Source organism: Lactuca serriola, chromosome 8, assembly GCF_051521515.1.
Source record: "Lactuca serriola cultivar US96UC23 chromosome 8, Lser_US96UC23_V15, whole genome shotgun sequence".
Classification (NCBI taxonomy): domain Eukaryota; kingdom Viridiplantae; phylum Streptophyta; class Magnoliopsida; order Asterales; family Asteraceae; genus Lactuca; species Lactuca serriola.
In genome coordinates, this window is record NC_136415.1 from 40,343,372 (window position 1) to 40,415,460 (window position 72,089).

General features: G+C 35.4%; 2 protein-coding genes and 1 long non-coding RNA gene across 4 annotated transcripts; 2 read left to right on the forward strand and 1 right to left on the reverse strand.

The window, feature by feature from the left end:
• Positions 1-3,416: 3,416 nt before the first annotated feature.
• Positions 3,417-5,792, reverse strand: LOC145070303 (putative HVA22-like protein g). 2 transcript variants are annotated; one of them, XM_079017243.1, is made up of 7 exons: positions 5,570-5,792; positions 5,189-5,240; positions 4,654-4,694; positions 4,459-4,557; positions 4,295-4,351; positions 4,135-4,198; positions 3,417-4,062 (listed from the first exon to the last, which is right to left on the reverse strand). In XM_079017243.1, exons 3-7 carry the CDS (start codon positions 4,683-4,685, stop codon positions 3,553-3,555), a joined length of 762 nt encoding a protein of 253 aa, XP_078873369.1. In that variant the 5' UTR covers positions 4,686-4,694; positions 5,189-5,240; positions 5,570-5,792; the 3' UTR covers positions 3,417-3,552. The 2 variants fall into 2 exon arrangements, with proteins under 2 accessions (XP_078873369.1, XP_078873368.1); XM_079017242.1 differs by lacking the exon at positions 5,189-5,240 and having other exon boundaries at positions 5,570-5,791.
• An 8,370-nt stretch (positions 5,793-14,162) lies between these two features.
• LOC145066836 (alcohol dehydrogenase 3-like) lies at positions 14,163-15,322 on the forward strand. The gene is made up of 5 exons (XM_079014095.1): positions 14,163-14,183; positions 14,623-14,682; positions 14,760-14,806; positions 14,895-15,220; positions 15,303-15,322. Exons 1-5 carry the CDS (start codon positions 14,163-14,165, stop codon positions 15,320-15,322), a joined length of 474 nt encoding a protein of 157 aa, XP_078870221.1.
• A 7,218-nt stretch (positions 15,323-22,540) lies between these two features.
• LOC145068859 (uncharacterized) lies at positions 22,541-23,471 on the forward strand. Its single transcript, XR_013689160.1, has 2 exons — positions 22,541-23,214; positions 23,301-23,471. It is a non-coding gene; the product is annotated as an uncharacterized LOC145068859 (long non-coding RNA).
• Positions 23,472-72,089: the final 48,618 nt, after the last annotated feature.

Genomic DNA, 72,089 nt, shown 5'->3' on the forward strand with positions numbered 1-72,089 from the left:
ATTGTAGGCCAGTGGGGCATTCCAGTCATACTAAAGGCTCTGTATGCATGCTGTTTGCTATTATTATTATGATTATGTGTTGTGTTGGTACTTTGGGGGGAAAACACTAAGCTTTGGGATTACAGTTTTGGGTTATGTTTCAGGTACCTCAGATGACCGCGAGAAGGAGAAGGCGTGATCATACACATCTTCATGTTTTGATTTATGATTTTGGGAAAACTCTGATATTAAACATGTTTTGAAAACTATATTGTAAACAATGATGATTTGTGGATTGGTTTTAAAAGTTTAATTTTTTCATGAATTTTATGGATGTTACAAGATGGATCAATTATTAGCCGACACAATCTAGAAAATAATTGAGGACCTTGTTAATAGGAGCTCAACAATATAAAGGTACTCAAAAACAGACGTCGGATGATAAAGTTATGAATTTTTAACGGACTTTAACTGTCTAAGCCTGTTAAAATATGACTTTAAAAATAAAGTCTAAATTAGCATACAGAGTCTAAACAAAAGTTGTAGATCTCATCGATAGCTATGTGTGGATATAAATAATGTTAAAAACGGAGCTCGTATGCGAAAGATATGAATTTTACAAAATAATTAATTTTTGGATTAATAAGAGGGTGACACGTGTCGTGATCTGGTGCACCCCCTTCCTCCCTACGGCTTGCCACCAGATGCTGACATGTGGCACATTATGTTGGCCGTAATGTTTATGCACACCCAGCGTAACCTATAATAACCCATTACGTCCAACGTAATGTTGCGTATTCCCAGCGTACTGGGCTCATTTCAGCTTATAAATAGAGGCCGAATTTCACTATTTTCATCACACCTTTGCACTCTATTCCCTCCCAAACTCCCAAAGGCCCTACGATTTGATTCTAGCACTTCCTAAGGGTTAGTAGCAAAGCTCCGAAACGCCATAAAGCCCCAAGAAATAGAGATTTCGGTTTAGAAGTTCTGCCCGTGCAGAGTCCGATTTTTCGCTAAACCACCTGTAAGTTGAGTTATGCTTACCGTGTTATAATAATGCCTCCTTTTATTTAGGATCTTTAGGATTATTTATACAATACTATAAATAAAGCCTTTCTAGTAAGTAGTTGTTGTTCATTCCTTTATCTCCTCTCTCATTATTGTCGAATCTATACCCCTGTAATCCCTTCTTTTCATTGGCGATTTTATAATTCCAAGTTCTTATACCTTATGGTTGTTCCTACAAGAACTTCCACCCAATTATACTTATGTTCTTGGTGGTATTTATTACTTCTGTTTATAATCATGTTTGTAAAACTTTGAGCATCCTCAAACACCATGTCCAAGCGTCCCTATACTCTATCTTCTCCACTTTGAATGCTAAATGGGTATTTTGTTTTATCATCCATAACAACCATAATAAATATGGTGTATAAGTACTTGCCTTTCAAATAGGCATCATCTATAACAATCAATAGTCACAGATGATTCTTGAATGTATAAATCTACAATTGATAGAGGTTATAGTAGTAATGTCATTAGAATGATGTTGGTTAAATAATAGTTTACCACAAAACGGAGCGACATAGAATAATTGGAATCGATCTTGGTCATTTGATATGGGTCATAGTGTCAGGATTTGCCAACTCTAGGTTGTGACAATACCCCAAGAAATGACTTTTCAGCGTTACGATTTAGCAGGTCGAGAGTATGGCTCTTCGATTTTGACTGCCCTAATACGTTATATTCATAGTTTTCATAAAGACATATGGCCTCAAACATGTTTTTGCATGACTTTATGGTCTTATATTGAAAATCTTCTTCAATGCAGTTTAAACCGCAATGCTAGATTCAATACTCCTTCATCGTTGAATATTTTTTTGAAGTAAGACAGATGCAATAGGCTCATACATCAATGGTAATCCAGGCTTAATATCAAGTTTCCGGTTCGGTATCAAGAAAACCATAAACTAATAGTCATTTATATGTATATAACCATTACCTGCTTTTCTATCATCATAATTATAGTCATTATTCATTCATTCCAATGTCTTAATCCACCAAATCACCAACAATGTTCTCCTCCTATGATATACCTTTACAATATTCATAATTATCCCCAAATAGAGATGTTTTACCATATCTATCCAATACCATCTTCACTTGCAATCCTAAATGTACGAATTATATATAGTACATTTTTACCTTTAAGATGGTTAACATACTAAAAAATAGGCAAAACCATTATAGTTCGAACTTGATTGCTTCTAGTTGCTAATCCTTTCCATTAGACCCCATCCCACTTGAAGGATACGCACAAAGTTCGACAACATATAGGATAGCAATATGTAGATACACATAATGAACAATATCTAAATAGTCATTTACCTCACCATCGTCATTTATATAGACAATAATGCCAATAATCAGATATTTATAGGATAGTTAATCTAATTATTAGTTATACGTAATTTTCTAGATACCAAACTAATCAACCAAATATAGGTTATACCTATATATTATTGTTACATTCGTTGATATGTACTCCTAAGCAAAGGTTGTAAGAGAACCGAATGTTCAATGAATATTTCGTGAAACATGAGGCAAAAAGTTCGTTTATATTTGTTTATTTAAAGGTGAATGAACATAAACACAAACACGGTATTTTGTTCATTTAGTTAAAGGAACAAACACGAACAATGGTCTTGTTCCTTCATTCATGTTCGTGAATGTTTGTTTATGTGCGGTTATTATAGTACAATTAATATATAAATTTAATTTTATATAACCAGTAAAAGGACCGGAAATGGAGTTTCTAAAAGTTTTAAATTTTAAAACTTTGATTTGATAGAAATATATATATAAAAAAATGCAGCACTAAGTACGAGCAACATACATGAAGTGTCGACCATTAAGTTCTATTGTTCTTGATTTGGATGTTTATGTTCATTTTTGTTCATCTATGTTTGTTTATTTCATATAGGTTCGTTTATGTACATATACATGTTCATTTGTGTGTGTTTATTGCATCTTGTTTATAATCGTTTATGTTTTTTTTTAACATCTCAATGAATATAAATGAACGAACTAACATAATTTGATAAAGAAAGAAAAATTAACAAGAAGTATCCCCTCGGTTATTCGTTCATATTCGATTCTTTGTTCAGTTTTACTTAAACTATTACAACCCTACGAACACCATGTATGGAGTTTGGACTTGGGCTTAACGCTGAAAATGGGTCCAGTTATGTTTAACAAAAGTTTGCTTGTCATACTAATTTGAAATTCAACGAGTGATGTGTATTGTGTAACCAACTTAAAAGGCATGGCAATGGGCTGTTAGAGAATATTATTCTTTGAGTTTTTGTATTTTAATAAAACAATAAGTCATTTAATATTTTCTTTTATCAGCATGTCATCCAAAGTTTATGAGATTTAAACCTAAAACTCACTCTTCCACCATTAACCAAGATATTATGGAAAATAGAAACATCAATATCCAACTCCCATTTTCCAAACGTATATATTTAGAAAAAGATAAAGACTTATCATCATCATCATCTCCCACATTCACTGAAGCGATGTTGCTTTCCTTAACCTAGCACGTGTCACCCTCTCACTCTCCTTAGCCTCTTCCACCACACTCTCTTTTTTACTTTCTTTTTCTTTTGTCAAAACATCAGAATCCGGCAATGGAGGGTCTTGTGTGGGCCCTACATCCGGATTCTCTGTTTCACCTGTATCTGTACCAGTACCAGTATTTGAACCAGACGATGATGATGAGCTGGCAACAGGAGATGATGGCTCTTTGGTTTCCTCATGAGCTACTACCTTTTGTGCTTTAAGGTTCAAATCATGCTGACGTGTACTATTATCAGGTTGAGGCTTTGGTGTTGATTGTGAAGCAACATATTGAAGAATATCAAAAGTTTTTGTTTGGATATAATTTCCAGCCTTTTGCCAATATAAAACTGCAGCATCTACAGCCATTGTTCTTAGTTCCATTAAACTTCTGTCAATCTCTCTTTCATGCTTTGAAATATATGGTCTAAAAAACGATTCATATACGTATCCTGTCCCCTGTAATTATCAAACATAAACATGAATATCAAAAAAAAAGTTTTTTTTTTTTTTAAAGAAAAAAAAAATTACCTTTGTTTTGGGGTACCACAAGTATATGAAAAACGCCAACTTTGCTTCACTATACATTGGAACCCTTCACATATCCAAAACATGAAGAAATATAAAACTATAAAAATAAAAAAGAAGAAGGTGAAGATAAGAATTTATCAGGTTGATGTTTTTTTTTTACCATGAAATAAATGTGTCACCAATTCGTTCAGAAACAGTTAATACAGCAACCAAGATCCTGAAGATAAACATGTTATGAGGGTTTTAAGGATAAAGATAGTGGTATTGGTATTATTAAATTGATACAAGGGGTATATTGGTAATAATGATAATGATAATAAATACCAGTATTGGCACCAAAAGCGGAGTTGATCGATGTCAGGTTTATTCTTTTCAACTGATTTGAAGCATTCATAGGCTGGATATGCATAGCCAAACACCATTCTGTGTTTAATTGGAGTAGTTTTTGTCATTAGGGAAACTGAAAGTGAATTGAAATTTTGTGACAATTGAAGAATGAAAAAGTTTTGATTAACTTACACAAGTCCTCTAGTAAGAAAAGATCCAATCATCTTGTAAGCCTGTTAGAAACAATGAACACAATGTTCAAATAATTGCATTTACCATTTCCCACAAATCACATCATGTATGAAACTATGAATATGATAGAAGAAATATAAAGGAGAAACATGGAAATGGTGAATTAGAATCAGTCACCAACTATGAGAGGAAAACAGAAACATGTGCAAGTTTCTTCATATCTACTCTATTGTAATGTATTCATAATTAGAAATTCAAATACTGAAGCTTAAACTAGGAAAAAGGGCATATATCCTACTGAAAGTGACACACTAACACAGCTCATGTATTTTGTTATCTAAGCATAAAAATTGCTAATTTCTGTGAATGTTAACAAAAGCCACAAACATAAAAAAGTGAATTGGAAGCTTTCTTCATCTTTTACCTATATCAATCAAATGTAAACACCACAAGCATAATTGTGAGAGACTGGAATCACTTTCTGTTCTATACACAATTTAGGAAAATATTTGGAAGACAAGAAGCAGATGCTCACCTCTATGAGAAGCAGCAAGCTTATATTAATACCAATAAAGATGCTCTGCAACCTAATTCAAGCAATCTTAGATTCGTAGGTGCCACATTTAGGAGATGAGAATATTCAAAATTGAACTTGAATTGCGAAACTACATCTCTAGGTTAAAGTATAAGCATCGAGAACTCTTAACAAAAACAACAGAAAAGTAACATTGTTTAAAAACCTAGAAATCCGAAATTGATATATCAAGTCGCGATAGAAATTATAGCGATCAACTGAAACTTTGACGACAAAGTATATCACGAATAGCACCATACAGTGCAACAATGATTAAGAACCTTCAAAAGACGTAATGTACGAACAAACGAATGAAAATTTACCGAGAGTTTTAGTTATTACCTTTAAGTAGATGCAACTGAGGAAGCAAAATAACAAAATGCAGTACTCTGGTAACTGATATCGGTCGAAGTGTTGCTACGGATCTCGAAACTATAGACGTACGAGAAGGACAAAAGGAAGCCCCGCCGCCGTTACGCGACGGCGAACGGTTGCGAGGTTTGATGAAGGAGAGATAAGAACAGTACACGATTTTTGCGTAGTTTGAAATTTATCCTATTTTTCTCCCTCTTTTGGCTCAGTTTTTAAGCAATATATTTTTTGAATATTCTATTTGAAATAATAATAAACTAGGTGTGAGACCCATGTATTACATGGGTTTATTTAAAAAAAATTAAATATAAAATTTTAACAATTTGAAAAGTTTGAATTTATAAGAAAAATGAGAAACAATTTAAATTATTAAAATTAATGAGACTTTAATACATTGAATACATTACATATATAAATCATTTCTAATAAATACTTTACATATATATTACCTTACATATTAAATGTGAAATTTTAATTTAATAAAATAAATATACAATAAAATGACAAATGGAAAATAAAAAATTCAAAAATCCTAGAAAATGTCATGTGTCCAATTGAATGAGAAGAGGACATGTGGCAAAAAAAACCTTCATTTATTAAGGAGGATGATCTGCTCAACCAATTAAATATTGTATAAATATATTTTTAATATCCATATTAAGTTTTATTTATATATATTTCTTATCTCAAAATTAATATAACAACTTTTTATCAAATATTCCAAAATAATCATTTTTATTTTAGATAATCAATAATAATCATCTAAATTACTATCATTTTGTTGATTCATATTATATTTGATAAAAGAACACTTTGAATATTTGTCTGATAGTAATACATTTCACTTGGACTCGTGATCGAATTGATACAGTAATTAGTATTTTTTTTAAACCATATATCGTATCAATTATAATTTATATAAAAAAATCGGCACTATTACTGTACCAAATATAATCGGTATCAACTTGTTTAGCTAACAATAACTTCAGTTAGTTTATGTTGATAATAGTATATACAAACAAATATATGATTTTATAAATGAAGATTTTTCATGTGTTCTTGAAAATTATGAAATGTGAATAAGGCTTTTATGAATAATAATAGTTTTGTAAATGGCTGCCACTAAAAACTTGATCGAAAATAATTTTATTAATTTCTACAATGAATTTAAATTTTAAAGTAATGAATGAAAACGATACATGTCAATCTGAGTTTAAAAATTAAAATTTCCAATTTATCTAAAAAAAATCATTATATTTTTTTTGTATATATATACTTAAATATTCTAATAGAATTTTACATATAATATTCTAGTAGATTATTAAAATATTCTAATAATTCTAGTAGAATAGTAGAATATTATAACAAATCTATTTGAATATTTATAATGAAATATATAATATAATATTATAATATTCTAACAATTCTAAAAAAAATTCATATAATGTAAAGAAAATGGTAATTTTTTTTAGTTTTCTTTAATAAGCAAGAGAATAAAATAATATTTAAATAAAAGTTTTCGAAAATTTTCATTTATCTTGCATTTTAGAATATATTTTTTAATCTCCAATATGAGTATATAGAAGTGTGACCCTATATCTCACAAAATCTCATTGTCTCGTTTAAACTCAACCATATATATATATATATATATATATATATATATATATATATATATATATATATATATATATATATATATATATATATATATATATATACACACTATCTGTTACTCGCGCAATGTGGCGGGCGCCTATAGGGGTGGATAGGGAGTTTGTATAGTTCTTTTTTATGGAAAATAATTTATTTTTAGTGAAGGAATCCGCAAATATCTTTACAATTAAGGCACACACACATTGTTATATAAATGATGAATGTGAATAGCTTTCTTCAATAAACATTTTATATTCCATATCAGATAATAAAAAATACAAATTTGACCAAAAATTGAGGATTTTATTGTCGGAAGCTTTTAGTGAATTTTAATAGCAAAGATGTTTTGACATGTATTTGTGCTTATGGTTAAAGGTTTGGGGTTTAAAGTTTGAGATTTAGAGTTTGGAATTGGAAAATTTTAGGTTTTGGATTTTTATTTTGATTTTAGTATGGTCATTAAATTTATTTAAAATGATTTTTCCAAATCTATATAATCAAAACTCATATCACCTATTTGCTTTTGTTCATATATATGATAAAACAAAACTAATGTCTTATATATAATGAAATTTTTAATAAATTTTATAATACTATTCATACCATAATTTCAAATTTAAATAATCTAACTATAAACAATAAATAGTTTAACGTGTTTTGCTAAGTGCATCCTTCAAACAAGGACGAAGTTTCAAATATGGTAAATTTATATAAAGAGCACACATATGTAAAATGAGAAATATAATGCACTAATGGTACCTTGTAATAACCCTATATGATTTGTTGTCTCATGGCTTTGATAATTCCCTTCGAAAGAAAATAAGTGTGAAAGCCAATAATTCGAAGAGAGTATTTTGAACCATTTAAATTATGCATGTTGAAAATAAGAACCCGAGGCTCCAAGTCCTCAATCAACCAACACGTTGATGGAAAATATCCCAAACAACAACAAATAATAACAAAGTTAACAAAAATGTCCACTTCATCTTCAACACCCAATATTTTTTCTCTAAAATGACAAAAACACCCTCAATTTCAAAGGCACCACAACTATGTTCACTTATCTTTCTCCACTTGATTTTTACCTTCATAGTGGTTGCATTTAAAACTTGTCCTCTTTGAAACTCGAAGTATCCAGTGCTTTGTCTAGATTGATATTGCTTCTAGCACTCCAAACTATCCCTGAAGATTACATCCATAGTGATCGCACTAAAAAAATCCAATATTTTATATTCATTAAAAAATAATCAAATTAACATCCAAGTCTATTAAGGAGTACACATAAGTACCTTTTGTTCTGTGTGAAGATTGCTTCATGTGCCTCTTTCTCCATCTCTTTAAGTTATGTTTCTGAACTTTTTAGCACCAAATGTTCTTCATGATTTGACAAACTCTTCCTCCTAGATCCCAAGCCTATAGTACCATACACAAACACCACAAATTGTTAATTTGAGATTTAGTAATATTTAACAAACTTCAAATCCTTTTCAAAAATATGAGATTTACCTTAATTCTGACATATTTGATATAATGTTGGCACAAAGAGGGACAACCCCTTCTTATCATTTCGCATAAGTGACATATTAATTTCTTTATTGTTGCAGCCCCACTTTTTTCACTACCTGTGAATTTTACACCAAATGAGCTTCATGCTATGATATCACAAACCATAGATTTCAACAAAATTCCAATCATATCTTCAATTGAAGTTATCACAATACCAAAACTTCCATTTATTACAAACACAATTTCATGGACCTAACATGTGAGTCTAACCTGCAACATTGCAAGTTCATTAACAACATATCCTAAAGCCAATGTGAAATGTTACATGATTCTTTTTATGTCTTTGTATTTATTGCCAAACAGGAACAAAAAATAAGGTTACCAAGTAAACTGCAACCTAAAGTGTAACTAAATTAATATTTTGGGTCTACTCTTATCTGGATATCTAAAGCTATAAGAAGAAAAAAAGATAACATCGCAACTATGAAGTGAGAAACAATTTTAGCTTGAAACATTGCAAAAAAAATTGTTTGAATCCTGTCCTATGCAGTACAAATAAGCCTAAAAGTCACCTTCACTGAACCATAGAGATATGCATGTTACTTTCAATTGACTACCAAAAAAGAGCCATTGTGCTGCAAAAGACATAAAAAGAAGTTTACAATGTTGAGTTAAAGTTCTAGGCTTTATGTATTATGAATAAGGAGTCGAGTTCCATACAATGCAGAAGATCCACAAATTGATATTTGAGAAAGCCTTGTTCATGATTCCAATAACCTTGTTACTTAAAACACCATGTCTTGATGTCTATACAGATTGATCATTGAACGTCAAAAACTATCCATGATTGTTAAATATCACACACATTGCAACTTACCATGAAGCGAGCCATGTTGTTGTGGGTTGGTTTTTGCAACACGCAGAGCCTCTGTTGAAGTGACATAAGAGAGAGAGAGAGAGAGAGAGAGAAAGATATCTTAGGATTTCTTTTTCTGGAAACAGATGTCAGGGTGACATCAATTCACGTTCACATATACAAAGTAAATACCACCTAACGTTTACAAAGTAAATACCACCTAATTTCAATTAATAAGTGTAAAGAAGATGAAAAAAAAATATGTTGTCTTAAAGCAGATATCGATATCAGTGCAAGAAAATGAAGCGAGAAACTATTGATCACTCTTGTTGGTAGTAGGGGACCATTTGAAGAAGACACAGCTAATGGCGATAAAACCAAACCTAACCCATAATTCATCATGAGTGATTACGCATTACCCATTGAAGCTTGGATTTCTTGAAACCTTCATTAAACCTGTAACCAAACCAACGCAATTAGGGTTTTTTGAGAGAAGATGAGAGAAATCATTTCCAAAATTTGAATGTTATCAGAAAGATTTAAGGGAAGAATAGGATTCAAAATTTGAATGGGGGATCCTATAGAAATTTAAGAGAATAAAAGGATTCAAATTCTGAAAATTAAATCGACATTAGGAATTGAACCGAGATTCAGCTGGGTGCATGTGGAATTGGGGAGTTTTGGTGGTAGCGATGATCAACAAAGGTGAAGGGTCTGCTGGTCTTCTTCCAAATATGTAGCTTGAAACTCGAAGATGTTGAGGCGAAGCAGTGAACGACAATGTAGTAGGAGGCCAACGACTCAGGGTTTTTAAAGATGATGTGTTGAGGTTTCTTGAGAGATCGATGATAGATTAATGTGCTGATAGGGAATGAGTCTTCCGGTTTATACGAACCGAGAATGCCCGGATTCAGGGGAAATAATAGATAAGGGAAGGAACTGATCAAAATAATAACCAAGTGAACTAATAAGCGGTAATCAGTGGCAATAATAGGAAAGATAACAGACGGAAAGATAAGATTCGGCTATTGGAGTATATAATTTATTGTGTATTAAATATTTGTACAATTTGCATTATCATTTGAATCACTTAAATTATAATATTATTATATTAATGATTTGTTGTACATTAAGCTTAAAGGTTTGGACGTCTTAAATCTATTTTTAGAAATAGTAAGGTTTGTATAATAAGATAGTAAGATATATATATATATATATATATATATATATATATATATATATATTAAAAATAAATTGGTTTATACGGTATTGTAGGGGTGAGCATTTGGACCGAATCGGACCGGACCGGCTCTGGACCGGACAGTTATGGAGAATATTGTGGACCGTGGACTGGACCGGATGAGCCGTGTCCGTGTCCATGTCCGGGTCCAGGTCCAGGTTCGGGTTTTCCGGTTCTTGGACCCGTTTAGACCGGTACAACTTTAATTACATAGAGTACAAGTCGTCAAAATAAGTTTTGGGGTTTGATAGAACTCGTTAAAACGAATATGTTATTGGTTTTATACGATACAACTTGTAAAAATGATTACGTTTCCGTTTCATGCATAACTAATCTACCTTGATGTTATAATATTATAACTTGCAAAGTTAATTTTCCAAATAAAAGGAACTAACATATAAATCAAGTTCAACAAGATCCCTTTCATATGATTTATCTGTCAAAGATACATAAAATTCAAAATTATAGTCTAAAATAATAGTTAAAAAGTTGAAATATTTCAGCTTTGATAGCTCAACTTTGAAGAATTGTAACTCACTAAATATAATATCAAAATCAACAAAACTATAGTCTAAATTCATCTATAAATTGTAAACTAAATGTTGGAAAAAATCGCAAGTCAATCCGACTTAAAACGAATGAGTTATGGTTGTTTAAAAAGTTTCACAGATTAAAAAAATTTAAAAATCTTGCTGAAAAGCTGAAAATTTTCAACTTTGATAGTTCAACTTTGAAAGAATGTAACTCATTGAATATAATACCAAAATCAACAAAATTATAGTTTAAATTCATCTACAAACTGTAAATTAAACGTTGGAAAAAACCGCATGTCAATCCGACTTAAAACAAATGAGTTATGGTTGTTTAAAAAATTTCACAGATTACAAAATTTTAAAAATGTTGCTGAAAAGTTGAAAATTTTCAGCTTTGATAGCTCAACTTTGAAAGACTGTAACTCATTGAATAAAATACCAAAATCAACAAAAATTATAGTCAAAATTCATCTACAAACTGTAAATTAAACGTTGGAAAAAACCGCGTGTCAATCCGAATTCAAACGAATGACTTATGGTTGTTTAAAAAATTTCATAGATTACAAAAAAAAAATTAAATCGGGTCCAACCAGTTCTATTCCCAGTAAAAACGAGACCATACCGGTTTTGATGGATTCCTAGAACCGAGAACCGGATCAGGGGTAAAAAAAATGGTCCGATTCGGTCCGACTCACCGTTCCAAATGCTCATCCCTACGGTACTGTATTACCAACTAAACATGTTGGCTAACAAACATATTGGTTACTAACATTATTTGTTCGGTTGTTAGCATGTGATTTTCTATGATACATATTTGTGAACCCTACTTTATACGATATGTATTTCACTTATTTTTACTGTAGCAACGTATCGTTCCATTATTTTTTTCATTCTCCCCTAACTTAAGAAATGGTAATCACTCACTTCCTCAAAATTTAATTTTTTAATAAGTATTAAACAATAGTATAATGTATTGTACACGTTGCTAAAGCATAAAAAGTAAAAAGGAGATAAAATAAGGTGTGGTGTGTACCACCCGGATTTCAGGTATGATTTTTATATTCCAATTTGTAAGAATTCTGATGGTGACGACGTGGTGAAGGGATCACCATGACTTAGCATTCGTCCAGGATCACGTATTTCATTAAATGTTTGCCACGAAGTGGTGATTCGTTTTTGGAAAACCCTAAATTCCAGGCCTAGAGCCATATTTAAAGGAAGTGATTGCTATTTTTTCCTCCAACCTCAGCCTCCATCACCTCCAAAGCACCTTTGATAAACCCTAGCCTCCCTTTTGCACTTCTTGATTCATTTTTGGTAGTTTTTTGATCTTGGAAGGAAGAAGAAAGAGCTCTTGTGCATATATCATCAAGTAACTAGTCTCTAATCCTTCTGTGCACCTTTTGGACTCTTTGTAGGTCTTCAAGTCTCCACCTTTTTGGTTATCTCTTTATAGATCTAGGTTTTATAGCATGTTTTGGCTCATTTTTTAGTATGGGTTGGTTAGATGAGAAAGTTTTCAACTTCATGTCTCACCTTGGTCCATTGGTCATTATATCTTTTTTATCTAAAAGTTGACTGGGTTTTGAGAGCCATACATGAGTTTTAGGTCATTTTCTCATTGTTTTGACCTAGTTGGGGTGAAGGAAAAGCCTAGCCATCATGTAAAAGAGCTTCATACACTCTTTATCTTCTTTCCCCATGTTTTTCTTCTAATCTCTCTCACTCCATCTTACACCCATGAATTAGACTTAGTACATACATGATGAAAAGGTAATGACGTTGCTTTTAATTCTCAGTCAAAGTACACTCATAATTGAGCATAAATGTCCAGCCAAATTTAAGTTTTTATTCACGTCTAAGTAGCCTCAAATCATACTCAAACCCTCTCCTTTTCTATCTTTTTTTTTCTACTTCATAGACAACCAAAAACACCTCCATAGGAGGTGTTGTTTTCTCGATAATCAACAAGAGGCAGCAACCTCTTGCTCCCCCTCCTTCCCATCGATTAAACCAACTAAACACCCCCTGGATCGTTGTTTCTTCCTGACCCCTTTCTCCTTCGTTGTTTCCTGTCAAAATAGAAAAGAATGAGCGACAAGGAAGCTACCGGAGCAACCCCTCTCCACCCTCTGTCGAAGACAGCTTCCTTGGTTATCTTCGTGGTTCCTTTCCCTTCATTTTTTAAAGTTGATCAGCCCCTTTCCTTCTCATTCTCGTTGGTTTTCAAAATCTAAAACAGTATCGCGTCTTCTTTGGCATTTGATAGCGGTTTCTCTCGAAAAACTTCCCGAAAACAAAAAATTCTCGAGCCTAGATCAAGATCACTCATCAAGGATGACTCTTTATGGCCTCATTTTATGTTTTTATTGATTTTGGGGGAAGATACATACTGGTTTGTTTAAATATGAAAGTTTGATGCTATTTGGTGTTCATATCATATTACGTAGTTAAATGAGTTCTTGAAATGTTATTATGATCATTTTGGGTTATATTTACCTAAGAGTTATAATAAAATGCAAATAATTATGTTATGAATCATATAAACAAAATGTGTGACATGTTATGTGTATATTATATCATTATATGTTAATAAATAAGTTGTTAGTTAAATAACTAGCTTAAAAATATTCACATGCTCTTTTACATCATTTTAATGCAAAATGATAGGTGTTATATATCCATATAAGTTATAAACACACAAATACTTTTAAAATATATTTTAGACATAAAATGACAACCTAAAATGTTATTTAGTCTTTTATATGAAAAATGGACGTAAAAGGGCTTGTGGTTAAATGAAATATAGCCTAGAATGTAAATACATGGATATTTGTTAAAAATATGTATTTTGTGTATTTACATATAAGACTTGAGAAATAATAGTGAAAATAAGATTTTTATATAAAAAGAATTATGATGTTATATAAAAGAAAAAACATCATAAATGGTCCCTGTGTTTTCCCAGATTCTGAAGTTTAGTCCCTGTGGTTTAAAAATCTCATAAATGGTCCATGTGCTTTCAAAACTTTTGACAGGTGGTCCTTATTGCTAACTCCGTTAACTTTTGTCCGTTAATTGAGGGACATTTTCGTCATTTCACACCACAGGGACCATTTATGATCTTTTCAGTTATTTTTTTTTAAAAAGAAAAAACTAAATATAATTATTTAATATATAAAATCTCTCTCTCTCTCTCTCTCTCTCTCTCTCTCTTAGAACACATATACAGACAATCAAAATCCTCTTCACCTCCTTGTGTCACACCGATGTTTACTTCTGGGAAACCAAGGTAACCTATTATTCCCTGTTTCAATCTTGTAAAAACCCAAAATTAAAATCATAAATCTTTGTTTTCGAACTTTTCAGGGTCAGAATGCTTTGTTTCCTCGAATTTTTGGACATGAAGCTGGAGGGTATGTTTGATTCTTGTTAAAACCGGAAAAGGGTTTCTTCTAGTCTTTGATCTGAAAAATAATCTAATAAGTTTTTAAACATGAACAGGGTCGTGGAGAGTGTTGGGGAAGGAGTGACTGAGCTTCAGCCTGGAGATCATGTCCTCCCTGTTTTCACCGGAGAATGCAAAGAGTGTGCCCACTGTAAGTCCGAAGAGAGCAACATGTGCAACCTTTTGAGAATCAACACCGATAGAGGAATCATGATTAACGATCAAAAATCTCGATTTTCCATCAACGGAAAACCCCTTTTCCATTTCGTAGGAACTTCAACATTCAGTGAATACACCGTCGTCCATGTTGGCTGTCTCGCCAAAATCAACCCTCTTGCTCCTCTTGACAAAGTCTGCATCCTCAGTTGTGGGATCTCCACAGGTATAAAAAGAAATCACAGTATCCTCCGATTGCAGTTCAATTGGTGTTTTCTTGACCTAATTAATCTTCGTGTTTTCTTCAGGTCCCTGTGCAGCTAATTAATCTTCGCCCCTCTCAGATCTATGTCGCCAACACCCTTTCTCAGGGTGTTCTTTAAAAATGCAGAGCGTATGATTTTATGATTGGGTCGATTTTGGCGTGAAAAAGAAGAAGAAAAGAAATTAATGACTTCTGATTTGAGTTTACTGATAAATTTCATTGGAACACCGTCATTAACAACCTTGTAGAGAAGTTGTTGTTTGGTTTGTAGGTCTTGAAAAAAAAGGCGACTTGTGGTAGTTCTTCAATTGAACAATGGGAGGTTTGTTGATGTGTTTGAATCAGAAAAAAAGAGGCATACGAACACAGAAGTTGGTTGTTGCTTTGGAGAGAGAGAGAGAGAGAGAGAGAGAGAGAGAGAGAGAGAGAGAGAGAGAGAGAGAGAGAGAGAGAGAGAGAGAGAGAGATTTTATATATTAAATAATTATATTTAGTTTTTTCTTTTAAAAAAAAATAATTGAAAAGATCATAAATGGTCCCTGTGGTGTGAAATGACAAAAATGCCCCTCAATTAATGGACAAAAGTTAACGGAGTTAGCAATAAGGACCATCTGTCAAAAGTTTTGAAAGTACATGGACCATTTATGAGATTTTTAAACCACAGGGGCAAAACTTCAGAATCTGGGAGAACACAGGAACCATTTATGATGTTTTTTCTTTATAAAATTGGGTTTTATACAAAATAGGTCCATAAAAGTTTTAGATAAGATTTAATATAATATTAATAAAAAATTGTGTTCGTAGAAGTTTTTATATAAAAATAGAACTTTAGAAATGTTTAACACATATTATAACGATATATATATATATATATATATATATATATATATATATATATATATATATATATATATATATATATATATATATATATATATATATATATATATATATTAGTCATCTATCCGCGCTAAGTGTCGGGTCACGTGTATCATATTGTTTGCATATGATCCATGTAACACTCATGCCTAGACTACAATTATTTGAAGTTTTCCTTTTGTATAAGCATGGGTATACGCTTGAATTTCATATTCTATAAACTTTTATTAATACTTAATATCACATATTAATTTTCAGAAATTTGAAGGGAAACTTGTTAAATTAATTTATTAATGAAAATGAAGCTAAATGTTTAACACTCACTACCTATGATAAAATACATGTCATGTAAAATTTTCCATTTTAGCCTATGGTAATATCTAGAAATTTTGATTCGATCGAGAAGGACTGTTATCCGTTTAAAAGGTTGGAATGGGATTGAGAGAAAATAGAATGGAATGGAACTGGTTTGAGCTTTGGTGGATTTATATTTCTAAAAAAATAAAAAATATATCTTCTCTTTGACCGGTCAAAGAGTAAAGAATAAAAACAAAAATCAGCAAATCAACTTTTGATATTAGATTCCGATTAAATCCGAACCAATTTTAGCATGGGATATGGATATGTAGCATAATCGTTAAAGATTTTATCCAGTTTCTAAAAAATCCCGTTTTAAATCAACCTTATATAAATTATAAATTAACATTTTTGTTTTATATTTGAATAGATAAAAATAACACTTAAAAATTGAATAATTTTATGATAAAAATACCACCTATAATGATACTGATTAAACGTTTAAAAACAAAGGCTAACAACTATTACACCATTTAGCCAAACATAAGGATTGCAAATAAAATTCGTTTTGATATAAATACCTTTTTGACAATAACATTGCCTATCAAAACCATCATTTTGTACAAATTTCCATACACATCATCAAAACAATGATCTTACACAGTGATACCAAGTTTTAAATAACACAACATATTCAAAAAAGCATGTCATAATTTTATTACAACTGACACCAAATTTTAAATAATACAAACATATTCAAATACCCAAAATGTAATTTGAATTTACGTAAACCATTTAATCACTTAAGATGTTAAATCTAATTTTGACATTGGTGAGTAAATCACTTAAAATGTTATAAGAAAGAAGGTTTCATCCTTTCTCACATGTTCACATCAATAGCTTCAAAATTAGTAAAACTTTCCTTCACTATGCTTCATGAATGTACTTCTTCCTTTGGATGGACGTCTTTACCCCTGCAACAAAGAAAAGTAATCCATTTAATAATACTTTTGTATAACAATAAACCTCTCTATATTGGATGAGTGGGTCTCATTTTATCCCAATATGACTAAACGGTTTGACCACTAAATAACACAAAAGCAATAAGACACCTAGGTGTTACAAAATGTCCCAAAAAAATAACTAACGAATCGCCACATACTTCATTAGTCCCATCTGATGGAGCACACACACAGCAGCAGAGCACAATAAGGATAAGATGCAATAGGCTCGGTTGATCAATTGGAAAAGGACACCTACTAAAAATTGGAAAATAAACATTCAAAATAAAAAGGAAAAATAGTAATTACATCAAAGATTAAAACTTGTAAGCATATACAACATAAAACGTATACCTTAAATCTCTCTACTAATAAAAGAGTAGTCCTTTTGCCAAGTGTCATAATATTAGAACTCCTAATTAATATGATGTCACTTGTCATTCTATTAATTCTCTATTTTAAATTCATTAAACCTCCTAATTAATGTGATGTTATTTGTCAATATATTTATTCTTTATTTTAAATTTTAAATTTTATATTATTGTTTTCATTAGTTCACAAATAAAAAGAGTCTAATATATATGATAAATTAATTCCACATATTTATTTGAATCAATAATTATAATTTTACATAACTAATAAAAAAATCTCTTAATTAATAATGTATTTAAAATTTTATACAAAATAATTAATTAATAATTTTGAATTTTTTACTATGAATATTTAATTAATTTTGTAACCGTGGTTTCCACGGGTTATAAACTAGTTTATAATAAAATCGTTATAAAGAATGACTTGCCAAATAAACCACAAAATGTATACCTCGTATTTATGATGTGAAGAGACTACGAACTATGATATTAAAAAACAATTGTGATTAGCAGTTAACCAAAAAGTCTCAATGAGTGGTAGAATGTTGAATGCACAAAAGAACAAAAAACTTAAAGAGGTTATATCTGTTGTGGAATTTAGCTATAACATGTGATATTAAAAACAAACGTTATTATAGACTGGATTACCCCTGGGCCCACAGTGTGAGTCTGGATTGCCTTACAGGCCCATAACTCACATCTGGATTGACATCAACCCCACGGTACGAGTCTCCCTCAGCTCGTATCTGGAATGCTCTCGGGTTTGTTGGTTGCCGCATGGGGTAGCATCACCTCAACCCATCCCACATAATGTGTCAACATATAACACAACTAATGCACAAACAGATAATCACATAATACTCTAGGTAGTCCTACAGATCTACCTAACTGGCATAGCAACAAACATGAAACCCTAACTCATACTCATCATACTATAAACTGCTAGGATATCATATCCAATGGGCTGGCCTTGGTGCCTTAGATCCCTTAGTATAATGAGGTAACTCACCTCTCAACTATCGAATCGAAATGATAAGCTCAAACTCTCGGATCACCGCCACAAACTCCACCACCTATATTCACCATAGAACCATACTTGTAAATTTCCAATTTCCCAAAATGCCCCAGAAGTCAAAGTCAACGGTCAAGGTCAACAGTCCATGTTGACCCGACTCGTCGAGTGCAATCACTGACTCGTCGAGTCCTTCCAGAACTTCGAGTAATCGTGAAATCCCCCCACTGACTCGTCGAGTTTTCCCTGCAACTCGCCGAGTCCATGCATGTCCAAAAGTCGGGAAAACCCCAATTGACTCACCGAGTCACCCCACTGACTCGCCGAGTCCATGCAAAAGTCCATATGCGACAATCTTCATCGGACTCGCCGAGTTGACCATGCAACTCACCGAGTCCCTTCAGTCCACATCTATTCAGATGCTTATTAAGCCATTTTAAGGTTCCATATTACAAATCCAGCTTCCCAAGCCATGTTTATCATGTAAAGTTGCAAACTTTATGTGCATGCAAGGCTCTAAAGTCTTATAATGACAAAACCAAGCTTGTAATGGAGTTTTACACTTAAGGAGAGGTTCACACTTGCTAAAGTTGAAAGCTTTATGGACTTAGAGACCAAAGAGAGTTCAAATCTGAAGTTACAACTTCAGATCTAGGCTCATACCCAAGAATAGCTTCATAATATGCTAGAAAAGCCCTAATCTTTAACCAAATGAGATCTAGAAGGAAATAAGGTCAACGCAACGACTTGATACCTTCCAAAAGATGCTAGCTGAGGTAGATATAAGATCCCTTCACGTTCCTTGCTTGTAGCCACTTGCTCTCCAAACTCTTCTCACTAAGATACACCTTCCAAAGCATAAAACACACAAGAATGGAGCACACACGGATTAGGGTTTGCTGAACTCTCAAGAGGCTGTAAGGCTAAAGGATGCTTATGATCCTTTAAATAGGGTGTAAAACCCCAAAAATTAGGGTTTCATCCTCCAGCTCCTATTCGCCGAGTCTTAACTTGGAGTCGGCGAGTAGGTTACTTAAACACGTGGACCAATCCGCTTTTACTTGACAAGTCAGGGCATCCAACTCGTCGAGTAGACCTTGAAATTATGAAAATTAAAGTCATAAAATTATCACCTGAGAGTCGGGGAGTTACATACTTTTGTTCTTGCTTGTATACTCTTTTATAAACTGTATTAAGGGGTCGATTTCTCGAAGAAAGGAAACTAATTCATGAGCTTTTAAATCAAAAGATTTTCTAGCATCAGTTTTATGATTCTCCTGAAAAACGCTACGTAAAGGTCCTCTGAAAAAGCAGTATATTCCTTTTTTTAACTATTCATTTGTTGACTATCTCCTACACTATTATCTCCTTACCATTTTTTTTCTTGTACCATATTAAAAGAATTTATGGAGAATTATAAATTCTAGACTGAAACTTGAATTTATGATACAGAAGATAAACTACTTCTCGTTGATAAGTTTACACTGTTAATGATTCACATTGATTCCACCTCAGCGTGATTGAAACATTCCATTCTCTCCTTAATCTCTTCTTAATAAAACTTAATGATTCATTGTGGTATACCACACACTGACAAAAATTTGAAACTTTGTGTCGATGGTTAGTCTATGTATTGTAGGCTATTACATGCACCAATCCCTTATTGCCCATAATTTTTTCTTAAAAGCTTTATGATTTAGCGTAACATGCCATACGTTGATGAGAGCTTGAAAAATTTGTGCCGATGGTTAGACTATGTACCATAGCTTATCACACGCACCAATCCATTCTTACCATACATTCTTCTTTAGAGCTTTATGATTCAACGTATGAAGCCAAATGCTGATGAGAATTCGAAAAATCTATGACGATGGTTATATCATTTTCCATGATTTATTACATGCAACTACCCATTCTCTCCCAATAAATATTCTATTAAAGAAGTTAATGATTCATTGTATTTTCCATACACTAGTAAAAATTTGACATTCTTTGTCGATGGGTACATTTCATACCAAAATGTATTACACACATTATTCCATTCTCTCCTTTTATTCTTCTAATAAAAGAAGTTGATGATTCAACGTATAGACCAGACCTCGCAATACTATGTCAATGAGTGATAGTTCAAACACATACTATCAGGATACATCACAATCTCACTTGATTGTCAGCTGCATTCTTGATCCGATGATGAAGTAAATCAGATATGTTGATCACTTCCGCTAATGCGACATGGTTGCTGATGTCAAAAAGGGGGACAAATACTTTGTCAATATATTCCTATTTTTAGGGGGGAGATACCAACACTACAAACACTCTTCTTTTGCTCAAGAGGAGATATTTCTTGTCTTCGACATATGAACCTCCATACGTTGTCTTCGACATATTTTCATTTGTGACCAGGCAAATATCTCTAAGTGAAGAATCGACCATGTCATCAGATTCAAGAAAGGAAGTTCTCATCTTCAGGGGGAGAAAATGCTAAAGAACTTGTTGAGATTAGTTTTGACATCATCAGATAGGGGGAATGTAAGGTCACACCTTATGATCAGATGTGTCAAACATTACATGTTGACCACCGGTGCCAACGCCAATACCATATCTTATCAGCATTAACATGAGTCGTGATCATGGTGACTATATGTGTATTACGCAATTATATGTGTATATATATATATATATATATATATATATATATATAGAGAGAGAGAGAGAGAGAGAGAGAGTGTGTGTGTGTGTGTGTGAGTGAGAGAGCGAGAGAGAGAGAGAGATATCTGATCCATAATCTTAGTGATTAGGATCAGACATTTACTTAGATAGGTATACATCCCTTTATTAGTGGGATATTTGTTACTATAATCATATATAATCAACATTAGGGTGAAACCCTAATGTAAGTCTTGGTGACCGTCTTTGTGACATCGTTCTCTTTGTGAGAACATTCTTTCTTAGTGAAAGTATCTTTGTGATTATTTGTGTTCTTTCGTTTTTCTGTTTCATCTTTGTTTAACTTGTTTGTTCTTTGTTATTTACACTTGAGTGTATCTAATCGATACAAACATTCAATTTCAAAAGCAAAATTTTTTATTTAGTATTTTTGGGATATTACACGGTGAGTTTGAGTCTCACGGTGGATCTCATTGTATTTTCTTTATATCCACAATATAGTGTTATCGCACATTTCAGTATAATATAGCAAAAAATTATTGTTCATATTTATTTGAAACTCCCAAAAATTTGAACTTCTTTTGTTATTTAATTCATTAAACTCTTTTATTATTCTAATTTAATCCTTGTTCCTCACTTTTCAATATAATATAACAAAAAAATAATTTGATACTTAATATTATTTTTTTAATGAGACCACTTTATAATTTTTAATCTAATATATTTAATTTGTTAGTTTAAATATGCTGTTAAGTTTAAAACATAAATCATATAATCTTGAAAATAATATCAGAAATTTGTTTTTTCTAATAGTTGAAAAAAATATACATTTAATTAAAAGCATATATTCAAATGTCAAATCAACAAAAAAATACAAATAATATTTTTATAAAAATAAAAAATTTTAAAAGTGGTATTATTTTTATTAGTTAGAAATAGTAAAAGTTGTAATAAAATTAAAATTTGAAAAATAAATACGATATATTGAAAAAAAGCCGATATTTATTTATAATCATATTAATTTTGAGTTCCTTTGCCAACAATACTTCCTTTATATTGAGCCATTTTTTTTACTCATTCGTTGTAGCTTTCTGGTGGTATACGTGTTAACGGACAACATATGATCGCTCATCACCGCCTCTCCATTATTGATTTCCTCTCGAACCTTCTCTCTCATTTCAATTCCACATCTCCCTCTCTCTTTCATCCTTCTCTCTGATTTCTTACCCATCTTCAGCGACACTGCCTGCCACAGCCTCCGCCATCGACAGCCACCTCCGTCGTCCCTTAAATGGGCACCATCGCCTTATTTGGCAATTAGAATCGGTTATGTCGTACTGGTCGGTGCTATAGATTACGTCTCCTTTTTGCTTCTTCTCTATCACTGCCACCTCCTGTAATATCGATTGGGGCTTCTTTTGCTTCAATTGGATTGATTTCTATTTACCTGAGGAGTAACCTGATATTTCAATTTTTTCGACCTGGAAGGTAAACACTTTTCGTACTATATGTTACTAAAATTATTCTTCTGCTTTCCTTTCATTCAAAAAAATTTGTTCTCCCTTTATTTGATTTACAATAGACTACGCTTATTTGACCTAATTTGTTTACTTATAGTGTGATGGCTTAGAATTGACATGTGGTTTAGGTGATGTTTGTGATTTTTTGATTTATTTTCTCTGTGTTGATATGTTGTTGCTCTCAATTTAATACCCTGCAAACCAGGTTTGTTCCCAGTCTTTCAAAAAAAACTTCATCTATTTTTTTATTTTTTTGCTATAAGTGTGATATGTCATATTTTTTTTTTATAGGTCCATACATGCTTCTTCATCTTCGTTGCAATTGCACCACCTGTTGCTTTAAAGGAAAATCCCTTGCATGAGTTCCTTATTCAACTTGCTTCTTTTCTTCCTTCACTTGGTTTTCTAAATGTGTGAAATGCAAGAAATATTAATATACTTCCATTTATTGCTTTACTATTATTTTTTTTTAATAATTATTATAGTAATTGTTCGGTTGCTGTATTGGTAATATTTTAAATGATTAATATTTTAAATAATAACTAAAACTGAAATTAAAGAATATATATTCAACTAAGTTATTTTGAAAAAAAATATAATAATAGTTAAAAATAATATTAAATAAAAAATTGAAGTCAATTTCATTCATACACAACTTATATACAGGTACCCTTAAAATGATACGAACTAATAAGATATCTATATAAATCGATTATTATTCATCATAATAGTTAAAGATAACAATATAGCAAAAATTATATTTATTTTTACTAATGTATGGATAGAAGCTCTCGCGATGATTTAATTTTAATATGTATGTATATTATCAAGCACATGACAAGATCATATAAGCTCTATTTATTGAAATCCCTATCCATTTGAAACTTGTGCCCTCAATTTCATCTGGAAAATAACCACTCTCTCGAGTGGAAAATGTTTCATTTTAGTAGCAAAATAGTTGTTCACCAAATGGGTAGAAACATATTCACTACTCTTTCTAGGGTCTACTAAAAAGTAGTAGTCTTAATCAGTTAACTAAAAGCCTATCCAAATCCAACCTCGTGTCTTACTCTACCATGTCTCTTCTAAGGCCTTTGTTTATAGGTTTGTTTAAGATTAGACTATAAACCTTCTTTCATCAAAGCAGAAAGCCAAGAACTACGATGTTAAATAGCAGTGACAAATTGAGGATAAAGAGAGAGCCCTTTGACTTTGATCATTCACTTCAATCAAATGTAAAGAGTCCAATCATCAACTAACAGATATAAGTTCTAACATGAGGATCATCAACACATTATCATTTATTTAAAATGATTACAACTTTTAAAACAATTTAATGTAAGAATTATTATTACAAAGTTAATGATAACAATATAGTTATTTATTAATAACATGTATTTGTCAATATTTTTGTTATATCATTGCATTTTTACTCAAACATTCGTCTAGCCGTATGATAATATTGAATAAAATTATTCAATTTCTTTAGTGATGGATATTTCAATATTTGAACACATACCCAAACGTTTTTATTAACGTGATTATCTATGATCTCTAAGTTGAGACGAATGTTTGTGTAAAAACCATGTTTTTAGTTGAATTGGTTCCTGGAACCGGTATCTAAAATTTTTATTTTTTCATGCTATAGAAAAAAACTAATCAATTTTTCAATACATAAGAGTTCTTTGCCATTTTAAGAGTTTACAAAGTTAGCCAATATAAACATTAGAAATCAAATCAAATGTCTGTATGATTATTTCATAGTTCTCTTGTTCATTTTTTGAATTGCAAATAATGGATTTGGAATTGAGTATCAAAGAAAAGATGTATACAATAAGAAAAAAAGTTTAAATAGATATGAAAAAGACCATCAAAGTTTGTTATGTAAAATGTCTAATTTTCATGTGTTTTATTTATTTTAACCAGTTCAACCGACTTTTAATGGTTTAATTTAAACTATTCAACCGAGTTTTTAAAAATCGGACGGTTCGTTTTGGTTAAAAAATGAACATAAAAACGGTTCTAGTTAAACAACTTTCTTCCCTAGTTTTTGAAGCCGATTAGAACCAGTTTTTTAAACATTGTTTTTAATTCATTCTATAACTTATATTTATTGTTTTTACCCAATAATCATATAAAATTCGTTATTGTTATATTTTACTGAAGTCAATAGTTTAAATTAAAATTAAAATAACAGATACCTATAAACCAAAACCATCACCTCTCATTAAGTAGTCAACACTTATTGTGAGAGCACAAACATTCATTCAATCAACTTTATATCAATTCCCATGTTTTACATAAGCAAAAAGGGGAACACCATTATGAAGATGTTGAATAAATAATAAATAAAGGTACGCTATGGGACATTTTCCCAACAATATTACCAAAAGCTTCTAGCCCAGCAATATCATGCGTTGTCTTTATTTTTTAAGGTTAAGGGTTCGAGTCCCATTTGAAAAGTAGATGCATTAATGTGTAGTTTAGTAGTAAGTTACATTTGCCGTTAAAAAAATTGTATGTTTAGAACTATATATATATATATATATATATATATATATATATATATATATATATATATATATATATATATATATATATATATATATATATATATATACTAGTTTATAACCCGTGGGAACCACGGTTATTAAAATTTTATAATAAAAAATTATAATTATTAATCAGTTATTTTAAATAAGTCATTGTAAATAAATTATTAATTAAGAGATATATCAAAATTTTAAAGTTATTATAACTTCAAATTTAACATATAATTAGAAAATGTAAATTTGAATTTTGAAATGAATTGACTAATATATATCTACATGACACATGACATAATATTAATGACGAGTTGTATTAGATTGATATTTGGCAAAAGGATATTAAAATTATTCATTTATTAGAATATATATATATATATATATATATATATATATATATATATATATATATAGGTTTAGGTTATTGTATTCTAACTAATTATTGTGTGTCTCTGTGTGTGTATATATATATATATATATATATATATATATATATATATATATATATATATAGGCTTAGGTTATTCTATTCTAACTAATTATTGTGTGGATGTAGAATGATTGTGGGCCAATCATTTACTTATTTTAAGAAAGTGATTAATACATATTATTGTATTATATATAATTGAAAAATATCATCTAATTTAATTACAAAGGTATTTTAGTCAATTAATATAGATTTAATAAAGGAAAAATACATATTTTAAGGGATTATAGATTCTATTAATTTTAAAAATCCGATTTTACGATTTATAATTCTTTTAATCCGAACATTCTAACAAAATACGGGTAAACAAATTCTTGATCATGACTTTAAAAACTTCTTGTAGAATAACAAATTCTTGAACCATCAATTGAAGAATAAAAGCAAAAATAACATTAATTCTTATAGGATGCGGGTAACAATTGCTAAGAATTACATTTATTGTTAAAAAATAAAACTAAAAAAACTTTCAAATCAGGAAAGAAAACATCAAAATTTAACAAAGACACTAATACATTCTAAAAGAATAATGTTTAAGAATCACTTTCAACTTTGTGGTCCGTTCTTAAAACATCAAGTTTTGTGAAAACAAAACCAAATTGTAGTTTAGAATCCAATAATGCATTATCAAATGAAAAATAAAAAACTAAATTCCTTTGGAAAAATATGCGGACTTGTGAATTGCACCAAAACCAATAATCAATAATTGTAGAACATTCATAAATCAGTGAGAAAATATCCATATTCCATTCCAACAAAATGAATTCGTGATTCCTATTCAGTAGAATTGGAATTCAAGATTCAATTACCATATGCATTTTGTTGGAATTAACTCATAAGTCTTACTTAACCTGATCATTATGTAAAAAAAAATAAAAAAATAAATCCCTAGCTTTCAACTTGCATTTAGCAAATAAAACAAATTGGAATTACCTCATAAGCCTCGTTTTCTCAAAGCCTGCAAACATTTTCAATTACACAGATTAAAATAAAAAATCAAATCATCTAATAAACCAACAGAAAACTCAAATTGATCAATGCAATACAATTAAGTACCACATTTAGATTGGTAAAACGCGAACAAATGTACAAACCTTGTTGACATAAGAAAGTAAATGTATAACAAATGTCTTAGATCATTCCATGTTCACACGTCAAAAAAAAGAACTTTCATGTTCACTATTTAGTTTTCTTTTAAGAATATATATACCCACTTTACATTAATATCAAAATATTAAGATTCATTTACAATCTAGTTTAATCCAAGAATGCTACACAACAGGTTAGAATGTAAATCCTTACTCGAATTTATTGATGCTCCCAAAACATTAAATTTAGTATGAACATGTAGAAAACTATCTCCAAGAAACAAATTAAAGTTTACATTAATTTTAATGTAATGAACTAAAATAAAGTTGTAAAAACTTTTTTCTGCTTAATTGAGTTAATATCAATAGAGACATGTGGTTTACCCGGCTAGGAACTTAGTTGAGTGTAATTTGTGCTTCTGCTTCGATTCCAACCAATGCAAGTTGTAAGCATCATGAAAAAAAATTGATTTTTATCGCATATAAAAACTCATCATTGATAACTTAAACAGTGATCATGTGTTTTTTTTCATAAACCATAAAAAAGATACTGCATAATAAACGTATTCTACTAATCGAGAAAAAAACAACATAAACAATCATTACTTTTTCCAAAATCATAAATAGATAAACGTTGTTGAACTTTGAGAATTTTCATTAATTCATTTTCCCCAGAAACCCCTAAAAAATGGTTAAAAAAATTCATCTTGATACTCTTCACATACAATGATCAAATGCAGAAAAAACAAAAGAAAAGCATCATAATTAAGAATTTATTAACTGTTTAATGGCGTCTATTTGTGAAGAGTGAAGACGATGGTTGTGGAGGTCGCTGCAAAATTGGTAACGGCTGATGGTGGTGCAACGCCGTACTCGTTCAAAAGCGCGGTCACAATCATCAAATTGATTTCAACAGTAATAAAGAACCACTGGTAGCCAACTCCAACAAGGTCGATTTGTTGAGCCCTAGATTTCCATGATAGGTTAATTGAAGAAGGAGAAAAAGAATAAAGATATAGAAGATGATGGGGTTGGGATTTTGAAGAAAAAGGTGGAGGAACGGCCAATGGAAGACTGACAATGGAGGAATCGGTAGGAGGCACGAATGATGCCTCCGACTGAGTTTTGTTTAGGGCTTCCAGTTCATATATATAACGATTAAATGTTGATTTTTTCATTTGAATTTAATGTTTTCCATAAAAATGGGATGATAATTAAGGATATTATTTAATAAATATAAAAGATTACTATTCTACCCTTATCTATTAAATAAATTTAAAAATGACTAAATATGAAATGATTGATTCACAATGATTCTTACATCCACACAATACTTAGTTAGAATACTTGAACCTAGCCCTCTCTCTCTCTCTCTATATATATATATATATATATATATATATATATATATATATATATATATATATATATATATATATATATATATATATAACTTTATTACCATTTTTTGAGATATTTATCCAAAACATCACCTTTTATAAATTTTTAACATTTTATAAATAGATTTTTATGTGTATTTTGTCAACAAGATTGGACATGACATTAGTTCGCATTCCTATGAATAAAATCAGATGTTTTCTTTAGCCTTTAATGTTTAAAGTTATCAAGAACACTAGAAAAACAATAACAAGAAAATCAAGAGAATTATAAGTCAAAATGAAAAAGATAGTTAAAATAGAAAGTTTGGCAAATGCAAGTTTTTTTCAAAATTTTTTGAAGGTTTTTCCAAAAAAAAATTGTTTAAACCAGAAGATTATGGGTAAACCTCCTAAAAGAACAAATCTAAAAATAAAGTTTTTTTATGAAAAAAAAGTTTAGGGTTAAATAAATGAAATGAAAAAAAGGTTTTTTCTACACTTAACCTAATTTTTGAAAGAGGCACTCATAATTGATAGAAAAAAGATAGAATAAATGGATTATTGATAAGAAAAAATATATAAAAGTTACAAAAATGGACTTTTAGTGTGAAAAAGGAAAGTGATTGTAACATCTTCAAAATAGGCTTAGGAATTTTTTGCCCTTTGTCTCGAAGAAGGTGACTGAGGTGACTTACCTCTATGCATGTTCCTTGGTGGTGGCGAAAGATCCCCCGATCCATCAAATAAATACAGCATGTTGTGTATTCGCCAAAGACTCGATTACTTGACTGGTCAATATGTGAGGTAAACACTATATTCGGATGCAAGCCTTATCAATGATCATGTAAACACATATTTAATTAACAAATTATATAATCTACTACATAATGTTGACAGTTAAGAGTATATAATCTTACTTCATTGAATGAGATAATCTCCTTATAATTTGTAGCGGAAAGTTTCATAATATGCGTCAATCTCATACGATTATAGTGATACTTATAAATAAGTGATGTGTCTTTTATATAAATATGTCATTTATGAAAAATAAAGAATATCAACCAATATCCTATTTATATTATTAAATAATAATTAATAATACAAACATTTCATCAAACCTTAAAGGCCTATGATAATCTCGTGATGATATACTTGAGTTTGTTGGTCAAATATTATATTTACAATAAGCCTTTTGATTTTTATCAAATGCCTTCCTGCTTCCAAATGTGAGTACCACATGTGTACGCGCATATAATAATTAATAACGTGATTGAAAACTTTTTGTTGAAAGAAATTAGCATTGTACATATCGAGAAACATAAAAGTAGCTCGGATTCTAAAGTGTGATTTCATGGTGGGTTCGGATCCTAGATGCTTATCATGGTATTATTCATTGGTGCTCAAGGATGATTAGGCCTTTTGGAGGTTGCTTTGTATTTTCATATATCCTAGAACGAGACTATTGAAGTTTGTGATTTTGGTCATTTTGCTATTGCTTCTCATCAATGTGTCACATTTGGATTTGATTTTCCTAGTTGTTGGTTTGGAACTTAAAGCCTCATTTTTTGAGAGTCATGTCATCTATTCCAAGAACCTAAGGGGTGATCGATGCGGTTGCAATGATTTGCATGGAAGATAACTTATAGGCTTGTAATATTCCCTTCTGCTTATGCATAATATTTCCTTACACTTACAAGCTCCTCTATATATTGTGTTGATGCATTCATTTGTATAGTAGAGTTCCGAATATAAAAAGTCATAAATACTATAGAGAAATTAATTAGATTATTAATAAAGTTGATTATGTCGTTCTTATTCTATAATGTCAAATTTTGAATTCAATCATACACAGTAAATTGTTTCACTACAGAGATTAGTTTCCTTTCGACTGGTGGAAAATATTTTTATTTCAACAAATAGTTTCATTTCGTATATTTTTTTTCTTTTGGAAATGTGTCATATTCCAAAGAACACGTAATTTATCAAAAAATGTGATTCACAAATGGAGTAATTATCACTTAAAACATTCCAATAATAGAAAACAAGTACAATTTGTAACCTTAAATCAACACTCTTATCAAAAAATTGGTCTCATAACTCGGTTACGTATAATGAAACTAAAATCACTTTGTCCATATTATGCACGTGTGATATCTAATCTACTTCAATTTGGTTTTATTATAGCATTTTTTCAGAATTAACAATTATTAAATAATTACAATTATGCTTTAAACATACTAAAGAAATTAAAATTAATAATTAATTTTCTTACAACTTGTTAGCTATGACCAATGTAACGACCTAATTTTCGTGTTCATCATCAACGTTAGTTTTTGTTATGTTTTCTTGTTAAGTTAACTTTTTTTAAGTCTAGGCTTAAGTTGCAAAGGCTAAACTGTAGAAAAGGATTCGTGATCATGTATATGGGTCATGGGGTAATTTTCTCATTCTTGAAGGGCTTAGTTTGTAACTAATGATGTATTGAAACTAACCTAACTGTAAAATCTGAGAATCTCATTCCATTTGCATCCAATGATCAGTTTGTGAGAGTTCCATTCTTAGAGTGTTGGTGAAGATTTTGTAGCCATTTTTGGTGGATGTTAGAATGGTGTTCTTGGATTGCTTATTCTCTTGTCTCATTCAATGGAAGTCATAAATTTACAAAAGGTATGTGAATGAATCATTGAGTCTACTTCTGTTTCTTTAAGCCACACTTAAGAGGAAGCCATGGATGGTGCAAAACCCATGGTGTAAGAGTGTTTGTTTGATTCTTATAGTGTTTCAGCTACCTTGAACACTTGGTTATGGTCTTGTGGGGGGGGGGGGGGGTAGAATCATCCTAAAGGAGGTGTCAATCAGACCTGGACTGGACATGAGATTGTTAATCGGGGCACGGTGACGAGGTTCACGTTTTCCCGATCGCGAATAGGTGACTAAAACGCGACGCAACCCTCCATTACCTACGACACGTTTCCTAGGCAGAGTACCTATTTTCTGTTTTGTGGTTTATTTTAGATAGAGCTCTTGTGTAATCTTTTAGGGTGCTTAATTGTGTGTTGGAGGGTGTTATTCCTCTATTTATAACTCGACATATCTTGGACTAGAGGTAAGTCACCTCATGTTGAAAATATAGTACTTTGTTAAGGGAATTTCATATCCTAGAATGTGTGAACTGAACCTAGGTTGTTATAGGATTCATGTATCCTAATTATGAATGGTTGTATGCTAGAAATGTTGATTACTTTTTGTAATTAAAAGTCTAGGATGTATTCCATGCAAGATTCTTGGCATGATGTTTTGGTGATAAGTGTGTAGGTAGGTTCATGAGAGAAAAAGGAATATGTTTTGATTGTGTGTGATGTTATTTTTGCATGTTATGCTTCTGTAAATGTGTTAGTTAATAAGTAGGTGAATTTGGTGCTAGTGATGTAAAATGTGTAAACTTCATATGATATGTTTTGCATGTTTACATAGTGAGGAAATTTGAAAGTAATATGCCATAAAATATTATAAAATAAATACTTAGGGAGGATAGAAAATAATATTGTTTAACCGTTGTCTGATGAATTAATAATACATTAATTAAAAAGGGGAATACACTCAGTGGTAAGCTTTCTATATACTTCATAGATTAATTATGTGGCAGCAGAAATAAACAATTTTTGTCTAAGGCAAGCAAATTCTAAAACGTAGAAGGATCTTAACTTAATTGAGATTAACAACTATATGAGGGATATAAGTTTACTAACATTTAGAAAATTCAATTTTCTTGTAGACCTTTGATGTGGATCAAATTCAACAAGCCAAGGAAGAGTAACCAAAGTAGATTACCTCTAATGGTTCACACCCAACAATACCAAAGTATTTGATATTAGAAAATAATCCTTGGAACAATAGAGAATGACCAATGAGTTAAAGAGATAAGATAATATATGATCATAATAGAGTAGGAAAAATTTTAGGACTGCCTGGGAAAGGGTATTTATAGTTTCCAGTAGCTTGCAATGAAAGCAAATTTGAATAATTAAATAATCAAATTTAATTCAAATTCAAATCCTTTCTTGTATACACCCTTGGACGAAAAGTCAAGGGTTTATCCCTTAGAATTTCGTTCACCCTCTTAAGGGATCCAAAATGTTCCAATTATTAAACTATTGAACAATTAACATTTAGTCCCTACACCTTTTAATTAGCGCAAATTACTTCTAGATTAATTCTAATTAATTCCAATTAATATCAAAATAGTTTCTTAATTAATCATCACATGAATAATTAATAAACTATTTGTATCTCTCTTATAACATCAAATACTATTTTGTTCATTAAGGGAAACCTAAAAAGGACCTTGCTATTAATGGATAATCTTACTAGTTTTGTTATGTCATTGGACATTATCCCAACAGTCTCCCACATGGACACGTCATAAACTACAATTGGTCACAAGGCTTTCATTTAATCATTAAAGTGTGTTTCTTTAGCAACTATCAAACTCTGAATCATATTCTTAGAGACAACCCTTAAGATAAGTGATCAATTATTCCTTCATTCTACAAGATATCGTATGGACATTAGACAGTGATATGAAACAATCTTATATTCCTATATTATGTTTCCTGATTTCCAATTTATGATGACCTTATTAGATTTACATTATTGAGCACATCAATCTAGTCCAGGTTGGTCCCAAGACTATAATGTCAAAATCAAATCACCGAGGGCCCCAAAGATATCTATTTTCCTATTAAGTCAAAAGGAAAGAATAAACTTTAACTACATAATCATAATTGACTCATCATGTCATACACGTACATACATTTTATAAAATCCATTTATAGTTGTGTTTATGTAATACCGATGCATAACCAAATTGTAAATTATAACTTATGCATCTCCGATTGAAGAATAGAAGATATTATCATCTTAGAATTAGTCATGATTAAATCCATGAAGTAATATATATAAGTGTGAGTTTTCCAATACTTAAAATCTCTATTTAATTACTCATGAGTGTTAGTCGCAATCTCTATGCTATGTTCAATCACTATGAACAATCTACTAATACTCCATGACAATCTTTAATCACTGAATACTCCCAAGAGTATGACTGATTATGGAATTTTGGGTAACTTAATACCTGGGAAGTGGATTCTAAACATGCAAAAGGAGAACATAGTGATAACCCAATGAAATGACTGGTCTTTATCATATATTAAGATTTCTACTTAATAATCTCCAAATTAGAGAAAGCCTTATACTACTTAAGCTATTAAATTAAAAAAAAAAAACCATTCCAAGTGTGCTCGAGTTAAATATTTACAAATCAAAATGCCTTATGCCTTATGAAGAAACCCCGATGCATTTCCTGGGCAGAGTACTCCATTTCTGTTTTGTGGTTTATTTTTAATTAAGCTTTTGTTCAATCTTTTAGGGTGTTTAATTGCTTGGGGGGGGGGGGGGTCCTCCTATGTTTATAACTCCACATATCTTGGACTAGTGGTGAGTCACCTCATGTTTCAAATATAGTACTTTGTTAGGGGAGTTTCATATCCTAGAATGTGTGAACTGAACCCTAGATTGTTGTAGGATTCATGTATCCTGATTATGAATGGTATGTATGCTAGAAATATTGATTCCTGTATGTGATTAAAAGTATAGGATGTATTGCATGCTAGATTCTTGACATGATGCTTTAGTGATAAGTGTGTAGGTAGGTTCATGAGAGAAAGAGGGATATGTTTTGATTGTGTGTGATGTTATTTTTGCATGTTATGCTTCTGATAATATGTTTGTTTAATAAGTACGTGAACTACATGCTAGTGATGTAAAATGATTAAGATTGGTATGATATGTTTACATGTTTACATAGTGAGGAAATTTGGAAGTAACATGCCTTAAAATATTATAAAATAAATGAGCATGATTACTTAGGGAGGATAGAAAAACATGTTATGTAAGCCTTGTGTGATGAATTGGTAATATATTAATTAAAATGGGGAACACACTTGGTGGGGGAAAAGGGTTGTAACCTAGACTTAGGTGTGTACCATATTCGTATTGTGTGATGGCCTAATATGTTGAAAGAATTCCTATAAGTATAGAGATTAAGACAATAGCAAAGTCGAGTGGTTTTTCTAGACAATCGTTCGATACATGGTCCATGGTTGCGAGGACTGGAGTGATGTTAGCAATGGTCGGACGCGAATAAAAACATCACATTTTAGTTGGAAATATATAAGGTTGGAAAAGATAATAATAAGTACCAATCTCGAATGACAAAACATGCACACGTATATGCATCATCAGATTAGCATACATAACATACCGGGGGAAATATTACGAGTGAGATTCGTGTCTGACCCAGTGCATTGGGTTGATTCGGTCACATTAGTAGTGAATGGGGTATCTACCTTTTAGGTTAATGATGAACATAAAGACCCATGATAGTGAATACTAATATTTATAAATATCAAAGTGATGAATAGTAAAGAATAATTATAAAGGTGAATAGTGACGGTAATTATTAACGAAGACTCAAATGAAGATTAATATATTATAGTGATGATTATATGATGTGTGTGATGTTATGAGATGTGTGTAATTTAACGCATTCGATGTGATGATTGTTTGACTCGTTTTGGGATGTGCATGTTCCATGAATATTATATTTATGGTTGACTCACTTAGCATTTGCCGACACTTGTTCTTTGCTTGTTGCTTTCAGATTGCATTGGTTAAGGTAGTTTGATCGGTTGGCTTGGTGAGGATGGGAGTTTGGGTAGGGTATTACCCAAATTATTCATATACTTAGGAGTATTTATCTTAATATTTAGTTGTAGTACAATTAGTTGTAGGCATTGCCGAAAGTTGGGCCACAAGTAGTCGGGTGTAAGAGTGTTGAACCACTCTGCTTCAACTACCGTCAGACAGGACATATGAGTGGGAATTTTCCAAATTACAAAGTTTATCCAGGTGGCAGTGGGAAAAAGAATTATGCACCAAAGGTGAAAACTCTTGCATTTAAGATCTTGCATTTCAGACGACCGTCGAGGCAGCCAGAAGCGACGATGAGGTTATTCTCAAAACTTTTATTGTTAATGATATTCCTACAAGAGTTTTATTTGATGTTAGTGTTGGATATAGTGTCTAAGTCCATAACTATATTTGGTATGTACTTGACCCGACCCGGCATGGTCCATTTGGGTTGCACTTCACCCGAACAATTTATGGATAATATTTGAGAATAGTACAGGTTATGATTTATTAATATATTATAAGTTCTAATATATTAATATAAGATCATATTATTTAATTAGTATTGATCTATAATTAATCTAGGATTAATTTAGATATCAAAGATATTACTAATTAAATATGGGCTTCTATATTTATATAGTGTGGGCTAATGCTTATTTGGAATGGGCTAGGCTTGTATGGGAAAGTCCATGGATACTCCATGGAGCTTTAACCCATGGATCTCATGGAAATGAAGAGACATGGGTATTAGGGTTTACATGGATGTAACCCTAATCCATCACACTATATAAATGAGGCTTTGGTTCTTGAAATCACACTAGTTGACACTTGTTGAGGTGAGGGCCGATTTCAAGATAGTAGTGACTATTCTCTCAAAGTTCCAAGTTTGTGGTGATTTGTGATTTCCATTTGAGGCATCCACACTATTGGTGCTAGGCTCTAAAACTTCAAGGAATCAACAACAACTACAAGGTAAGTGTTTCTACTAGCTTTATTTGATTCAAGTTCCCCATGCCATGCTAGTTAGGATATGAACCTTGGAAAAATAATTACTTGCATGTATCTTAGACAAACATAGATCCAAGGTTTATTAGGGTTGCATGTACACTTAAGAAGTGTTAGAATGCTCAAAACCCATCAGTGGTATCAGAGCCTAGGTTTGTTTGTTTGATACTTGATGCAAAATAGTTGAAAAAGTCGAAAAACTTGCTGTCTGCCTAATGAACTCGCCGAGTCCATGGGGGGACTCGCCGAGTTCATGTGTATCTTCAACCTACTCGCCGAATAGGTTCATGCACTCGGCGAGTAGGAGCCACAGAGTGCAGATTTTCGACTTTAGTTGCTGGAAATGGACTAGAAAGATTACACTAAACTGTTTTGGTACTTGAAAACTTGTTTTAGATGGTGTAATGTCCTTGCTAATCCATTTACAACAACTAGTTATCAAAATTACAAAGTTTTAAGTGTAATTTTTGATTCATGAAAGTGTTCATATTCATGTTCTTGATCTTATGATGTTTAGATGATCATAGGAATTATTTATAACCTATGTGGTAGATTAATTCTTGATCATTATGTGTTTTAATGGAGTCCATAACTTGTCCTCAAGTTATGGAAAACCAAAAGTCACTTGAATTAAAAATCATTTAAAGAACACAAGAGTTAGAAAAATGAAGAGTCTTCATTTTATTACTCTATTAAACTCATAAGTTACAAGAAGTGAAAAGTTTTGAAAGTTTACAAAACTTGCCCTCAAGTTTTGGAACAAGTAAAGTCATATTAAAAACTTTAGTTCCAACCCTTAGAATTTTAAAAGTTAAAATTCAACCCTTATACTTATATTATTATGATTTAATAATTATATATATATATATATATATATATATATATATATATATATATATATGTATGTATAAGATTAAAGTCGTCTTACCGCTAGTACGCCTCATTCACGAAGCCGGTCTATAAGGTGGGTATAAGGTTGTTGCCTATAAAATGGCAACTTAATGGGTGTCCACTCTCACCCACCGCTTGCTTGACTGGTGGAGGGTCGTTAGCCGAACGGGTAAGACAAGGACTTATAAATTCTCATTAAAAGTATGATGAATATTATAAAGTAACTAAATGTTTTATTAAATTCCCAATCTTAGTTACTTTAGGAAAAATGTGAATAAGGTGCTAATCCATGAAATTACACTTTACACTTTGGCTAAGTCGTTAGTGGCGCGTGTGTGGTTAACCGGCACACTAATTTGGACTTAACAAGGTAGGTAAAGGGTGACTTAATATTTATCATAGTATCGATGGAGCGTGTGTGGTTAACCGGAACATCGATTGAGGGGTAATTTATTAAGGGTACCAAGTAATTTGCATGGTTACTTCACACCTCGTTTTGTGATCCTCGGCATCCCAGTCACAAAACTTGGAGGGCACACTCGAGATTGAAACATGCCTTTGAAAAGTTCATTGAATCTCAAAAGAATCTAGGAATTTCTAAGTACCAAATCAAAAACTTAATATTTAATATTTCGTTTTTTGGTGGAAATTGGTGAATCGTCATTCACCTACCTTTCAAATATGTTATTACTTAGACTACGACATACCTCTTCTAAGTTATAATATATTGTGATTGGATCCTAGCCTTAATACTACATTTGGGTGTTTTATTAAGGACTATCTCTATATCTAAACTAAAACCTTCTTTCTTCTTTTTCAGATGTCTGCAAACACTACTGCTTCTGGCTCTAATCCCAATGGCTCCTTTACCCTTATGAACTTATGTGGGAAAGTCACTTTTGATGGATCCAACTTTAATGAATGGATCAGAAACATCAGAATGATTACTCGCTACGAGGACAAGGAATATGTCCTCGATAAGGAGCTTAAGGAGATTGATGAGTCAGTTTCTACTCCTCAAGAGATCGCTGAGTTTAGGGCACATGAAAGAGATGCCACCAAAGTGGCATGCATCATGATGGCCACAATGACCGCAGATCTCCAAAAATCCTATGAAGATTTCTACCCCTATGAGATGCACCAAGACTTGATGGAAAGATACCATCAAAGTGCTCGTCAAGAGAGGTAAGAAATCATCTCCTCCATGATAACAACTCGCATGAAGGATGGTGAACCCATCACGGGCCACATGCAGAAAATGCAAAGATTTGTGGACCGTTTGCTGAAGCTTAATGTGAACTTCCCCGAGGAGCTTGCAATAGATATCATTTTGCACTCCTTACCTTCATGTTATGATCAATTCCGCATGACATACCACATGAACAAGGAAGAGGTCTCACTCAGCAAACTTCAAGGACTCTTAAAGACCGCGGAAAGTGGTCTTAAGGGTAAGGCGGTTGTTACTACTTCTACTCCTACAAACTCCGCCCCTGTCTTGGCAATCGGGAAAGGACGAGGGAAGAAGAGAAAGAGTTCTTCGAAGGGTACCAAGGTTAGGACCCTTGATGGCTCTTCTTCAAGTGGAACCAAGAAAGGTTTCATCACTCCTTCTTCTGACCCAAAAGAGGCTGAATGCTTCTATTGCCATGAAAAGGCACATTGGAAGCAAAACTGCCCAAAGTACCAACAAGATGTAAAGGATGGGAAAGTTAAACCCAACCATGCAGGTATTTACACTATCATTTCTAATAACTCACCCCATTCTAAATCTTAGGTCCTTGATACCGGTTTTGGTATTCATATTTGTTGTGACTTGCAGGGACTAAGAAGAAGTGAGAATGTGGAGCAAGGAAGAATAAACTTAATCATGGGGAATAGGAAAGTTACACCTGTCACCAAGATTGGAGTTTATACTTTGTCGCTAAGTAGTGGGTTTAGTTTAGATTTGAATAAATGTTGTTATTCGCTAGAAATGGCAAGAAATATTATTTCCTTTCATGCATTGTATAAACAAGGTTTTACTTTTTCATTTAATAATGAAGTTGGTTCTATTGATGCTTTCTTTAATAATGTTCTTTATTTTAAAGCATTACCTTGTGATGGCGTGTATGAAACAGTATCTGTGGTTGATAACTTAGGAAATAATGTGATGTGTATTGATTCTATTAATAATAATAACTTGGATAAAGCATCATTATGGCATTGTCGACTTGGACATATAAGCAAGAAGCGCATAGGCCAACTCCAAAAGGATGGAGTCTTGGAATCATTTCACCTAAAGTCAGATGATAGTTGCGAATCGTGCTTACTTGGAAAAATGACAAAGTCACCCTTCACAGGTTCTTGTGAGAGGGGTGAATGTTTGTTGGACCTAGTACACACGGATGTGTGTGGACCATTCAAACATGCCACAAGGGATGCTAATCGTTATTATTTGACTTTTACTGATGATTACAGTAGATATGGATATGTCTATTTAATCAAGCATAAGTCAGAGACTTTCGAAAGGTTTAAGGAATTTAAACAGGAAGTCGAGAATCAATTGGGCAGGAACATTAAGATGCTTCGATCTGATCGTGGTGGTGAGTATCTTAGGTCAGAGTTCCTCGACTATCTAAGGGAATGTGGGATAGTCTCACAGTTGACACCTCCCAGGACACCACAGTTGAATGGTGTAGCTGAGAGGCGTAATCGAACCTTGTTGGATATGGTTCGTTCCATGATGAGTCAAGCTTCGCTACCAATCTCATTTTGGGGGTATGCCTTAGAGACTGCCGCCCATATCCTTAATCTAGTCCTTACAAAGAAAGTTGCCAAAACTCCTCACGAGATGTGGACTGGTAAAGTACCCAAACTAGACCACATCAAGATTTGGGGTTGCGAGGCTTTTGTGAGGCGCGAGACTCAAGACAAGCTAGAACCCCGAAGCGAGAGGTGTATTTTCATCGGCTACCCACAAAGATCCTTTGGTTACCTCTTCTACAGACCTAGTGATAATGTGGTCTTTGTAGCAAGAAGAGGAGTCTTTCGAGAGAGAGAGAGTTTATAAGCCAAGGAGACAGTGGGAGGCAAATTGATCTTGAAGAAATTCAAGAGTCAAGTGGTGAAGGAACTTCAAACCCTAGCCCTCAACTTGAGGAGGAAACTCCTGTTGAGCCAATTGACGATTATGTACCTCTGAGACGTTCCACGAGAGTTAGGAATGCACCTGAGCACTACTATGGTTTTCATATTACTGCAGAAGGTGAGACACTTATTAGTGATGAGACACTAGTAGGTCTGGATGAACCTAACAGTTACGCGGAAGCCATGGCAGGCCCCGAGTCTGCGAAATGGAAAGAGGCTATGGATAGCGAGATACAATCCATGTATGACAATCAATTTTGGAACTTGGTTGAGAATGTACCAGGTCGTAAGACTGTAGGGTGCAAATGGGTCTTCAAGAAGAAGACCGACATGGATGGTAAAGTACACACTTATAAGGCTAGACTGGTTGCAAAGGGCTTCTCTCAAATTCCTGGAGTGGACTATGATGAGACCTTTTCTTCAGTAGCCAAGATTAAGTCTATTCGGGTTCTGTTAGCCATAGCTACATTTCATGACTATGAAATATGGCAAATGGATGTCAAAACCGCTTTCCTTAATGGAAAGTTGGCTGAAGATGTTTACATGAGTCAGCCAGAGGGTTTTGTCAGCAACGAGTACCCTAATAGAGTGTGTAAGCTTGAGAAATCCATTTATGGATTGAAGCAAGCACCTCGCAGATGGAATCTTTGCTTTGATGAAAAGGTCAGGGAATTTGGCTTTTCTAGGAGTGAAGATGAATCTTGTGTTTATGTCAAGGCTAGTGGGAGTATAGTCAGCTTCTTGGTATTGTATGTGGATGACATACTACTCATAGGAAATGACATCCCAACTTTGCAGGAAGTTAAGTCTTGGCTTGGGAAGTGTTTCTCTATGAAGGACCTAGGAGAAGCTGCCTATATTCTAGGGATTAGGATTTTGAGAGACCGGAGTAAAAGACTAATTGGACTTAGTCAAAGTACCTACTTGGACAAAGTGTTGAAAAGATTCAACATGCATAACTCCAAGAAAATTGAGTTACCCATTCAGAGTAACGGCAGATTGAGTAAGACACAAAGCCCTAGTACTGAGGCTGAGATAGCAGAAATGAGTCGACTTCCTTATGCTTCAGCTGTAGGATTGATCATGTATGCTATGACGTGTACTCGACCTGATGTAGCCTTTGCTTTGAGCATGGTTAGCAGGTATCAGGGGAACCCTGGCAAGGAACACTGGACTACGGTAAAGAATATCCTCAAGTACCTACGAAGGACTAAGGACTGGGTCCTTACCTTCGGTGGGAGTGATGACTTGAGAGTTGTAGGGTATAATGATGCTAGCTTCCAGACTGATAGGGATAATTTCCGCTCTCAGTCGGGCTGGGTCTTTACCTTAAACGGAGGAGCAATCACTTGGAAGAGTTCCAAGCAGGAGACAGTGGCTGACTCCACTTGTGAATCAGAGTATATAGCAGCAAGCGAGGCAGCAAAGGAGGCTATATGGCTAAAGAACTTCATTGGAGACCTTGGAGTTGTACCAGCTATAAAAGAGCCAATGGAGATTTTCTGTGACAGCAATAGTGCGGTTGCCTTAGCCAAGGAACCAAGAGATCATGGGAGATCCAGACACATTGACAGAAAATATCACTTCATCAGACATCGAATAGAAGAAGGAATTCTCGTGGCTAAGAGGGTATCATCGGATGAGAACCCAGTAGATCCCCTCACGAAGGGACTGAGTAGGGTTAAGCATCTCCAGCATGCTCGGAGCATAGGGCTGAAGGATGATATGAGTTTTAGTAGTTAGATAAATTATGAAATTTGTAAAGTGTAATTGACATTAGATGATGAATAAAAAGTGTTTTATTTATGAGTAAAGTGTTGCTATCTCTTGTCAATCGTTTACTATATTTCTTTTGCATGTTTTGACTTCCAGAATAATTATGTTTGGTAGATCATATTATTCAAACCTCCACAGTCGGTCATATGTCGGAAGTAGGTATGAATCAAGACTGTCATGATTGGTTGCAGAGGTCTAAGGAGTTGGACATGGCTACAACAATCATGAGTGCTCATAAGTTCTGAGCATTGGACTCAACCCACGCTCACTGGAATCACTTCATGGAATTTTATCTCGAGTGATCGTGAGACGTTAATATCATATAAGTCTTCAAACCTAGAGATATGATTTGTTACTTACGAGTTGATTATGCATTGATTGTACGAAAACGCATTGGTAACTCGATGTTATAAAACGTGCCTTTGTGTATAATTCAATGAGTGGTAGAACAAACATATGAGTCGAAGTTTATCTGTTCCTTCTTGGATTAGAAGCTGATATCTGGGCCCATCGATGATTGTGTTTTGACCTATGTAGCGGGCCCGGTCAGAACTAAGTTGATGTGTTCAATTAAGTTCTTTGTCAAACAAATCGGAAATCGGGAAACAAACTGCTGGACAATAAGTAAGACATTGTTCCATGTATTTGTATGGCTGATATCTAGAACAGAGGATTATATGATCACTTATCTAAATGGCGCGTTCTAGTTCAACAGAGTTTAAAGAGCTACGATTGATGATCGGTTCCTGAAGTCATACTTGCAACTATAGTTATTAGACTTATCCAAGTAGAAGACTGTTGGATATAGTGTCTAAGTCCATAACTATATTTGGTATGTACTTGACCCGACCCGGCATGGTCCATTTGGGTTGCACTTCACCCGAACAATTTATGGATAATATTTGAGAATACTACAGGTTATGATTTATTAATATATTATAAGTTATAATATATTAATATAAGATCATATTATTGAATTAGTATTGATCTATAATTAATCTAGGATTAATTTAGAGATCAAAGATATTACTAATTAAATATGGGCTTCTATATTTATATAGTGTGGGCTAATGCTTATTTGGAATGGGCTAGGCTTGTATGGGAAAGTCCATGGATACTCCATGGAGCTTTAACCCATGGATCTCATGGAAATGAAGAGACATGGGTATTAGGGTTTACATGGATGTAACCCTAATCCATCACACTATATAAAGGAGGCTTTGGTTCTTGAAATCACACTAGTTGACACTTGTTGAGGTGAGGGCCGATTTCAAGATAGTAGTGACTATTCTCTCAAAGTTCCAAGTTTTTAGTGATTTGTGATTTCCATTTGAGGCATCCACACTATTGGTGCTAGGCTCTAAAACTCCAAGGAATCAACAACAAATACAAGGTAAGTGTTTCTACTAGCTTTATTTGATTCAAGTTCCCCATGCCATGCTAGTTAGGATATGAACCTTGGAAAAATAATTACTTGCATGTATCTTAGATAAACATAGATCCAAGGTTTATTAGGGTTGCATGTACACTTAGGAAGTGTTAGAATGCTCAAAACCCATCAGTTAGTGCTAGTAAATTTTGTATCTCTTGTATTTTGTGCTCTATTTGTGTTGCCTCGGAGCTCTCTGGGTTATGTGTTAGATATTAAGGTATCCTTTTTCAGTTCGGGAAAAGTTTGATGGGTGTTCTATTGTGCTTTCCAAGCACACTTTTCCTCTGACTTTGATTCCGATCAGGATCAAGTCGTTTGACATCATCATTGGCATGGATTGGATGTCTATCAATCGAGATGACATTTTTTGTGTTGATAAGCACATTCTTATTCCATTTTCCATAGCGGAGCCTATTTATGTCAATGTGGTGAAGTTATTAGGGTCTCTTCGTATCACTTCAATGATGAAGGCACACAAGTGCGTAGTTAAGGGTTGTGTGGTTTTCTTGGCTTGTGCGAAGAAGAGTCCCAAGAAGACTGTGAGTCTCTCTAATGTAAAGGTGGTTAGGTATTATGATGATGTTTTCCTTAACTATTTTCCTGGTTTTCCACCATCACACTAGGTAGATTTCAAGATAGATCTTACTATGGGTACAAATCCGATTGCCAAGGCGTCCTATAGGTTAGCTCCTTCGAAAATAAAGGAGTTGATGTCGTAGCTTCAAGATATGTTAGAGCATGGGTTTATTCGACCGAGATCCTCGCCTTAGGGAGAACTGGTCGTCTTTGTGAAAAATAAGGATGGTTCCATGAGGATGTGCATCAATTATTAAGAGTTGAGCAAGGTTACCATGAAGAATAAGTATCCTCTCCCTAGGACTGGTGGCCCTTTTCGTTCAGTTATAGGGAGCTTGTTATTTTTTGAAGATCAGTGAGTAGGATATACCCAAGACCACATTCAGGACCTGCTATGGATATTATGATTTCTTAGTGATTCCCTTTGGATTGACGAATGCTCCAATGGTTTTTATAAATGCGATGAATATGATTTAGTCATATAACTTCCATTGCATTCTAACCAGTTTCCATATACTCTAAATTTATTCTTAAATCCACTATGGTGTACTACTTGGTACTCTTCCAAGCTAATACTTCACCATTTAGTAATAGCACGAATTCCGACTGCAAACATAATCATTTTTATTAGTGTGGAACTTAGCATCACTATAACCTTTACATTGATATTCCATACTAAGATCATATCTTTTGTCCTCCGAGGAAACTAAGGAATGCCCTCATTTTTATTCATTGATTCTTTCAAAGTTGATATGATCCGACATATCATGCTCAAGGCGTATAAGTCATCTGATCTAGTATATGTCATGACATACATCATTGATCCAATAAGCAGAAGTATGTGGGACATGACTCAATTATTCTAGCTCAATAGTAGAACTATGACATTAGCATTGCTCAATGTCATGTCGTACTTTCTAAGCATGAACTCTCTTGGAGTTCTGCATTTTAAGTTTCCACGAGATTTTATGTTTTTGTCTTACTCTAATGAATTACCCAGATCTATCTACATAGATCCTTACATTCTGTATGTGTGTTGTTTCTCCGATGTGATTCAAGGCGAAACAATTTCTCAATCAAAACCAAGCTTTTACACTTGATACATTAGAACATTGTTTCTTATGAATTTTATATTATGCATATATACAGTACAAGGGTGACAACAGTACTCCCACTAACATATATATGGCTCATCTTCGTTTCTCGAAATTCGAACTCCTTGAACTTTCTCATTGAAATAAAGATTTCTAATTACTCCGACTAGATTTGACATACTTATGGTTTAGCTTTGTTTCTCGGAATTCAAACTCCTTGAATTCTATCATTAAAACAATGATTCCATTTTGTGAGATGCTTGTTTTATTTCATAAATGATCTTCATAAGCTTACACATCCTTCACAACCTATCTTGGTTTGACAATGTGTTTGTTCCCATCCATATTTGTTATCTTCTTGAAGATCCACCAACACTTACGGTTTTAAGGTCAAGTGTTTGATCAACCAATTAAGTTTCAAACTTACATGGACTGATTCTCACTCTGCATGTCATTCTTCCATCTTGCGGCCATTGAGGGCTTGGCATAGCTTCCAATAGATGTCATACTCAGAATATTATCTACCAGTGACTCATATTCCTCAATAATGTAGAATCTATATAGCCAGGTCTTATGAAGTCCTATATCAAGTCTATTTAATATCTCATATAAATTCTAAATGAAAGCTAGGACAACTATAGGTTCTTCATTGGTTGACTCTTGAAATTTATCAAGATTAGTGTGGCTCCTACTAGTACTTTTGGATATCAGCTCCCTCTCAAGAAGGACAAATATTTGAGCAACGAACATTTTGTTATCAAAAGGTTTTTAAAACAATTATACAAAATATTTTTTGGGATGTCTAGAAAGATGACACATTTCTATTCTAAGTCTTAGATTGTTGAGTGCTTCACGACGAGCGTAAGCCTCATAATCGTAAACTTCCATATGTGCTAGAGAAGGATGAACCCTTACTCCACATCACTGAGAGTGACTTATAAACCTTCTTAGTTGGTGCAATAGCACGACCTCTAGTAACACTATTCATGGTACAAACCATGAATTGTTTTGTTAAGCATAATACGACTCATCAAGTATCAAATCAAACAATGATTTGTTCTCTCTTTCCATCTATACTCCTCAATATAGTGTTTTGGGCAGAGACAGTTTGTGAAACTCTTTAACAACTACTCAGATGACCGATACATTTTTTTTTGATAAGATGCTCATAATCCGTATCAAATCTGTGTATCTCATCATCATGGCAGTTGATTCTTAACTTTGTTTTATGAGAGATCTGAACACCTGAAAGGTTCTAGAATCAATGTTTATTCAGATAAATACGTTGACACTAAGTTAGTTTTACTCTGTATTGTGGTTTATCTGAACGATGTATTAGTATGAGCTAATTCTACATATATTCACATTACTAAGTAATGTATTCATCATTTATTGTAACACCGTAAAAATTTGAACAATTTTTCACTTTTGAAAACCGTAAAATATCATTCACATTCATTTTAAAAACATTGTATCAACATTGTATCAGTACAAAACCCCAAGATCAGAATATATATAACTCCAATGTGTGTGTACGAATCATGTCGGCGCCTTCCCGCGCTCATCACTGGTACCTGAAACACATAACACAACAACTGTAAGCATAAATGCTTAGTGAGTTCCCCAAAATACCGCATACAACACATACGCCACTCGAGGGTATAATACGACCCTCTGGTCGATGTGTCTCAGCGGGACCCTCCAGTCCCGTAGCTCGTTGGACCCTCTGGTACGGTCATAACTCGTTGGACCCTCCGGTCCGGTCGATATCATCATACTACATACATATATCACATAGCACATAATCTCATACATAACACATAAGACCCTCTGGTCATCGCATAATACCACTCTAGGTAACGAATAGTGAGAAGACTCACCTCGGTGTTTCGGTAAATATCCTACTCGGAAGAAATGTAATATAGCCTCCGCCTAATCACATAAAGTAATACTCTTATAAATACAACTGTACTCAACCCTAAAAGTCAACAAGGTCAACGGTCAAACTTTGACCCGACTCGTCGAGTGCACTAGGGCGACTCGGCGAGTCTACACGTGTCCACTAACTCTCTTAGTTCCTCTCTTGGCACGTCGAGTACTTCCCCTGACTCGACGAGTTCCACCTGGCATGAATCGCGGGTCCACCCCGACTCAACTCGCCGAGTCTCAAGAACAACTTGGCGAGTTCCGCCTTGAACTCCAGTCCCCCTGACTCTCCCTGACTCACCGAGTTATTCCCCAACTCGGCAAGTCCACTCACTGAGTGATTTACAGAGAACCCTCATCCTACTCACCGATTCTGTCTTTGGACTCGGCGAGTTCATGCCATGCACAAACTCCACAGGCCTCCTAAGGTCAGATCTGTTCCATACATTCATAGATATGGCCTTCCCAAGCATGATAATCACGTAAAGTTCAAACCTTGACACTCATATAACATCTAAATGGTCTAACTTGGTGATTTAGCCCCAAAAATGACATCCCAAGCTCATGGCTCCCAAAATAACTCATAAAGCTCCAAGGGTTAAGGTCTTTGGACCTCTTTGGGTCCAGATCCAGAACATAGACTCGAGAAGGGACCAAATGCTCCACTTATTCATCCTCTAAAAGGGTTAGAAAACCCTAACACTAAGAATCAACATCAAAACTGAAGAAGGTCCGAACAAAATACCTCAATATGATCTCTAAGAACTCAGAAATCACCACAATCGCTCCTCCTTCAGCCTCCTCTTGCCTTGGTCACCTCCTTCTTGCAAAAACACCCACCAAAGGATCAAGAATGGCCTCTCCTTCCTCACAAACACTCTAGATCTCTTAGGGTTTCTCTCTGGGGGTTGGTGGCCGCAAATGACGGCCCTAAGGGCCTTTAAATAGGTCTCAAACCCTGGAAATTAGGGTTTCATTAAACAGCGTGGACTGGTCGAGTTCACTCATGAACTCGCCGAGTCCAGCTGTGAACTCGCATACGAATCTGCGACCATACTCGGCGAGTTTAGACGCCAACTCGCCGAGTCTCCTCAAAATTCCCAAAAATAAAAGAACAAAATAGGATACCTGGGAATCCGGACATTACAATTCTCCCCCACTAGAATCAGACTTCGCCCTCGAAGTCTCACTCTGCAAACAACTCTAGATGCTGCTCCCGCATCTCACGCTCCGGTTCCCAAGTCAACTCTGACCTTTTCCGATGCTGCCACTGGACCTGAACCAGAGGCACCTCCTTGTTCCTCAAAACCTTGACCTTCCGATCCCTAATCGCTACCGGTCTCTCAACATAATTCAGGCTCGCATCCGTCTGAATATCTTCTAATGGCACCACTACCGACTCGTCGGCTATACACTTTCGCAACTGCAACACGTTGAAAGTGTCATGAATCTGACCCAACTCTGCTGGTAACTCCAAACGGTAGGCTACCCTGCCTACCCTCGCGATCACCCTGAAAGGACCAATATATCGGGGCCCCAACTTGCCCCTCTTCCTGAATCGAATCACTCCTTTCCAAGGAGAGACCTTCAGGAGCACGAAGTCGCCGACCTGAAACTCGAGCTCGGACCGGCGTCTGTTCGCATAACTCTTCCGACGACTCTGAGCAGTCAACAACCTCTGCCTGACATGTTGAATCTGCTCTGTCGTCTAAAGCACAATCTCGGTACTACCCATCACACGCTGCCCTACTTCTCCCTAGCAAATGGGGGTTCGACATCTCCTCCCATACAACAGCTCAAAGGGCGGCATGCCAATGCTCGAATGATGACTGTTGTTATAAGAAAACTCTGCCCAGGGCAAATACGTGTCCCAACTCCTGCCGAAATCCAACACACACGCTCGGAGCATGTCCTCGAGCGTCTGAATCGTCCGCTCACTCTGCCCGTCAGTCTGTGGATGGTATGCGGTACTAAAATGCAGTTTCGTACCCAATTCCTCATCAAACTTCTTCCAGAACCTGGAAGTGAAACGTGCATCTCGATCTGAGACAATCGAGATCGGCACTACATGCCGCGATACCACCTCTCTCACGTACAATTCTGCCAACCTCTCCGCGGAAGAGCTCTCACTGATGGCCAGGAAGTGAGCACTCTTCGTCAACCTGTCCATAATCACCCAAATTGCATCGACACCCCCCGCGGTCCTTGGCAATTTGGTGACGAAATCCATGGTAATCTGTTCCCATTTCCACTCGGGAATATCTAATGGCTGCAGCTTACCATGTGGACGCTGGTGCTCGGCCTTAACCCTGTGACAGGTCAAGCATCTCTCTACAAACCATGCGACATCTCTCTTCATACAGGGCCACCAATATTCCTTTTTCAGGTCCAAATACATCTTAGTGGCCCCGGGATGGATCGAGAATTTCGATCGATGAGCCTCTTCCATCAAAATGATACGCGTTCCGCCCACGGACGGTACCCATATCCGACCCTGAAAAGTCATAAGCCCCCGACTATCGGTAACGAATTCCGATACCAGCCCGATAACTCGCTCTCTCTTCTGGATTTCTGGCCTCACAGCCTCAGCCTAGGCCCCACGAATAGCATCCAACACCGGGGTCATCACTGTCAATCTCAAACAAACATCCCGCAATGGGGCGCCCTCCGCCTTTCGGCTCAGTGCATCGGCTACAACATTAGCCTTGCCCAGGTGGTACAGGATCTCACAATCATAATCCTTGACCACGTCCAACCACCTCCTCTGGCACATATTCAGGTTGGGCTGATCCATTAAATACTTTAAGCTCTTGTGGTCCGTGTATATCGTACACCGAACCCCATACAGATAATGTCGCCAGATCTTGAGGGCGAACACTACCGCTCCTAATTCCAAATCATGAGTGGGATATGTCAACTCATGAGGCTTAAGTTGCCTCGATGCATATGCTATCACATGCCCCCTCTGCATAAGCACCGCTCCCAATCCGGATATCGATGCATCACAATATACCACAAAATCCTCCATCCCTTCCGGAAGGGCTAATATTGGGGCCTCGCATAATTTCTGGCGAAGTGTCTCGAACGAGGTCTGCTGCTCCGGACCCCAAGAAAATGCAGCACCCTTCCGGGTCAACTTGGTGAGTGGCACGACGATCTTGGAGAAATCCTTAATAAATCTCCGATAATAGCCGGCCAAACCCAGAAAGCTCCTGATCTCGATGGGTGATCTCAGCACCTTCCACCTCATAATCGCCTCAATCTTGGCCGAATCAACCAATATCCCATCCTGGTTAACGAGATGCCCCAAAAATTGAACCTCTCGTAGCCAGAACTCACATTCGGAGAACTTGGCATATAGCCTCTCCGCTCTCAGAACTCCGAGGATCTCCCTCAAATGCTCCTCATGCTGCTCTCTGGATCTCGAATACACCAATATGTCGTCAATGAACACGATCGCTGAGCGATCCAACATCGGTCTGCACACCCTGTTCATGAGATCCATGAACACCGCCGGTGCGTTGGTGAGTCCGAAAGGCATCATCACGAACTCGTAATGCCCATAACGAGTCCGAAATGTTGTCTTCTGGACGTCCTCCTCCCGCACCCTCACCTGATGATACCCAGACCTCAAATCGATCTTGGAGAACCAAGATGCTCCATGCAACTGATCGAACAAATCGTCGATCCTCGACAACGGGTAACGGTTCTTGACCGTTAGCTTGTTCAACTCCCGGTAATCAATGAACATCCGGTGTGAACCATCCTTCTTCTTGACAAAAAGAATAGGCGCCCCCCATGGCGAACTGCTCGGCCGAATAAACCCCTTCCCCAGCAGCTCCTGGAGCTGCGAGGATAACTCCTGCATCTCGGGAGGCGCAAGGCGAAAAGGCGCCTTGGCGATAGGCGCAGCTCCCGGAACCAATTCAATACCGAACTCTACTTGCCTCTGCAGAGGCACACCCGACAACTCCTCTGGAAACACATCTGAAAACTCACACACTATCGGGACCTCATCAACTGACCTCGATCTCTCTGAATCAACCCTCGCATCCATCACATATGCCACAAATCCCCTACAACCCTGCTGTAGACTCTGTCTCGCTCTGGCGGCCGAAAAAAATGTTGTCCCAGCACGTGTACCCTTGCCGTACACCGTAAGAACTCCCCCACTAGGGTCTCGAATCGTCACCAATTGATGCTCACATTCTATCACAGCTCCATATCAGCTCAACCAATCCATACCCACTATAACACACACGTCCCCCATCGTAATCAGAACCAGATCTATCGAAAACTCCACACCGAAGATCTCAAGGACACATCCTCGAATCACATCTGAAGCATACACTACTCGCTCATCAGCTATAGAAACTCGTAGAGGTCGATCCAACGCCTCTCGACGGATACTAATGTGCTGACTAAAAGCTACTGAAACGAACGACCGACTCGCACCCGAGTCAAATAATACCAAAGCAGGCACAAAACTCACAAGAAAAGTACCTACGCACATCATCATATAAACATAAAAACCCAACTCAAATAAAAGATGAAAAGAGAATACATATCAGTCACAACATCGGGCGCCGCGCGGACCTCCTCTGCAGTCAACTGAAATGCTCTCCCACGAGCCTTCGGGGCCTCGGCCTTCATAGGCCGAACCTCGATAGCCCTAGCAGCAGGCGCAGATCCCTATGCTGATCCCTGAAGTAGCTGAGGGCACTCGACCTTCCGATGGCCGGTCTGGTTGCAATGAAAGCAAATCGAAAATTCCTTGGGGAAATCCCTCGCGATATGCCCCTTCTTCCCACACTTGTGGCATACGCCAGCCCTGCACGAACCCTCATGACTCTTACCGCACTTCCCACAAGTGCGGCCCTTCGCACCCCCATATCTCGAATCAGCGGGTCTAGCCTGCTTGGCTGCCGGTTGAGACTGAGTCGGTCGCCGATCCGCCCTCTGTGACTCGACCTCCTCCCTGGCCTGAGTCTCCAACTCAATTTCTCTCTTCCGAGCATTTTCCTGGAGCTTAGCAAATGTCCGGTAAGTCGAGTTCGCCACGAACTCCCGAATGTCTCTCCTCAGCACACTCAGATAACGGCTCATACAAGCCTGCTCGGATGACACCTACTCAGGGCAAAACATCGCCCTCGCATAAAACTTCTTGGTGATCACTGCCACAGAATCAGTACCCTACTTGAGGGTCAAGAACTCCTGAATCAACCGTTCCCTCTCCACCGGGGGAACATACTCCTCTCTAAACATAGCGGTGAACCTCTCCCAGGTCACCTCAGAAATCTCAGCCAAAGTGAAGTTCGCCGTCACGAACTTCCACCAATCCTTCGCTCCCAAGCGGAGCTGGTTCAGGGCAAACCGAACCCTCAAGTGCTCTGGACAAGAACACGTATAGAATCATCCCTCGATGTCAGAGATCCATCTCATAGCGGCAATCGGGTCCTGCGTCCCATCGAACTCTGGTGGCTTCGTGTTGCTGAACTCCCGAAACAACAACGAGTCACCTCCCTAAGGTCTGGCAGCAGCAACAACAGCAGTAGTTGCAGCTGCAGCAGCCTCAGTCATCACGGCATACCGCTCATCAAAAGTCTCAATCAATGTGGTCTTGATGTCCCCAAACATCTCAAGAATCTCACCCCGGATGGCAGCAGCCACCTCCTCGTGAATCAATCGACGGATCTCCTCGTCGCTGACACCACTGCTCTCAGGTGTGTGTCGAGTCCCAACCATGATGCCTCTGAAATACAACAATAATTATCAGAGACTCGATCGAGCATACTCATACTCGATGACGCAACCCTACTCGTCCTCCGTTGTCCAAAAGATTCTTTCTTGGAATGCCCACTGATCCAGTGTCTTCAGTAGTACGGGCCCAATACTACTGACCACCCCGCATCAGCATTCACTCCAAGTCCTCCTCCTTGGATCCTGGATTACGAGTACTCTACTCTCATGAGCTCCTAACTACTATCTACTCGCTCTCAAAGCAACTCAGCAGCAGAAATATCCTAGGCTAAGGCATCACAAATCAGGCCACTCTAGTCCTAATATGTATACATAGCCTACTCTAGCATGCATAATGTAACATAACATATCTCATAACACATAATGTAAGGGTACTTTTGGGGATTCACCGTTCGGGCGCTGGCTGATCGTACACACGAATCTGCTCTGTTTGTCTCAAAACTCTTTTTACTCTTTTCAAAAAATTTACTTCATTATCAAAAAATTTCCTCAAATTCTCAGTTTAAGTTCAGATACGCCCGAAGATGCATCCGAATCCCTCAAACCAAGGCTCTGATACCAACTTGTAACACCGTAAAAATTTGTACAATTTTTCACTTTTAAAACCATAAAATATCATTCACATTCATTTTAAAAACATTGTATCAACATTGTATCGGTACAAAACCCAAAGATTAGAATATATATAACTCCAATGTGTGTGTACGAATCATGCCGGCGCCTTCCCGCGCTCATCACTGGTACCTGAAACACATAACACAACAACTGTAAGCATAAATGCTTAGTGAGTTCCCCAAAATACCGCATACAACACATACGCCACTCGAGGCTATAATACGACCCTCTGGTCGATGTGTCTCAGCGGGACCCTCCATTCCCGTAGTTCGTTGGACCCTCTGGTCCGGTAATAGCTCGTTGGACCCTCCGGTCCGGTCGATATCATCATACTACATACATATATCACATAGCACATAATCTCATACATAACACATAAGACCCTCTGGTCTTTGCATAATACCACTCTAGGTAACGTATAGTGAGAAGACTCACCTCGGTGTCTCGGTAAATATCTGACTCGGAAGAAATGTGATCTAGCCTCCGCCTAATCACATAAAGTAATACTCTCATAAATACAACTGTACTCAACACTAAAAGTCAACAAGGTCAACGGTCAAACTTTGACCCGACTCATCGAGTGCACTAGGGCGACTCAGCGAGTCTACACGTGTCCACTGACTCTCTTAGTCCCTCTCTTGGCACGTCGAGTGCTTCCCCTGACTCGACGAGTTCCACCTGGCATGAATCGCGGGGCCACCCCGACTCAACTCGCCGAGTCTCAAGAACAACTCGGCGAGTTCCGCCTTGAAATCCAGTCCCCCTGACTCTCCCTGACTCACCGAGTTATTCCCCAACTCGGCAAGTCCACTTACTGAGTGATTTACGGGAAACCCTCATCCTACTCACCGAGTCTGCTCTTCGGACTCGGCGAGTTCATTCCATGCACAAACTCCACAGGCCTCCTAAGGTCAGATCTGTTCCATACATTCATAGATATGGCCTTCCCAAGCATGATAATCACGTAAAGTTCAGACCTTGACACTCATATAACATCTACATGGTCTAACTTGGTGATTTAGCCCCAAAAATGACATCCCAAGCTCATGGCTCCCAAAATAACTCATAAAGCTCCAAGGGTTAAGGTCTCTGGACCTCTTTGGGTCCAGATCCAGAACATAGACTTGAGAAGGGACCAAATGTTGGAATAGTGTCTAAGGCTGCAACTATATTAGGCAAGTATTTGACCCGGTTGTGCATGGTCCTTTTGGGTTGCCTTCACCATAGCAACTTGATAGGATGATTTATTAAGAGAGAGTAAATATTATTAGTATATTATGAGAATAATATAAAGAATAATATATTGTTATTTGATTAATATAAGTCATAGAATTAATTGGAATTAATTTGGTGACTTAAAGAGATTAATTAAATAAGAGGGTATAAACTGTCAATTGTTTGATAGTTAAACTTTAGACTGTAAATCCATATAGATATGTATTGGACGGATTCTAGAAGCTATGGATTGCTTCAAATCGTCCAAGGGGATATCTATGGAAAGGATTTGGATAGCCTTAAGAGAAGATTATCCAATTAGGGTTTAGGTTGTAACCCTTAAGGAGTCTACAAGTATAAATAGACCCGATGGCTAAGGGAAATCGGAACCATACCCTAAAGTAGAGAAGCCCTGGCCGATTTCCTCCCCTCTCCTCTCTCCCAAATCATCCTCCTTGCTATTTGGTGTTTGTAAGCCATTAGAGGAGTGACAATTGTGACTCTAGAAGCTACAAGACAACAAGATCAACAAGGAATTCAAAGGTATGATTCTAGATATGTTTTAACATTGTTCTTATTCCTAAATAGTCATTAGAAGTCTTGGATTCAAAGCATGTTTAATTAGAAAGCCTAGATCCAAGCATTAGGGTTTTGCATGCGCACATAGGAAAGTTCTTATGGCAAAAACCCATCAGTGGTATCAGAGCCTAGCTTGGTTTTCATTAAATTGTTGCTTAATTGTATGAAACATAACTGCAAAATTCGAATTTTGTGTTTCTGAGTCATGGACTCGGCGAGTTCCAAAGTGGACTCGGCGAGTTGGCCTAACTCGGCGAGTCCCTTTGTGCACTCGGCGAGTCCAAGCCTCAGGAATGGCCAGATTCGGGATTTCTTCATAATTATCTTATGGAAACTTACCTTAATCATATTAGATCAACCCTAATCCGATTTTTTGATATATATGACTATAATCTTGATCTAATTAAAGATATTTATCAACTAATAAAATATTTAATTTCCTTATATGATAATTAATTAATTATTTTGATTATTTTGGTAATTATCTTAAAAGAAATCTTGAATAAATCAAATATAGATAATTAGGAAATTAATTGTTAATTGAAATTATTTGTTATTTGATCCTCCATGTTTTAAATGTTTAAAACTTGTCCTCAAGTTTTGAAATTTATATTTTGTAATTAAAAGTTTTAATTTAGACAACTTAAATTTCAAACCCTAGATTTTATAATGTTTAAAATACAACCCTATACGAATATGATATTACTAGCATAATATATATATATAACTAAATGCTAGTCTTACCGTTAGTAGGCCTCATTCACGAAGCCGATCTATAAGGTGGGTATAAGGTTGCGGCCTATAAAATGACGCTTAATGGGTGTACACTCACACCCACCGCTTGCTTGATCGGTGGAGGGTCGTTAGCCGAACGGGTAGGATAGGGCAACCTCATCCTCTCATTAAAAGTATAATAGGAAATACAAAGTAACTACACATATTTTAAAATTTCCCAATCATAGTTACTTTAGGAAAAGTGAATTGATGCAATCCCATGAAATTACACTTTGCACCCTTGCTAAGAAGTTAGTGGAGCGTGTGTGGTTTACCGGCACACTAATTGGTTCTAAGCAAAGGTGGCAAAGGCTGATTCATTGTTTATCATAGTTCGATGGAGCGTGTGTGGTTTACCGACACATCGAATAGGTGATCGTTACAATGAAGGCACCATGTGAATTTGCAAGGTAATTCACACCCACTTTGTGATCCTCGGTATCCCAGTCACAAACTAGAGGGGCATATCGAGATTTAAACATGCCATTGAATAGTTTCAATGAATCTCATCCGAACCTAGGAATTCTCAATACATTTAGGACTAATAGTTAGGTTTTATGGTGGAGAATTAGTGAATCGTCATTCACTTACCTTCAACTTATTTGCATGTTAGATTACGGCATCCCTTTTCTAAAATGTAAATGTTGTTGTTGGATCCTAGCCCTAATTTTTCTTATTGGGTGATAATTAGGGATTCATATTCTAATCTATCTTTGTCCTTTCTATTTGTAGATGTCGAAAGCATACAACGCTGCTGCTAGTTCTTTCACGTTGATGAGCCTTTGCCAAAAGGTCACCTTCGATGGAACGAACTTTAGCGAATGGATAAGATACATTCGCACCATTGCTTGCTATGAGGATAAGGAGTATGTCCTCGAGGAGAAGCTCGAGAAGATCAACCCTGAAATCGCTACTCCGGCTGAAATTACCGATTTTGAAACTCATGAGCGAGATGCAACGAAAGTACATTGCATCATGATAGCCACCATGAACTCCGAATTCCAAAAGTCCTACGAGGACATGTACCCGTACAAGATGTAATGTGTGTGAAACGAACTAGTTTTAATCCTACTAACTTAGACACAAAATAAACACACGAAAGGCAGTGTACCTATCGATTAGTAATATAGTTCAAGCAAGTAGGGTATCGAACACAGGGAACGGCAAATTAAACTAAAAACTAATTTAATCTAAGTTAATTAAGAAGCAGGGGTTTTTCTCTAGTTTTACAAGACTAGAAACTTACTGATTATTACTAATTTAAAACCAGGAAATAACGATTTAACTAGATTCAATAATTGGAAAGGAACTTCTGTTTAGTTCAACTTGGTTAACTCTATGGTTGATTTTCAAGGTAATAGTGCAATGGATTAATTCGTTCGTTGGTTACCGATTCAAGTGATTAGATTTGTGTTCACTACCCTAATCCTTAGCAAATCAACTAACTCAAACAGTGGTCAATTGTCTAATTTAATTATATTTACTAGATTAATTATTCGGGTTAAGTTAGACTTGCAATAGTTAACTAATTTATTCTTTTTAATTAACCTCTTGTTTGATAGTCATCTTACAAGCTTGCACATGAATTTACTCAATTTTCTTATTAATTCTAGTTTCATATTCATTAATCCTAGACATATGACTATGTGGTCACAATATATCATATGAGGACAATAATCAACAGATGTTCATTCTAATCAATTATCTTCCTATTAACAGAAAATTAATTATTATTCACACACAAGGTTCTTTAGCAAGCTAAAATAACAAAAATTCACCAACTTGGAATTAATCCTACCAATCAATCAAACCATATTGTCAACTTTGTATCCCCAAACAGAAGTCTAAAGGTTTTAGCTCATAATTAAAGTAAATAATAGCAAACAATCAAAGTCGAGTTGCTTAATCATGATGAATAAACAAAAGAATAAATGGAATGATGAAATTTTGCCTTAATTACTCTCCGGAATTGAATTCTAGCTCCTTCCGTCGTCTTCTAGGGTTTTTCAGGCTTCTCAATCGTAGCAAAGCACTTCTGAATCGTCCCAGAACTTTTTTCCTATCGATTTGTGGAATTATCCTTAAATATACGAATCGACTCGTCGAGTCAAGTGGTGACTCGTCGAGTCCCTCTCACATTCCCCGTATTGTGATAACTCTCTGGGATCCCGAGTCATTATCTTCTCGATCCTTCGATTGGACTCGCCGAGTAGACGATATGACTCGCCGAGTAAATGCCTTTTTTAGTGTTTTCCTTCTTTATTCCATTCTTGATCTTCTAACTATTTCTCCCGCTTCCTTTCGCTTCCGAGCTTCATCTTTGGACTGAAAAACATAATTTAACACTTTTAAGTACCTTTTGTCCATAATATGCAATAATTTAGCTAATAAATGAGTAAAAATGTATAATTAATATGAACTAATTATGCACATATCAAGATGCATCAAGACTTATTGGAGAGATACCACCAAAATGCGAGACAAGAGCGTTATGAGATTTTCACTAACATGATTTCCGCTAAGATGGGTCATGGAGAATCTCTTACCGTGCACCTGCAAAAGATGCAAAGGTATGTCGACCGCCCTCGCAAGTTAAATGTTGACTTTGGGGAAGACTTGGCGATCGACATGGTGCTTCACTCTTTGCCTCCGATGTACAATCAATTTAGGATGACCTACCACAGGAACAAAGAGGAGGTCACCCTAAGCAAACTCCAAGGTCTCTTGAGGGTTGCTGAGAGCAACTTCAAAGACAAGTCTGTTGCACCAACTCCCAATCCACCCGCTGCTCCTGTCTTGGCTATTGGTCAAGGAAAGGGAAAGAAGAGGAAGGCTTCGTCCAAGAACTATCGCAAGGTTAAAGCCCGAGATGGTGCCTCTTCTAGTGGGACCAAAGTTGATCCCGCTAAGCCCTGCCCTAACCCGAAGGAAGCAGAGTGCCACCACTGCCACAATATAAGACATTGGAAGAGAAGCTGCCCGGAATACCTGCAAGCCATCAAGGAAGGAAAGATCAAGCCATCTTTCGCAGGTATATATACAATTAAATCTAACAATTCTGATATTTCTTGGGTTCTTGATACCGGTTGTGGTTACCACATTTGTTCTAATGTGCAGGGACTAAAAGGAAGTAGGGATGTGGAGCTAGGAAGAATCAATCTAATCATGGGGAACAGAAGATCGTCGCATGTGACCAAGATTGGAGTGTATTCTTTAGTGCTTAGGAATAATTTATGTTTAGATTTGAACAATTGTTGCTATTCGCCAGAAATGGCTAGAAACATCATTTCATTTCATGGTTTATATAGACAAGGTTTTAGATTTTCTTTTAATAATGAGAATGGTTCTATTTTGGCTTATCTAAATGGTGTCTTTTACTTTGAAGCTATACCATGTAATGGAATTTATGAAACTGTTATGATTGTTGATAACTTAGGAAATGATGTTTTGAACATAGATTCTTCCACTAGTATGGATAAATCATCCTTGTGGCATTGTCGTCTTGGACATGTCAACAAGAAACGCATAGCCCAACTCCAAAAGGATAGAGTGTTGGAGTCATTCGACCTTAGGGAAGATGACGCATGCGAGTCTTGTTTACTTGGAAAGATGACTAAGTCACCTTTCACAAGTACGTGTGAAAGGGGTGAGGGCTTATTGGACCTAATACATACCGATGTATGTGGACCATTTAGATCAACCACGAAGGATGGGAACCGTTTCTACGTGACTTTTACCGATGATTATAGTAGATATGGGTATATCTATTTAATCAAGCAAAAGTCAGAAACTTTTGAAAAGTTCAAAGAGTTCAAGAATGAAGTAGAGAATCAATTGGGCAGGAAAATCAAGATGCTTCGATCCGATCAAGGAGGAGAGTACCTAAGTCTTGAATTCCACGATTATCTCAAGGAGTGTGGAATAGTTTCGCAATTGACGCCTCCTAGGACACCGCAGTTGAATGGTGTGGCAGAAAGGTGTAATCGAACCTTATTGGATATGGTTTGCTCTATGATGAGTCGTGCTTCACTACCTATCTCTTTTTGGGGGTATGCCTTAGAGACTGCCGCCCATATCCTTAACCGAGTCCCTACTAAGAAGGTTGCCAAAACACCTCACGAGATGTGGACAGGGAAAGCTCCCTCGTTGGCACATATCAAGGTTTGGGGTTGCGAGGCTTTCGTAAGACGAGATACTCACGACAAGCTCGAACCCCGAAGTGAGCGATGTATTTTCATCGGCTACCCGCAGTCATCCTTTGGATATCTCTTCTATAGACCGTAGGACAATGTTGTCTTTGTTGCGAGGAGAGGAGTTTTCCGAGAGCGAGAACTCATAGGCCAAGGAGACAGTGGGAGGCAAATCGAGCTTGAAGAGATTCAAGAGTCGATAGATGAAGAAACCTCTACCACTGGCGTTCAACCCAAGGAGGAAACTCCGATTGAACCGATTGACGAGTCCTTACCTCTTAGACGTTCCGATAGAGTTAGAGTTCATCCCCACTTTTATGGTTTTCATATTACTACCGAAGGGGATACGTATATTAGTGATGGTACACTAATAAATCTTGATGAACCTAATAGCTATAAGGAAGCCATGGCAGGCCCGGAGTCTGCGAAATGGAAAGAGGCAATGGATAGCGAGATCCAATCCATGTATGATAACCAAGTTTGGAATTTGGTAGATTATGTTCCCGGACGTAAGACCGTTGGGTGCAAATGGATCTTCAAGAAGAAGACCGACGTGGATGGAAACGTACACATATAAAGCGCGATTGGTTGCGAAGGGCTTTACTCAAACTCCCGGAGTTGACTATGATGAGACCTTCTCACCATTTGCGAAGATAAAATCTATTAGAGTGATGCTATCGATTGCCGCATTTCATGATTATGAGATTTGGCAAATGGATGTCAAGACCGCTTTCCTTAATGGAAAGATGGCTGAGGATGTTTACATGGCTCAGCCAGAAGGGTTTGTGGATCCGAAGCATCCGAATAGAGTGTGTAAGCTTAAGAAGTCCATTTATGGACTTAAGCAAGCATCTCGCAGATGGAATCTCTGCTTCGATGAGAAAGTCAAAGAGTTTGGATTTGTATGAAGCGAAGATGAGTCTTGTGTATATGTCAAAGCCAGTGGGAGTATAGTGAGCTTCCTCGTTCTATATGTCGATGACATATTACTCATAGGAAACGACATCCCGACTCTGCAGGAAGTTAAGTCCTGGCTCGGGAAGTGCTTCGCTATGAAGGACCTCGGAGAGGCTTCTTACATTTTGGGAATAAGGATAGTAAGAGAAAGAAGTAAGAGACTAATTGGACTTAGTTAGAATACTTACTTGGAGAAGGTACTAAAACGTTTTAGTATGGAAAACTCAAAGAAGGGAGAATTGCCGATACAAAGTAATGCCAAGTTGAGTAAGACTCAAAGTCCGAGTACCGAAGCTGAGATAGCAGAAATGAGCCGAGTTCCATACGCTTCCGCAGTTGGCTCAATCATGTACACTATGACTTGTACTCGCCCTGATGTAGCCTTCGCTTTGAGCATGATTAGAAGATATCAAGGGAATCCTGGCAGAGCACATTGGATTGCGGTGAAGAATATCCTTAAGTACCTTCGGAGGACGAAGGAATGGTTCTTAGTCCTCGGAGGGAGTGATGAATTGAAGGTGCGAGGGTATAGTGACGCCAGTTTTCAGACCGACAGGGACAACTACCGTTCGCAGTCGGGCTGGGTCTTTACCCTGAATGGAGGAGCAGTGACATGGAAGAGTTCCAAGCAGGAAACCGTAGCTGATTTAACGTGCAAATCAGAGTACATTGCAGCGAGCGAAGCGTCGAAGGGGGCAATATGGCTGAAGAACTTCATCAGTGATCTTGGAGTTGTACCTGCCATAAAGGAGCCCATGGAGATTTTCTGTGATAACGAAGGAGCGGTTGCCTTGACAAAGGAACCGAGGGATCATGGTAGATCTCGACATATCGACAGAAAATATCACTTCATTAGACATCGTGTAGAAGAAGGACAACTCGTAGTGAAGAGGATATCATCAGAAGATAACCCAGCAGATCCGCTTACGAAGGGACTGAGTAGGGTTAAGCACTTGCAGCATGCTAGGAGTATTGGGCTGAAGGATGATATTAGCATAGATTAGATAGTATTAGAAACATGTAATAGATAAATGTAATTAACATTTGATGATTAAATAAAGGATTTTTATTTATGAGTAATGTTACTGTCTTATGTTAATTGTTTAGCTATTGTTTCACTTTGCATGTTTTGACTTCCAGAATAATTGAGTTTATTAGGAATAATCGAATTGTTCAAATTGTCCACAATCGTTCATATGTTGGAAGTAGATGTGAATGAAGATTGTCATGAATCGGTGCATAGATTGTCTAAATGGTATTAGTCATAGCAAAGAGTTGCTGCGACATTCATGAGTGCTTATGAACTGGTTTTGAGCATTGGAACAAACCCGCGCTGGCTGGAATCACCTTATGGAATATGAAATAAAAGGGTGATCGCAAGACGATAATATCATATAGTCTTAAAACCTAGATATATGGTTTGTTATTTGCTGATTGATTGTACATTGATAATGCGAAAACGCATTGGTAACTCAATGTTATAAAACACATTGTTGTGTATAGTTGATTATTGAATAAGTAAATGCATATAAGTCGAAGTTTATCTGTAACTTTTATCTAAGAAGGTAAAAGCGATATCTCTGCCGCTCGATGATTTGATTTGACTTATGTGCCGGGCCCGGTCAGAACTGAATTGATGTGTTCGATTAAGTTCTATGTCGAATAAATCAGAGATCGAGAAACCTAAATGCTTAACTAACCATTCCATAGGATTGTCAGCATAATATCTAACACAAGACTGTACGATCCCTTATCTGAAGGACAAGATTGATTAGATCAGAGTTTGACAGCGTCTTTGAGAGCTACGATTGCAAACCGAATTGTACTTGTGCATATAGTTACTAGAATTATCCAAGTGGGAGACTGTTGGAATAGTGTCTAAGGCTGCAACTATATTAGGCAAGTATTTGACCCGGTTGTGCATGGTCCTTTTGGGTTGCCTTCACCATAGCAACTTGATAGGATGATTTATTAAGAGAGAGTAAATATTATTAGTATATTATGAGAATAATATAAAGAATAATATATTGTTATTTGATTAATATAAGTCATAGAATTAATTGGAATTAATTTGGTGACTTAAAGAGATTATTTAAATAAGAGGGTATAAACTGTCAATTGTTTGATAGTTAAACTTTAGACTGTAAATCCATATAGATATGTATTGGACGGATTCTAGAAGCTATGGATTGCTTCAAATCGTCCAAGGGGATATCTATGGAAAGGATTTGGATAGCCTTAAGAGAAGATTATCCAATTAGGGTTTAGGTTGTAAACCTTAAGGAGTCTACAAGTATAAATAGACCCTATGGCTAAGGGAAATCGGAACCATAACCTAAAGTAGAGAAGTCCTGGCCTATTTCCTCCCCTCTCCTCTCTCCCAAATCATCCTCCTTGCTATTTGGTGTTTGTAAGCCATTAGAGGAGTGACAATTGTGACTCTAGAAGCTCCAAGACAACAAGATCAACAAGGAATTCAAAGGTATGATTCTAGATCTGTTTTAACATTGTTCTTATTCCTAAATAGTCATTATAAGTCTTGGATTCAAAGCATGTTTAATTAGAAAGCCTAGATCCAAGCATTAGGGTTTTGCATGCGCACATAGGAAAGTTCTTATGGCAAAAACCCATCACCAAATGCTCCACTTATTCATCCTCTAAAAGGATTAGAAAACCCTAACACTAAGAATCAACATCAAAACTAAAGAAGGTCCGAGCAAAATACCTCAATATGATCTCTAAGAACTCAGAAATCACCACAATCGCTCCTCCTTCAGCCTCCTCTTGCCTTGGTCACCTCCTTCTTGCAAAAACACCCACAAAAGGATCAAGAATGGCCTCTCCTTCCTCACAAACGCTCTAGATCTCTTAGGGTTTCTCTCTGGGGGTTGGTGGCAGCAAATGACGGCCCTAAGGGCCTTTAAATAGGTCTCAAACCCTGGAAATTAGGGTTTCATTAAATAGCGTGGACTCGCCGAGTCCACTCATGAACTCGCCGAGTCCAGCTGTGAACTCGCATACGAATCCGCGACCATACTCGGCGAGTTTAGACGCCAACTCGCTGAGTCTCCTCACAATTCCCAAAAATAAAAGAACAAAATAGGATACCTGGGAATCCGGACGTTACATTTATCTTGATAAACAAGATTTGCATTGATCATAAGACTTACAATAAAATGATATCCAAAATCTGATGCAAATGGATACTTGGTAATGCATTTCTCATTTATATGTTAAAGACAACAACACCACAAATACATTTTATCCAAACCTTCTAGATGTATTTGAATCGGTATTCATTTTGTTCAATCTGAATGATCCATTAGTAAATTGATTTCAACAGATATTCACACCATCCATCTTGGCAATTGAGACTAGCATTCATCATAAGACTTGTGGTCAAATAATTTCCAAAATCATATCCATCTGGATGTTTGGTATTGCAGTTCTCATCTATATCTCTAAGACTATGGTTCCACAATAATACATCTTATTCAAATATTTGAATCAACTTTGAACTATTGTTACTATACTAGTTCCATAAATTTAATGACTTTCTTTTAACATATTAGAACATTCTACATTTAAACAAGTTAGAGAAATCTCATGAAACTTAGTATAAACAATTTGAATCATAAGACCATAGACTAAATATTTGAAGAGAAAGACTTGTCTTTTGATCCTATGAATAGTAGCAAGAGTTCGGTACTCATGATCAACTTGTTTTCTCCATGTTCTAGTCTTATTACTTCTTTTTTTAGTTACTACAAATTCTTGAAAATGTTAGTACTTTATCCTTACTAAAATACTTAAAGGATTAGAAGTAATATTCCAATGGTATTATGAATTCATATATCTGATTGGAGACTAAACATTGGAAGAAATATTTGTATTTTGATCCTCCGGATATATTGGGCACTTATTCTTTATTGGTCCTTCTCTTATTTTAGAAACGAATAGCATATCATAGCGTATCTCATAATAAGCCTTATAATTATCGTTGACGTTTGGGGACGAATTAGGTATTTTAAAACTAATCACCTTTTAACCCATGGGCAACCGTATTTCTTCTTCTTGACATTTTTATTCATAATAGTACATATATAGGGGTATCGAAGTTTGAGTTTCTATGATTGGCCATATTAGTTCCAAAAGGAAACCTCAACATGCCATGCAACTCCTCCACGGACATTCCAAAAAAAAATTCATATCAAAATTAGAGTGAACATATAATCATATATACATGTTAACCAGTCGACTAACCCTAGTTAACTACTAACATAATGAAATTCCATTTTACTTCAAAATGCCAGTATATACTGTACACGTGATAAATGCTCTTTCAAATATATTATAATGTAGTACAAGGAGGAACCTCGGGAAGAGCTTTATCTAAGGCATGATTAATCTAATCGTCTATGAGCACTATTCCCAAAACTATAAATTTTGACTAGAATGATCATCCTACCACCTAAGGGTATTCATCAGTTCAAATCAAATGGAATTCATTGGAACCGATCCAATCCAATCTACCATTGGATGTTGGATTTTGTCAACCAGTCCAATCCAGCTCAGTATAAAAACCTGAACCGAACGGATCCAGTTGGATATTGTGTTGGATCGATTTTACACATTGGATATTTTGATTGGCTTAAGCCATTGGTTATCCATTATCCAACCAATTATAAACCATTTCTATCGAATAACGAAATATAACTATGATAACTAAAAATATAACCGCACACAATTATGCTAAGTAAGAATAAAAAGTAACATTAACTTCAAGTCTTCAACTTACTTTTTATTCAGTAATAATATTAATTGGATTTGGATAATAATATTGGATATTTATTGGATTAATTTGGATATCTAATTGGATCGAATTGGTTCGGTTATCAAATGGATTTTCAGTATGATCCAATAACCGATCCAATCCAATTGGATTTTGAAATTTTGCATCCGATTCAATCCAATTGTAATTGTATATCCAATCCAATTGGTCGGTTCATAATTTGATCGGTCGGTTCCAATTAGATTGGTTAATTTATGCACACCCCTATTACTAACTAGCCCTTTTTAAGGTCTTATAGGAGTAGATTTTAGTGGATTATCTTATAGACATCATCAATATTAAATCCATTCTAGTTTGTTTTATTAATCCTTTAAATAATTTTTAACCCTAATTAATTATTTACTAAGGCTAGGATACATATTTGGCTCCGTGATGTGTAAAGGGATGTCGTAAACACACCACTAAGTTATTTAGCTAGACAAAACTCTTTGCCAGTTTCAATCTCCATGAAACTCCTATATAATTTGAGATTCATTGATCTTATCAATGACATGGTAATCTCAGATTGTGCTCTTACCTTTGTGATAGAGATACTGAGGATCACAACAAGATTGTGAATAACCTTGCAAACCCGCATGGCACACTCGCTCTATTTATAGTCCCATATTGATGTGCTGGTTAACCACACACATTCCATCAACAAACCATAAACACTAGTTGCCTCATCACTTTGCCTCTTATAGTCTCAAATTAATATGTCGGTTAACCATACACGCTCCATTAATAGACTTATAAAGAATGATGTGCGCTTTCATGGATTAGCATATTATTCACATTTTGCTAATATCTAAACGGGAATTTTATTCGGATATTTTTAAGTTAATACTTTTAACTTGACATCAACCTATTGAATCCTTTAGGTTAACTCCATTGGTCCACACAAAATAGTGGTTGGTGAAAAGGACACCTATTCAATGGTGATTTTGTAGGTTGTATCATTATACCATCTTAGAGTACTTAAAATGGTTGATGCTTAATCTTGATCCAAAGATCTATGTATTTAGCATGTGAGGGCACATTTGTTTTATTTATACATACTATATAAATTTTTATAAAGCATATGGTGTATTTTAAACACATTTAAAATTTCAAATTGTTTATTCATATTAATTCTAATTAACCATGCAACAACACATGACAATATTAAATTTAATTTTTTTTGCGAAAAACTTGAAAAATCAAAAATATTTTCTTTTGTTTTGTTCTTATTTTCGAAAATCCAAAAATCCAAAAAGATTTTATTTTGTTATGTTTTTATTTTCGAAAAACTTCAAAAACCACAAAAATTTTTTTTTAACTTTGTTCTTTAAGTTTTGTGTGTTTTTTAGTTTTAGTCAAGGGCAAAATGCGAAGAGGTCATACTTATATGTTTCTATGGGAAGGTATCATTTCTTTCAACTTTATACTAGTTAGGATGTCCCTAGAAGCATGCTGCAGCATGTTAACCCAAGTCTCATATGACTCTATGTGTGAGAAACGAAAGCCTTAATGAAATTATCTCATGAAAATTTCTTCCCAATTAGGCTTATATTCGCATTAGTCAAAAGAGCTACCTTACTCTTCTCATATGAGTAAAGATTTTTCTGTTTGGTCCACAAATAACAGAGGTACATTCGATCTTATAACCAATCTTTTTCATCACAAAATTCTTAACACAAATCACACACAAAGACGTATGTCTGAGAGGTCTCTGATCAAACCCATCGAGACCTAGATATACAAAAATCCTGTGTTAATGATCTGACATCATGAGTCCGTGATGAAGGTGAAACCCAAACATCTTACAACTTAAGGAATTGATGGGGAACATTGTTCCAGATATTGACGAAACTTTTGTTTCAGTACCAAAATTCGAAACTCCAAATCATATTCAATTCGCATGCGTAGTCTGGGTTAAACATTCGCAACCCACGATGTTTGTTACCCAACAAGATCCAGTACGTAATTTTTTTAATATGATTTCCGTGTGAGTTTCATTTGAATGTCCTGGTCATGATAAATATTTTCAAAGCTAACTTGTCACTGACTACACTGGTCATACACGTAATTTCTGTTACAATTTCTCACCTTATGTTTAGGTTGATATGTAACGAAATTTTAAACCAACCCAAGAATCACTTTTAAAAGAAGCCCTTTGATACTTATCAAAAAGTATTCGATTGTAATTCACGGGAACATACACAAGCTGTTGATCACCTCTCTTGATGATTAACGAAGCAACCTTTTACTGGGGTTTAACTGCCTTCGTGTCAAATTGCATTTTTGACATCACAAAATTCCAATTTTTTTTTACTTGCTTCTTATCTTATTTCTTTGGAACACTGCACTCACGAAATCCTTGAGGTTCTAAGTATTACGAACTTAGACTGAAGATTTCGCAAGTCTGGCATATGACTTCGCTTTTCATACCAAAAGTGAAAGAGTCTTGCCTCCATGCGAAGGGTTCTAACGGTTACAATTCAATAACGGGAATATTGACAGGCTGTGTATACGAGACGTATGGTATTCTGCCCAGTTTTCTAGGCGACGTGACAGCTGCTTTTTGAAACATGGCTAACTTTTCGCAGTAATGATCCAATTTTCAAGGTGCCACGTCGGATATCATTAAATGCATCCCGCTTCAAATTCAAATCAATCAGGGTTACGTATAAAAGGGGGTTCAAGAGTGTGTTATACGATTACGCGATCAAATAAAAAAAATTCCCAAATTCTCTGATTCTTCATCTTCTTCAAACCCTAACAATGGTTGCTACTCAATCGAACACCGACGAAGTTGTTTCACAGTCTCTTATGAAGATTCATAGTACAAACTACCATGTTGATCCTAATGTTTCATCCTACCCAGAAGAATTGAAGATGCTGGTTGTTGCACTGAAAAGGTCACCCTTATCAACTGCTATGTCCAGTTCTTTTCCTGTTCCTATGAATTGGTTGTCAATGGCGGCATCACTTTCAATATGGTGAATAACAAGAGGGTTCGTCTTTCCAAGAACATGTTCATTGACTTCCTGAACATTCCTCATAACCCACCGTTCTTTAAACCCACCAATTCACAGATTATCTTCATGTTCAATGAGATGGGACATCAACCCACTCTTGAAAAGATAAGTGATTTCAGGAAATCAAGCTTACCATGTATTTGGAATTTCTTATTTGGTATCTTTCTAAGATGTTTGACCGGAAGGAGTGTCAGTCTAGACAGGGGACGAATGGAGGTTTATGCAATGGTTGTGGGTCTTTACTATGACTTAACTATCGATTATGGAACTCAACTTTGGAAGGAGTTTAACAAAAGCTTAGAAAACACCAGTGTTGATAAAGGGATTTCTTGTGCAAGGTACTGGAGTTTAATTTTGGAAAAGATATATGCAAAAGAAGGCCTTCAAGTTCCTGAAGAAGGAGAAGTTGCAGAATTTTCTTTATACCAGTTTCCAAAAGTTGTTGAAGATAATGAAAATATCTTCACAAGTGTTGCAAGAATTCCTGATGCAATGCTTCGCAAAGTATACTCTACTCACAAGGTGTTAGTTCGCTACTTGAAAACGTTTGATCCTAATGTGCGAACTGGAGTGTTGCTTGAAGTCAGTGCTGAGTCCTCAAAGAAAAAGAAGAAAAATCCAAAGAAAGACAAACATGAATCTTCCAAAGTGTCGAAGGCTGAAGGGGTTGAGAAAGATGAGCTTTCTCCCAAAACAAAGAAGGAGACTATACCAACAAAATCCGGGGTATTAAAGAAGTTTCGCAAGTCAACACATATGACGACTACTTCTCCTACTATTCGCAAAACTGAGGTGAGTAGTAAGGGGGTTATGTTTTGAGATATTCCGGCTCCTGTTTCTCTTGGTTCAAAGAGAAGAAGAGCTCAAGAGGTTGTGAAGCATATTGCTCAAAAGCTCTACAAGAAACGAAAGATGATTATTCACAATGAATCATCAGATGATGAAGTGGTTCCAGAGACTCCACCTGTTTCCCTTTCCACAATGGTAAATGTTTCTCTTCCAATTACTTCGCAAATTTCCACTACCACATCCATTCTGATTGAAGTTGTTGCAAACAACTCAGTTCATGAGGAAGAACTTATTTCTGATAAGGTTGTTAACGTATCTGATACGGGGACACCTATCACGAATATTGAACTCATAGAGCAAATTATCTTATCCACTTCATTACCACCATTTTCTCTTCCAAATACACATACAACCACACCATCCATATTTGACCATCCTTTAAAACATCCATTTAATACATTGTTTCCATCTCACTCACCTGAAATATCACAACCTATACCTTCGCAAGTTCCGTCTGATGAAGAAACCGAAGGAGGAGGTTTTGGAGGAATGTTTGAAGCCATACACTTTGATTCAGAGGAAGAGGAGATACCTGATCATATGCTTATGTCAGGAAAACAATTCAAAATTCTGAATCGAAAGTTAAATGCTATTATTCAATCACAAGCCGATTCAGGCACTAAGTCCTCCATTTCGAGTTTAGAGGTTGAGTCAATGATTAAAGTTACCGAGAAACGAATAACGGACAAAGTTGATCATTCTGAAAAGAACAATGAGCTTCGCATTCAAGCTCAAGGAAAATCATTTGATGGTGTTGTAAATGAATTAAAAAATGTTACAAAAGAACGCCATGTTCTTTTTGTACAGGATGTCAAAAAGGTTCGAGAAGATGTTAATTTTAAAGTTGAAGAGTTAAAGCAGGAGATTTCAAAAGAGCTTAAAGATCTTAATTCTCAAAATTTGGAGGTGAAAAAGAGAGTTGATGTGGTTGCTAAAGCTCTTAACAAAATTGTCACTGATTATCAACCATCTGCTCAAATTATCGAAGCCAAACATAAGGAAAACAATGAGCAGTTTGATAAACTAATTCAGTTGGTGAATGAATTAAAAACCTTTGTTTCGCAATCTTCTCACCAATCCATCCTTACTCCTGAATTCTTAACACTTAAAGTCAACACTTTGGAGCAAGCTATTCAGAAGGCATTAGCTCCCATCACGAGCTTTACTTCCATATGACCGAAGAATGCCCCACTTGTTTTCACAGGGGTGCAAGGGGGAGAAAGAAAAGGAAGTAAAGAAGAAGATGCGAAAACAGTAGGAAAGCTTATTTCTACCCAACTTAAAACATCTTTTCCAATGCTCACAAAGCCAATTTCTTCAACAGTAACTACAACAAAACCAATTACCTAAGGAATTATAATTGGTTCAAAAGAAGGAGGAAGTTCAAGTGCGAAACCTCAAACTGAGGATATTGGAAAAGGAAAAGGGTTAGCCTATGAAAAATCAAAAGAAGAAAAGAAAGCAGAGGCAGAAGCTGAAATGGAAAGATTAAGACAAGTACAGAGTATTATGAGGCATAAAGCAAATGAACCACCAACAACGAACAAGGGTGATCCTGCGAAGTTGTACTCATATGAAACCATTGAATCTAAAGTTTTGGGGAGTCATTTGTACGAGTTTGAGAAAAATCCTAGAAGGAGTTATGATGTTGCAAACTCAGACAAAAGCCAACTTGATTTTCCAATAAATGAAATGATGTTTATTACGACGCAGTACAAGATAAGTGAAAATTTTGAAAAATGATGATGAATACACTTACTTGAAGATCAGATTTCATGTTGTACTTGCGAAGGATCAAGAGGAAGTTTGGTATTTAATGAAAATCAAGAAAGTTCTGACAATTAAGAAGGATGTTATGTTCGAGAACATGCTTCAAAACTTTCGATATTTCGTGGTTCGTGCAGACAACAAGGCATTTGATTTTACCATAGTTGATTTTCCCTTGATGAATCTAAATGATCTCATTCAAGTGGCATCTATTCTTAAAGACATGGAAGAAAAAAGGCTGAAAGGATATGATACTGATGTGTTCAGATTCGGTTTCGCACATATCAAGATATTCATAGATAACTACTATGATTGCTTGGCATTGACTGATGAAGAACTTGCATCAGGTCTTGGAAGAAAAGTTACAGTTTCTTGGGAATCAACCTTGCCCCAAACAGAGTTAAAGAAGTATGCGGATGGAGAAATATGCCTTTAACCTTTTGGCAT

What these genes read in the sequence shown, in the direction of transcription:
- LOC145066836 (XM_079014095.1), top strand. Translation starts at nt 14,163, where the DNA reads ATGGACGTAAAAGGGCTTGTG. An exon ending in TTTGGACATGAAGCTGGAGG is followed by an intron (nt 14,807 to 14,894) that starts GTATGTTTGATT and finishes AAACATGAACAG; the next exon opens with GGTCGTGGAGAGTGTTGGGG. An exon ending in CAGTTGTGGGATCTCCACAG is followed by an intron (nt 15,221 to 15,302) that starts GTATAAAAAGAA and finishes TGTTTTCTTCAG; the next exon opens with GTCCCTGTGCAGCTAATTAA.
- LOC145070303 (XM_079017243.1), bottom strand. Translation starts at nt 4,685, where the DNA reads ATGATTGGATCTTTTCTTACTAGAGGACTTGT. An exon ending in TTTCTTACTAGAGGACTTGT is followed by an intron (nt 4,558 to 4,653) that starts GTAAGTTAATCA and finishes AATTAAACACAG; the next exon opens with AATGGTGTTTGGCTATGCAT. An exon ending in TGTGGTACCCCAAAACAAAG is followed by an intron (nt 4,063 to 4,134) that starts GTAATTTTTTTT and finishes TGATAATTACAG; the next exon opens with GGGACAGGATACGTATATGA.